This window comes from Leucopleurus acutus (genome assembly GCF_964270905.1).
Source record: "Leucopleurus acutus genome assembly, chromosome: 18".
Taxonomy (NCBI): Eukaryota; Metazoa; Chordata; class Mammalia; order Artiodactyla; family Delphinidae; genus Leucopleurus; species Leucopleurus acutus.
In genome coordinates, this window is record NC_139160.1 from 53681191 (window position 1) to 53753279 (window position 72089).

Genomic DNA, 72089 nt, shown 5'->3' on the forward strand with positions numbered 1-72089 from the left:
ATAATACACTATTAATAGAGTGAAAGATAAGAACCGTATGATTGAATAATTAGAATTTCACAAGCTAAACAATGATTGAAATGTCAATCATTGCAGTAAATGAAAAATCTAACACCCTTTTAATGAAAACAACACTGAACAATCCACAAATATAAGGGAACTTTCACCTTATAATGGGCATTTAAAAAAACCCACAACTTACACTTAATAACAAGAGATTGAAAAATATTTCTGCCAAATTCAGCAACAAGGCAAGAATGCTCGCTCTCTCCACTTCTACTCAACATTGTGCTGGAGGTTCTAGCCAGATCAATTAGGCAAGAAAAAGATATACAAAGTATCCACATTGTACAAGAGAAAAGTAAAACTTTATTTATAGATGACATAATCTGGTATATAGAGAAACCCTTAGGAATTCACACACACACACACACACACACACACACACACACAAACTGATCAGGTCAAATAAACAAATTTGGCAAGGTTTCAGGATATAAAATCAACATATAAAAATCAATAGTATTTATACATTCCAGAAATGAGCAATCTGAAAATGAAATAAAGAAAACAATCCCATTTCCAGGAGCATCAAAAGAATAAGATATGTAGGTATAAATTTAACAAAAGGAGTGAAAAACTTGTGCATTGTAAATTTCAAAATATTGTTGAAGGAAATTAAGGAATACCTGAAGAAATATAAAGTGATACGATGTTTAGGGGTTGGGAGAGTGAACACTGTTGCAAATTGATCCACAGATTCCACACAATCCCAAATTCTCAGTTTTAAATTTCAAAATTTTACAAGTTAATCCTAAATTTCACATGAGACTGGAAGGGAGCCAGAATACCCAAAACCATCTTCAAAATTAGAACAAAGTTGGAAGACTCATTTTTCCCAATTTCAAAACTTATTACAGAACTGCAGTGATCAAGATAGTATGGTACTGGTGTAGGATAGACACATAAACTAATAGAATAGAAATGACAGTACACAAGTAAACCTTTACTTTATGGTCAATTTATTTTTGACAAAGGTACCAAGACAATTCAAGGGGGGAAAGAACAGTCTTTTCCATAATGTGACTGAGTCAACTGGATATCCACAGACAAAAGAAGAAAGTTGGACCACTACCTCTTACCCTAGACAAAAACTTACTCAAAATGGATCACGGACCTAAATGTGAGAAATAAAACTGTAAAACATTTTGAAAAAAACAGAAGTAAATCTCTGTGCCCTTAGGTTAGACAATTATTTCGTATATATGACATTAAAAGTACAAGCAACAACAAAAAATCTGATAAATTGGCTTCATTACAATTGAGAATGTTTGCTTTTTAATGACACCATAAAGAAAGTGAATAGACGACCCACATATTAGCCAACAAGTTAAAATAACTCAAAAATCCATCAACTGATGAGAGGATAAACATGTAGAATATTCTTATATACTAGAGTATACTATGAATGTTATTTGGCTGTTAAAAGGAATAAAGTACTGATATATAATGCAACATGGATGCCCCTTGAAAACATTATGCTAAGTGAGAGAAGCAAGTCACGAAAGACCAACCACATATTATATGAATTCATTTGTATGAAATTTCAGAATAGGCACAACTCTATGAATATACTAAAAACAGCTGAAATGTATACTTTAAAATGGTGTAGAAAAATTACACACACACACAACCTACTAAAGACAATTTTTCTATCTTTCTGTGCTTGACACTAGCGCTACCTAGATGTTTCAATTTGTTATAATAAGATTACATTTTGCATAAGCCAGTTTAGATAAGGATTTCTACCACTTGAAAATAAAAGGATCCCACTTTTTATGTACTTATTGTCTAGGTTAGAGAAAGGTAATGCCCAAAGGAAATGAAATAACAGATGACAACAAAAAATGAAGTTAACCCATGCTATTTTTTAACATCTTTATTGGAGTATAATTGCTTTACAGTGTTGTGTCAGTTTCTGCTGTATAACAAAGTGAATCAGCTATATGTATACATATATCCCTATATGCCCTCCCTCTTGCATCTCCCTCCCACCCTGCTATCCCACCCTTCCAGGTGGTCAGAAAGCACCAAGCTGATCTCCCTGTGCTATGCAGCTGCTTCCCACTAGCTGACTATTTTACATTTGGTAGTGTATATATGTTAGTGCTACCCTTTCACTTCATCCCAGCTTACCCTTCCCCCTCCCCATGTCCTCAAGTCTATTCTCTATATCTGAGTCTTTATTCCTGTCCTGCCCCTAGGTTCATTAGAACCTTTTTTTTTCTTTTTTTAGATTCCATATATATGTGTTAGCATACAGTATTTGTTTTTCTCTTTCTGACTTACTTCACTCTGTACGACAGACTCGAGGTCCAACCACCTCACTATAAATAGTTCAATTTCATTTCTTTTCATGGCCAAGTAATATTCCATTGTACATATGTGCCACATCTTTATCCAATCATCTGTCAATGGACACTTAGGTTGCTTCCATGTCCTGGCTATTGTAAATAGTGCTGCAATGAACACTGTGGTACATGTCTCTTTTCGAACTATGGTTTTCTCTGGGTATATGCCCAGTAGTGGGATTGCTGGGTCATATGGTAGTTCTATTTTTAGTTTTTTAAGGAACCTCCATACCGTTCTCCATAGTGGCTGTATCAATTTACATTCCCACCAACACTGTAAGAGGGTTCCCTTTTCTCCACACCCTCTCCAGCATTTATTGTTTGTAGATTTTTTGATGATGGCCAATCTGACTGGTGTGAGGTGATACCTCCTTGTAGGTTTGATTTGTATTTCTCTGCCACCAGACATTTCTCTAAAGAAGATATACAGATTGCCAAAAAGCACATGAAAGGATGCTCAACATCACTAATCAGTAGAGAAATGCAAACTGGATTAGTAAACTATCAAAATGAAATCAGAATAAACGTAAACTTCTCTCTTCTCCCTTTGTCTGTAACATAAGGCAAAAGTGGAGTGGTCTACAATGTCTCTGGTAGAACACATTTGAACTTCCAACAAGAAACTGAATTTGTCAAATGAGAGAATATAGGAAAATCATTAGATACATTTAACGACTTCATGGTTGGAAAGAAGAATTATTTTAGGATTCTGAAAAATACTTTTGTATGTAAATAATATCTTGTCTCCTTCTAGCCTATGGTACGTACTGCTTACAATGTCTGAAAAGAAATATCATGAATAAAAGAGGGAAAAATTGAGTTCTGAGAATATGCCTTCAAAATGACAAACAAAAATATCATATTAAGATAAAAGACTATCAAGTAGGTAATGACCATAAAATTAATTATTAGAGAAACCGAGGTCAGTAAGTTATTCTAAATTTAGAAGAAACTGATGAATTTTCAAGAAGAATAGTGAGAAGAGGAGAAAACTAAAGTATGGAACTAGTGATATGTGCGTATGAGGAAAGCAGGAAAAACAGAAGATAAAAGGGGAACAATAAAAAATGAAATAATAGAAGAATCTTGATTCCAGATATTGAAAGACAGGCATCTTCACATAAATGATTCACTGTATATCAAGAAAAATGACTGGAAAATTATTGGTGTGTGGGTCTGTCTGTGTCTGTGTGTGGGTGTGAGAGAGAGATTTTAAATAATCTGACAGAGAAATTCAAAATACTAATAAATTATCTCTGGAAAACATATAACTCTAATTTATACTTGAAGAGTACTTTTAACAGACCTAAAATATGATACATATTTTAAAATTTATAAATACTTTACTATTAAATTTAAATTATACAAATAAGTTAATATGAAAGTAGATACTAATAGTCTCCTGAATACGTGGTGGGGTTAGAGATGAATAATGTGAAAAATATCAATTGCACACATTTCCTAATAAAAGCAATACTATAATTGTATAATTTGACAGGGCTGATATAATGTCCCTTTAACAAAAATTATTAACGGTCATATCAAAGTGGCTGTGGCCAAATATTCTTTCTCATCAAAAGATGGGCGCTGTCTTGGGAATCATTACTGGTCACAGATCAAAGGCATATTTGATTTCTAAAACTGAATGTTAGCCTTTAATCAGTAGGTAAACCACCAAACACCTGTTGAAGCAATAAAAGGATATCACCTTACTCCATTTTGGAAAATTTTAGTTAAATGTTACTAAGGCCATAGTTCCATCAAGAAAATAACTTAGCTCTGTGAAAAGAATTTAAACTATTGCCACACAGCAGTATTTTAATAATATTAACTCAGATTATTGGGAATTTCCAAAATCCTGATTTTTTCAGAAATCAGTTTATTCAATAAAGGAGTTGCAAAATGAATTTTATCGGTGCTTGTCTAACATCTACAAGATTACGTATTATAATTTTAACCACAAAAAACTGCAATTTCTAAAACTATTAAAAATCAATTTCTTCTTTAATGGTAAACAAGAAAAGATATAAATTATTTTATATTCAAAAACAAAATAATACAAAACTTCATTTTATTCAATGCTTTCTATTTTTGACCTTTGATTAAATACCTTTAAATATCTGCGTGACGGTCTTCCTGGGGTTATTGAAGTTTAAGCCTTTACAATTATATAATCTTACCATAACGCAGAGAATACAGTCAAGCAACTTTTAAAAAACCATGGCTCTGCCTATAAATTTAAGAGTATCTCTGTTGTTATAATTATGTAAAGGTTTACTTAAATATTTTATGGACCAATTATTTCCAAGGATTTTAACATGCAATATTGAAAGATATAAGAGAAAAAGAATAGGAATAACTAATTTTGTGAATAATTTTAAAAGCCATTAAATATATTATTATCTGAAGTGTTGTAATAGAGATACAGTGAGAGTTACGGTTACTTGGATTTAAGAAGAAAAATTCAAACCATGTGCTAGCACTAACCTAGCTAGGAGATCAAGCACAGCAGAAGAAGCATCATGTAAGTAGCTGAGGCGAAGTCCAAGGTTGACTACTTTCTACTATAGCTTTTCTATAAATGTAGAGAATACCTTTGTTCTTCAGAGAAGCAGTGTAGCTACAGTATTTTATAAAACAAATAAAATAGGTCAAATAAAGTAAGTGCAGTTGTCCAAGTCTCCAAGTTAACAAAAGAACCGCAGCATTAGTTTAGCGCACACACACACCATTTGCAAAGCATCTTACACTGTTATTGTTTAATTAAATCTTTTCAATACACGAGGTAAGGAGGAAAGCTATTATAAATATTTCATAATGAATAAACCAGGTGAGTACCTTCTTCTCAATGTTACTGAATACTCTCATTATGACAAAGAATATGCTGTATATGTAAACTGTAACCGTTAGGTATAAAACAATTTTACAAGCAATTGTTATCCTCATTCTGCATATTTGGAACCCAAGAATCTGAAAGTCATTGTGGTGACCCACACCGTAAGCAAGTGGTAGAGCTTGAAATAAAATCTAGATCTGTTGAGTCTGAAACCTCCTGTCTGTCAACATTATGCATCACGTTTTCTTACATGGTGCCACAGATTGATGTATGCTTTCAATAAAGGATGCTTCAAAGTAAAACCAAGAAGAGACTGAATAATAATTCAAAGGAGGAAATGATTTATCACCATTAAGAGGCAAGAGGGAAGAAATTCGTTTGACTCTTAGACTCCTAAATATGTACACAGTACTGGCTCTCTGAAAAAGATGAAAAGTGTGAAGTGTAAGCAGCGGAACTCTGGCACCCTCTCCTGACCCTATGAGTGCTTCTCGTCTTGGTGCCTCTCTCCCTCCCGAGTTTTCTAATTTCTACAAGCAACCACTGATAAATTGGGTAGCCGCTGATAAATAGGGATGCCACCTCTGAGCTTTTGAATATTTCAATTTTTCTCTACTTTGGATGTTTTGAACATTTAAATTAAAAAAAAAATTCCAGTGCCAAAAGAATAGGTCCTTAAATAGTGACATGTCAATTAGTACGATGTGTCTGGGAGGTATTTAGATGTCAAAGGGTATACTGACCTCCAAACCACACCTATCAATCTTGCCTTAAAAGATGCATTATAAAAGCATAATAATGACTAACTTAAATCCCAAGAACTTTGAAAGGAAGAGTTATGATGAAAAATGTCTGTGCCAAGTCATTTCAGTCCAGTGGTTTGCCAAAATGCAAGTTGTCATCATTATGAAATAAAAGAATGGACAATTTCTCCTTCTTCTATAGTGAAGTTGCACACATAGAGATCAGTACAATACAAGTGTTATTTCATTAATATCTTGTTACTATAGACAGTACTGAGCATTGTTTTCTTTGAATTCTGTTGAAAAAAGGAAACCAATTAGTGATATATATTTTATTTTTTTAATATGTATCCTTTTTCAATGATAAATGAGTGTGACTTTTTTCTTAAAATGTAAACCAGTAGTTTATAAGCATGAATATCTAAGTATAAAATATGTATAAATAATATTATTTACTATATTTATTATCATTTAATGCATATATCCATGCACGTTTAACCTAAATGCCATATGAAAACTGTTTAAGGTGTAAGAATTTGATTATATTGGTGTGGAAATGCTCTAGTTTCTAAATGGCCCTTACAGAGTATTCAGAGAAATAATATAAGTAATCACACTTTCCAACTTGTTTTATGTGTTAATAAATGTATATTATAGATTCAACGGTAGCCCTATTTAATTATTTATTAGAAGACTAATGAATTTTGAGTATTTTAAATGTTTACTCAAATAATTATGGGACTTGTTTTTAAGAAATGACAAATATCACAGGCAGTTAATTCGATGTCCAGGAAAGCTGTGCATGAGAGACATTTCCTGGCTGCTTCATGACCTCAATTTAAACTGTTCTAGCTTCTCATGTTTAGGTGGAAGGCCAGATGTCTCTGAGCATCTGCAGGAGTAGTGAAAGGAGTTGTTTCATGCATTACCATCTAGGGCACAGGCTCATGCCCCCATTTGTGGAAAGGAAAATCTAGTTCAGTGTTCATAAAGCAATTTTTAAGCAGATGATGATTCATCATTAAAACAGTTTCCTAGGGTTTTTTTTTTCCCGAGAAAAAGAATATAGCTTGATCAGTTCCCAATCTTATCATTAAAGAGAACTGAAATCCTAGTATAACTTGACACAAGAATGTGGAACAAGAGGAACGACCTCTCACTCATTGTTGGTGGGAATGCAAAATGGTACAGCTGCTTTGGAAGATAGTTTGGTGGATTCTTACAAAACTATACTTAGCCTTATGACAAGATCCAGCAATCACTCCTTGATACTCACCCAAATGAGTTCTTATTTACCAAACATGTATGTCCTCACAAAAACCTGCACATGAACATTTATAGCAGATTTATTCTTAACCGCCACAACTTGGAAGCAACCAACATGTCAATATGTGCGTGGATAAATAAACTGTGATAACCCCTACCATGGAGTATTATTCAGTGATAAAAATAAAGAGCTATCAAGTCACAAAAAGACATGAAGGAAACTTACATGAATACTGCTATCTGAATATGAAAGCAGCTCATCTGGAAAGGCTACATAGTAGCCTGATTTCAACCATATTTCATTCTGAAAAAGGTAAAACTATGGAAACAGTAAAAATATCAGTGATTACCAGAGGTTGGTGGGGAGGAAGAGAAGAATGAATAGGTAGGTATGATACTGTGATAGCGCCTACATGTCTTTACATATTGGTCAAAACTCATAGAATGTACAACACAAAGAGTAAACTCCAACATAAACTATGGAATTCAGGTAATAATAATGCATCAATATTTGCTCATAATTTGTAACAAATGCGCTACACTAACGCAAGATGTTAACAAGGTGGAAAACTGCGTGTAGTGGGTATCTGGTGAGAGGGGTAAATGGGAATCATTGTAGTTTCTGCTCATTTTTTCTATAAATATAAAACTGCTCTAAAAATAAAGTCTATTTTTTTAGAAGAATTTTATGTCTAGGAGTAGATCAGTAGATCCTCATATATACAGTGGGGAAAGGTTGATCTCATTAATAAGTAATACTGGATCAATTGGAAGCCTGAATAGTAAATACATTTCTCTTGATCCTAATTGTTAGGATAAACATAATTAATCCAGATAGAGTGTAGAACTAAATGTAGACAGGAGACTAATAAGGTTTTTAAAGTAATGCATATGAGGATATTTTTGTGATCTTATAGAAAGACATGAAACTTTATACAAAACACTGAAAGCATTTAAATTTAAAAAAATGGAGCCTGGTAATTCCACTTCATTACATTTAAGAAATTCTGTATATCCAAAATATGGGAAAATATTCAAAAAAGGTATGCAACAAAATATTATTATCCATAATCTATAAAACTATTATAAAGCACTTTAAAAAAGATCATTAGGGCTTCCCTGGTGGCCCACTGGTTGAGAGTCCGCCTGCCGATGCAGGGGACATGGGTTCGTGCCCCGGTCCGGGAAGATCCCACATGCCACGGAGCGGCTGGGCCTGTGAGCCATGGCGGCTGAGCCTGTACGTACGGAGTCTGTGCTCCACAGCGGGAGAGGCCACAACAGTGAGAGGCCCGCATACCGCAAAAAGAAAAAAAAAAAAAGAGTACACAAAAGTTTTGAACATAAATTTCATGAGACAATATATTATCTACTGTAATGATTATTTTTTTTAAAAAAATTAAAATATCAAATACTGGCCCAAAAAAAAGCAGCAACCAGAACATTCACGTAATTATTGTGGGGAAAAAAACACATTGTTACAACTGCTTTGAAAAAGTCTTTGCCACTATCTGCTAAAGATGAATATATGAATACCCTATGGTCCAGAAATTCTATTCCTAGGTCTATGCCCAGCCCCAAAATGGATATGTGTAAATGTGCTCACTTCACGGCATTTATTTAATTGTTACTAGTAGCTCTGGTCATCATAGCCACAAATTGGAAACTACAGCAGTCATAATAATGGATAAAATTATGTTTAAATTTTAGTATATTTATAGAATTGAATACCATATAACATCCTAATAGGGTAATATCACCCCTAGTGGTTTTGGGGAAGCAAAAAATATTTCAGTCTTTTATCTAGAAAGGATAGATAATGTGTGTATGTATACATCTCTCCCTTTCTACAAGTATATCTGTTGATTATAGCCATTTTGCCATCCATTTTGCAGCAACTGATCTAGGCAATTGAAAATCAATAGGTGATATAATCACAGAAAAAAGTTATACCTCTCCTGATGAAAAAACACATCACTACCTGTAGACTTGCCAAGAAGATTGAGCATGATTCTAATAAAAGCTCTGCGTCTAGGGGAGAGAATTGCAGAAATACGGATGATGGGGAACATACTGAACTGCACATGGGTTTGCAACCAGCAAACTCCAGACCGTGGGAGACTGTAAAGGCCAAATGTCCCAGGTTTTCAAGGAAATGAAAAAAGTAGAAGTTGTAGATTAAGATATATTGAAAATCATATTAAATTAAAACAAAATGGGCAGGGCGGACATATGGGTTGGGGTGCCCAAGAAGATGATAAAACCATAAAGATATGAAAGGAAATGGTTACTCTAAGAGTCAGGATAGTGTCTTGAGGGGAAGGATGGTTTTGAGATTGAATCTGAGCCTATGAGGGTCTTCTAGACTTTCGGGCCTAATTATTTTTCTTGACTTTGTAATATTTACCGTGTTAAACTTATAATAACTCATTGAGCTATACATATGCTTTTTCTATATTTTTTCTGTGTTTCTATTTCACATTTTAAAGGCCTAAAAGAAGAAGATTTAGATCATGTTAAATATATAGGCTTGATAATTCAGAGGGGCACAATGAAATGGTACTGAGATAGCAATACAGATTAAAAGCACATTTTTCTTCACATGGGAAGTATCACAGGACACGAATATACTGCATTTTGCTGATAGTTTCCAAGAGTCATTTATGTAATGACTCAGTAGATCCTATTACTGAATTATCTTGAGCAGTACATATTTTATTTTATTCATGGATGTTATTTTAAATGCTTAGATTTCACCTGAATTGCATTGGGGTGTATTTTACCATAAAAGGAACAAATAGACCACTTCAACAAACTACGTGTTTCCCATTTGCTTTGAGACAAATTGACCTCCACTGGATTAGCTTCTGTTCACAAGGTGACCAATATAACAACGCCAATTTGCATGCAGATCTTTTTAAAAGACAACAAGAGTTCCTATAAGCTACTGAGTGTTTTCTTGTTCTCTGACATAAATTCACTCAATGTAGTGGTAAGTGACTTTTCATGTACCTCCCTTTATCTTCTTGCCTGAAATCCTATACAACTGCTCCACTGGAATGTTCTATGCTGAACAAAGACAAGCAACAGCACTAACAACAAGAGTTAGAGATACAGTAAAATCTATACGTCATTATATAGTCAATATATGCATGATTATATTAAGTAACAGGCATACTGCTAGTCCAGAAAAATGCTTTAAGCATTACACCTTTCAGTATGATTAAATATAAACAGTACTATTCCACTGTATATATGTACCACATCTTTAGCCAAGGACCTACTGTATAGCACAGGGAACTCTGCTCAATATTCTGTAATAACCTAAATGGGAAAACAATTTGAAAAAGAACAGATACATGTACATGTATAATTGAATCACTTCATTGTACACCTGAAACTAACACAACATTGTTAATCAACTATACTCCAATATAAAACAAAAAATTTAAAAACTAAACAGTAGTAGGTTAGAAATGTTTGTCAGGAATCAAGCTTTCCATGAAAGTGATCTGAGAATGCACCCTTTTCTCTTGCTGTGTATGTAAGAAGGTATGTAGAGTGTAGGTTATGTTCTAGCACGTCTATGGCACTGAATATGAAGGTCAGCCACTTGGAAAGAAAAAGACTCAAGAGTTAGACACTGTATTCCAATGCACAGACTTGCAGCCAAGTAATTTTGTGACAGAGAGAGAAATGTAGAGAGAAAGGATGATTTTCAGATACAATTTATTTGAAGATTATTTATTGTCTCGATAACAAAAAAGATCAGTATATAAATATTTTGACAAATACTATATGATCTCATTATATGTGGAATCTAAAATAAAAAAAATCAACCCATAGAAACACAGTTAACTGATGGCTGCTGGCCTGGGTTTGGGGGCAGGAAATGCAATAAGGTGGTCAAAGGATACAAACTTCTGGTTTTAAGATGAGTAAGTTCTGAGAACTAATGTACACCATAGTGACTATAGTTAAAAATACTGTATTATATACTTGAAAGTTGCTAAGAGAGTCGATCTTCAAAGTTCTCACCACTAAAAAAGGTAAGGTGATGGATGTGTTAGTTAATCTTATTGTGGTAATCATTTTGCAATATACACTTAAATATCGTTATATACCTTAAACTTACACAACGTTATAGGTCAATTATATCTCAATAAAGCTGAAAAAATATATAGATATTTTACTTTTTCGCTGCTTGGCATGTGTGCGTTTGTGTGTCCATTTAATTTTGTAAATGTTATATTTTTATCATTATTGCTTCTATTGTCTACATTAACAAGCTTAGTGGGAAATCTCACTGTCTGTGTCACTTTAACACTGTTTATTTACCACAAGTTTACATTCTAAGCATAAAGAATTCTGATCTGACCTCAAAGGCACGGGCAACAAAAGCAAAATTAAACAAATGAGACTATATCAACCTAAAAAGATTCTGCACAGCAAAGAAAACCATCAATAGGATGAAAAGGCAACCTACTGAGTAGAAGATATTTGCAAATCATATGCCTGATGAGAGGTTAATATCCAAAATATATAATAAACTCATACAACTCAATAACAAAAAACAATCTGATTAAAAAATGGGCAGAGGTTATGAATAGACATTTTTCCAAAGAAGACATACAGATGGCCAATAGGTACGTGAGAACATGCTCATCACTAACCATCAGGGAAATGGGAATCAAAACCACAATGAAATATCACCTCACGCCTGTCAGAATGGCTAGTATCAAAGACAACAAATAACAAGTGTTGGTGAGGGTGTGGAGAAAAGGGAACCCTCGTGCACTATTGATGGGAATGTAAATTGGTGCAGCCTCTATGGAAAACAGTATGGAGGTTCCTCGAAAGATTAAGAATAAAATTACCATATGATCTAGCAATTCCACTTCTGGGTATTTATCCAAAGAAAACGAAAACACTAACCCCAAAAGATATATGCAATTCTATGTTCATTGCAGTGTTAGTTACAATAGCCAAGATATGGAAACAACCTGTGTCCATTGATGAATGAATGGATAAGGAAGATGGACAATAGAATACTCAGCCTTAAAAAAATAATGAAATCTTGCCATTCGCAACCACATGGATGGACCTTGAGGATATTATGCAAAGTGACATACGTGAGGCAGAAAAAGGCAAATACCTCATGATTTCACTTATATGTGGAATCTAAAAACAAAACAAAATTCATAGATACAGAGAACAGACTGGTGGTTGCCAGAGTGGAGGGAGGCTGGGGGGGGGGTGGTAAAATGGGTGAAGGGAATCCAAGAGGTACAAATGTCCAGTTATATAATAAATAACTCATGGGATGTAATGTACAGCATAGGACAAGAGTCAATAAACAACAGTCAATAATATTGTGTTGCGAATTTGAAAACTGCTAAGAAAGTAAATCTTAAAACTTCTCATTACAAGAAAAAAATTTTAACTTTGTATGGTGACAGATGGTAAACAGACTCACTGTGGTGATTATTTTGCAATGCATACACATACCAAATCATTATGCTGTACACCTGAAACTAATATCATGTTACATGTTAGAGTATAATAGTATATATAATTGTACTTAATAAAAAAGAATTCTTTCTAGTTTAACTTTTCCCCTAATTAGGTGTCAGACTCTCGGTTTTCCTCTAGATGGCAGAGTGGTATTCTAAATGTTACAGATGCCCTGTGATAAACATTTTAAACATTTGTGCTGTATTTGCCTGCTTGGTTGAAAACAGTTTCCCCCTTTCTGCAGTTAAAACAAAATAGAGTATATTCATGTGGTATATTTTTAAATTGGTGAATACAATACAATAAGGAGCAAGTAGATACAATAGTAAAACATTATTAAACTATTACATACAAGACAGTGCTCATATCGGTCATGTTTACATTAAAGAAAGACCTAGGAACAGTCCAAATGCCTTTAATGTTTTACATCTGACTTCCTAGCGTATATTACCCGGCATTCATTCAGTTTTACAGTCTTTATTACTTGCATCAGAGGCCCAGATGAAAGGACTCTAAGAAACCTACAGTGGTCATGTGGTGCAACTTTCTCCAAGAGAATTTTCCATCAAATGTTCAAGATCAATGATGTCTAAGAGCAGTTCTCAGTGAGTCCAGGACGGGGTTTCTGTGAACACAATAGCTGAGCTCTTCCAAATTTCCAACATTCCCTTTCTCTGCATTTCTCTAGCACTGAAAGGAAGCAGCAGGCTACCTGTATATCTCTCATGCAAACATACAGGGCAAATGTGATCCTGCATTTAGAGACTTAGAAACTGAGGGTGCCTTTCACTGTCTCCCCCTCTCTAGTCTGATATTTTTAGGAATATCTGTATAGCATTTGCAGCTTCTAAACAGCCAAACTTTCCATTTTGCTAACTGTAGTGTATGTGAACTTGATTTATATGTGGAGCATTTATATCTTTTCTGCTTTCTTAAATAGAGCCAAAAATAAAGATGCATAAAATATGGTAGATGACAAAATAATATATTTAGTGACTAAAACAGTAATACAAAACTTATAACAAGAAATTATGGCAGCGCTTCCCTACTGTGATAGATGTCTGAGGTCTATTTAAAAAATGAGGATCGGGCTTCCCTGGTGGCGCAGTGGTTGAGAGTCCGCCTGCCGCTGCAGGGGATGCGGGTTCTATTGTTATAGCTTTCAAATTCTTTAGATGTGATGAACTCAGTAGACCTTCCAAATTAAGCAGCACCAAAGAATGTTATTTTGTTTTTTTCTTAGGACTGCTGCTTCTCTATTCACTTGTCTTAGTACTTGGCCATTGTGAAAAAAAAGAATGTCTTCTATGTCTTTGAGATAGAACCTAAAAGCTCCTTTAGAGATTGTGAACTTCATGTCTCTAGAGAAATGTTAGGAAAATTGAAATCCTCATGGTTCGTGAGTACCTTGACCTTTCCATTAGCTTTTCTCACCAGCTAAATTGTTCCTAATCTGTATTCTAACCCTACTTATGATGACATATGGCTTCCCTCTGAAACCTTCACATGACACTTAAATTTATTAGAAATGCAGGTAAATTCTGGTGCATTATATTAATTTACTTGCTCTACACCATCTTCACATAGACCTTTTAAAAATGAAGGATTCCCCCGGATCTGTAGTTTTTTAAAGTCTACATTACCAACAATTCTTAGTAAGCTTTTAATCACAGGATTGTTCCAAAAGTTATTTTAATTTAAATTCACTTATACAATGGAAGTTTTTACTCTTTTTACAATTGTTTGCTTCATATAAATTGCTATTCAGTTTTTAGACCTCAGTTCCCAAGTTGGTGAACTAAAAGAACTGGATTGTTTGATTTATAAGAATTCTCCCAGTGTTACGATTCTATGCACTTCATGATTATGATTTTTACATACTTCATACTTAACTCAGACATCTCATCATTTCATGGAGGCTGGCAGAAGATGTGAGCCTCCGAGGACAGAGACAAAGCACTTCATTGCCCATGGCAAAGAAAGGAACAGGAATATCAGTATGTACATCAGCTTCCTTGGCCCCAAGTCCCACAAGGGGGACATAACTTGGGCCCAAACAGATGCCTGAACATGCAATGGTTACTGTTGCAGGAGAGGAACACTGAGCTTTAGGAATCTGCCATTTTATAATAATATGTTAGCAGGCTGCTTCTTGTCCTGCAGGTAAGTTGATCAGTGTAAATACAACTCTGAAAGAAGACCCAGAGAATGAATGTTCAGGGCCTTACATTCTCGGCATACCCAACAAGATATGTAGGAGTATAAAAGTTCCATGGAGAACGATGTCTTCCAAAAGTGTTTACTCTATCAGGCCCTGTAACAATGCTATGTATACATCTATATTTTTCTGCCCCATACCACAAAGCAGGTATATTATTCTACCTTACATACACACAAACACAGATGCGCCCCATTTCCATTCCACAACTCTTCTCTTTCCACTACCTTGTTATTTTACTGATTGGGTTGAGAAATGAGACAGCTGTTCAAACTCACACATGTAGAGAGATCATACTCAAATGCAGGCATGTCTGATTTCCAGTCCAAATCATTTCTAGTGTTTGGCTGCTTCCCAATACAACATATTACTTATATTCAATAATGAAAACAAAACCAATGAGCAGTGTCCTTCAGGTTTCAAGTACTGCTAGTCAAAGTTTAGAGAAAAGATAACTCCATTAAAGGGAATAAAAAGACAATGTATGGGGAAAAAGAAAAAACTGAGTGGAATAAAATAGCCACTGATAACTAAATACTTGAAGAAAACGGCCTCATGGAGGATAAAGGCTTAGAATCTATAAGTAAATCTAGGGAAATTTGTGATATGCCATAGAAATGCAGAAAACAGAATTTGGAAAATGCCAAAATGACATATAGAATGGTGAATATTTTAAACACGAAGTCATATTATATACATAAAACATTTTTATTAATTTGAGGTATCTCTTCTTGTACAAGCTATCACTGGGGTTGTCATTACTGAGTCACAAGAGCTAAACCTTCCCAAGAGAAGGGTAGGGAAAGGGGAACCACTGTGACTGCCACTCATCATATCCACCAGCAACCAGACTGGCAGCCAGTTTACCACAACCTGCTGACACAATGTTGGCCAGTTACTATGTTAAAGTGAAATGTCAACAGTGGTTGATATTAAGAGCTGCAGACTCCCTAATACTTTATTATACACTTTCTTCACTTAACATGTTTTCTTTCTCATAACCTTAAATATAGACGTCATCCATATTGGATGAGATTAATATTTAAATCAGTGAATTTTGAAAAAGGCAGATTGAGCTCCATATTGTGGGTGGACCTAGTTCAATCAGTTGAAGTTCTAAATAGAACAAAAAGACCAACTGCCCAGAGCACGAGGGAATTCTGCACCAGAGTATCTCCAGACTTTCTGTGCACTCTCGGCTTTCCTGGGTCTCCAGGCTGCTGGCCCACACTGCAGATTTTGGACTTGCCCGGCACCATGATCATGGGAGCCCTTTTCTTAATCTCTCTCATAGACCTATAGATATATAGATGATATAGATATAGATCTTCTATTGGTTCTGTTTCTCTAGAGACCTCTGATTAACACATCCCCCTTTTTTAAATTTCATCAGCTTCCTTTAATCATTAAAGCTTCCTTTAATCTAACCTCATATGTTTTTGTGAACAATCATACATTTCTTGCATCGTCAGAGTCCTCACTAATGAGGTTAAAGATGAACAAGACTGAATCTGTCCTTTTCCAAAGAATATGACATTTTTACAATTAAAGATTTATTCATAAAACTCTACATTTTTTCAGTGTAGAGATTATAAATTGTAAACTCTTTGATTTGGTTCTGGCTAGGAAAATTGTAGATGTAGCTAGACACATCATTATCTACGTAGCCACTGTTAATGAATCAATATTAGTAAGGTAAGCATTCTGGACAAAGAGGCAGTGGAAAAAGAAATTTGTTTTTGCATCTGTAAAATGGACACAATAATACATAACTCACAGAGCTGTTGAGTGTATTAAATAAGGAACAGAAATGCACATTGAAAACTTTACATGTATATTTCAATGGAAGTTATGATCTTTAATTTTAATTTGTAATATTAAGAACATTGATTTTATATTATCTGTCTTGTTTTATTCTAGGGGCTAAGAATATAGCAGTGAACAAAAAATTCCCATACTTATTTACGTATATTTACACTGATCCTTTTTAAACGTTACAGTTTCCTGTAAATTTCTAACAAATGAATTTACAAACAGTAATTTGTGGGAATTCCCTGGTGGTCCAGTGGTTAGGACTCTGCGCTTTCACTGCTGTGGGCTCAGGTTCAATCCCTGGCTGGGGAACTAAGACCCTGCAAGCTGTGCTGTGCAGCCAAAAAAATAAAAAATTAAATTAAATTAAAATAAAAATAAAAACAGTAACTTGTTAAGAACAATGTAGTTACTCAAATGCTTTAAAGGAACTGTATTAACCATTCCTTAACTTTACCTTATTTCTAAATTTGTAAAAGGTATACTTTTTATAAGGTAACTTTATAAATTATCATTATAAAAGGTAACTTTACCTTATTTTCTTTATGTATCTCATACAGTTATTTTGAGGGTTAAAATAATGGATAAATGTATATTTATATTTATGTAAATTTATATATATAAATTGTTTTGCATATTATCTGGCACAAAGGACCTGCTGAGTAAAAGCTTTATTTGTGTGTATGGAAGAGGCAGAATGTAAAATCAATTACATGTGTGGAAGTCAAATTGACCTTTGTTAATTTCCATAAATAATTAAGTATTTCTGTTTGGTTTAATTACATTCTATACCCAAGTCATAGGAAACTGGTATATAGCCACCATCTTTAAAATATGGATAGAATGAAACAACCACACATCTTTGTCACTAATTTTAACTATTTTCCTTTAAGAGTTAATCTTGGGTAACTGTAGAATTAAATTCAAAATTTTCTATTTATAGGGCTGTTAGTTTTGGTGTACAGTATCACCAATGCTCTGATGGTAAATCGACAACAACAGTTCTCTGAAATTGATTTAAAGCTGTTTGCCAATTTCTGTGGTGTAAATACTCAAACCACGGCCATTTTCAAGCAATAAATGTGACATCTCTGAATGTGGAGTTGGGAAGAGATGCATAAAATTGGCTCGAGAGGCTACATGATGTGGCTCCCGGATACCACTTACCTCTCCTTCTATCTTGAGGACATCACAAATATACACATAGACGGGAGTACACAAATGTATATTAAAGCAAGCTGAAACTGCTCTTTGTGGTACATATCCATAAATCCTTTTAATTGATTAATTAATTCATTCATATAAAATAATTTACTAATTATTTAATAAATTTATAATAAAATTATTTAATGCATTAATTTATTTATTAACTGTTTATCATTATTTTAATAAATTATCAAACCTTCTACATTACACATATAAAATTTACTTTTATCTGCTGCAAACTATAGGCCTGAACTCACATACTAGAATCTAAGTGATATTAGAAAAAAATACAAATGAGTGATAGTGTCAAGGACAAGTATATTTGTCTTTATAGAAGAGATTCTAAAAATTCAGAGTGTGAAACAACATGTGTGAAACAACATGTGTGAAAAATCTGAGCCTGAATATCTTTGGACAAAATGTCTAAAAACCTGTCATTTTTCTTTAATATTTTAATGTAAAACCCTCTTATGTAAAACAAGTGTAAATGCGTATCTCCAAATTAGTAATTTTTCCTGAGAGGTATCATCAATCATATATGCTCTTTTCAAGAAATAATTAGATTATGTCACAAAAAGTGTGTAGGAAAGTTATACTTCTGTTTGCAGTCCGTATTTGCCAATTCCCATGTAGTATACATGACTATATTGAACTCAAGAGATTTTAGGACAATAGAGAATAATTAAGATTTGGAGTTTGGAAGAAGTGAAGCAAAAAATCACTAATTTGCTAGTTTTATTGGAGGTTCACTTTATAATTCCAAGTTTATTTAAATCTGAATATCCTCATGACCTTGAATTGAATTCAGAGGCAAGAAAGCTTGAAATCTACAGAGCAGAATTTCACTGGATACAATCCAGTGAAATATTAGAATACACAGTGTATTCTAATTAGCTCTTTTCTATTGAAATTTCTTTTTCCTGTGTCTCAGATGACAGCTATAAATGAAAGAACAATTACATTTTAAAGGAAAAGTCATGGAGGTTGACATCTGATTTAGAATCACTGAGAATTGATAAAACTCACTTTGTGATAATATGCCCTTTTGCAAACTGGTAAATTGACCACCAGTGGGTCCCCGATGTAATTTGGAGATTCAATTTTATTTACACTCTAGAGGAAGCTTTAATAGGCATTAAAACAGTATAACTGTTAGCTCACATTAGTTTATAACTACATGTTTAATAGAAATAATATAAAGACAGCATAACTTAAAATTTCCTGTGTCCTCTCCATTTCCCTTTTGTTTTTTCAATTTTTGGATTGTCATAGACTGTCTGGGAATTTGATATTTTAAAAGAGCTGAGGTAGAACTAGGCTATCATTAATTTTAGCAGTCAAGTTAAGCCAGATGTTTTGTGGGGACCAAAGCTGTTCCAAGAATGGATAGAAAGAGATTTTGGTGTCTGAAGCCATACATAAGTCAGCCTTGAGACTCAAACTCTGTACATGTGCATAGACAGCCTCTGACCCCTGGACTTCTATCTTTACATTAACAACACTTCTACTTAACTTGATCACTTGCGTTTGGCTCAATAAAACTGTGTTGTGCACAGTTTTGGTGCTGGTATGATCAGTAGACAAACCAATATATTTGAAGGAGAAAAATGCATATACATACAGTAGTAAGTTTTCTTACACTGAATGATAATCTAAAACATGTGCAGAGTAAAGAGATAATACAGAAGGCAGGATGGTTTAGTGTGTGTGTGTGTGTGTGTGTGTGTGTGCGCGCGTAACCATGTGTGTGCATACCCATGTTCAGATTCAATTGAATAATTCCAGACAAGTCTTTGAATGGAGAAATAATTGCACTACACAGGGGAGTGGAGGAGAGGGTATACATCATTCTATAAAATACTTTATAAAGTCTTTTGCCTTCTTTTTGATATATTTTGCCCTTCCTTTTTTCTGCAAGGTTACCTTTGTTGTTATTTTACTTCTGTTAGTTGGGGGTTTGGTGACCAAAACAATTCCATCTGCATATTCTTATAGAAAGCCTTGAGGATCTTAAGCCAAAACACAAAATCAAAGCCATAAATAAAGTCAGGTAACCCTCCCCCCACAAAAACAAAATAAGTAATACTTTTTTAGACCTTGCTATCTGTGCATAATTTTTTCAAGAAAGAATTAGGAATTTAAGAAATCAAGACATATGCTCTATAAGAGCAGTGGCAGAGGTTATAAAGTAGGCATTTGTAGGCAGAGCATTCATATTTTTCTCTATAAATAAAACGTCAAATTATGTGGTGACTTTAGAATGCCTTTATCGAGTGACAAATAATCCTGTAAAGAATAATGATAGCCAACATTTATCAAGAGCTTACCATGTGCCAGGCATTGTTTCAAGTTATTCACCTACATTAACTTGTTAAAGCCTCATGGTAGCCCTTTGGATATGTTTGCAATTATTCTATTTTCCTATTTGTAGAGAAGAAAAGAGAACATAGACAGGTTGATCAGCCCCAGGGTAACAGGTAATACACAGCAGAGTCCAGAACCCAATCTTACAAATTTACCAACGCACTATTACATGTTTCATGATCACCTCCAAACCAACCTTGTCTCTTCTGCTGCAGTTCCAAGAGTGAAAAGTCAACTTTAGGAATTCAGTTAACAGCTCAGTTTTAATTACATTTGCAAAATTAAAATGTTGGTTGGCCTTTAAGTTATAACGCATACAGCATTCTTAGGCAAATAGAAATTAAAGTACAACCAGCACAGATGTGTCTGCTTCCTTAACACTTGTATAATCAACCTTTGCCTGCCATACAGAAAGTGCTCCGTAAGTATCTGCGAATAAACGAATGAGATGGAGGTGTTTTAATCATATCTTGATTCATTCATTTTACTAGTTATTTTTTTCATTTCTTTTTTGAATTAAAGTATAATTGACTTACAATATTATATTTATTTCTGGTTATTTTTGCCAGTGTTTATTGTTCAATGAGTCCCAGTACTATACCATACACCTGAAGATGTACACCTGAAGATGTAAAAAACTAATATATGGACTGAGTCTTGAGGAACTCCAGATTAACTGCAAGCAGAGACAGATGTTATAAAAATGTGATAAATAATACTACAGAATTTGAATATGTCCTTACCAATGATTCTCAGAGAAGTATGAGTTTCCTGTATAAGAATATTTAGGGCTTTGAGCCAACCTTTCAATGTTATGAAGCGTTTTAAATAAGTGAGTTAAAGAGCACTGAAGAAGAGAGAGGTATACTTCCAGCCAATGATAATATTATGTTAAGACCAAGGCTACATGAAAGTAAATGAGCTTCACAGAGAATTACGAACAGTTGAGCCATCAACTGAGTTCCAAACACTATACTAGAAGCCAGGGAAAAGTTAAAGTAATTGACATACATAATAATTAAAATGAAGCATTTGGGGTTGGTACTGATATAATCTGAAAAACTGTGCGGGACTGCATTTCCTATCACTGAACCTTTTGTTTTGAAATTAAAGTATAATTCCCTCAAAAGGTGGATGTTAAATTATGTGAATCATTAGAAGTAAAATTAAGCAACTTGACATTCTCAGAAGAAACCTGAAACAGATAATTCCATGACATTTCAAAACGTGGCATAAAGAAAAAGTAATATATTTGTGTATAAGAATATAGACTAAATATTTAGTGTTGGCTTCTGGCAGGTAAAAAGTAAAACACTAGATAACAAACAGGGTGATTTTTCTTTAAGAAATGTTTTTTTTTTCCTTCAGATTATCTTGTGTAAAACCTCCACCCAATACGTAGTGATGATACCTCCTAAATAAGACATACCAGGAGAGAAATGAAAGCAAAGCTCCTCGCAAAACAAGTTTATCTCATTCTCTCCCCTAGCTAGTTAGCTTTTTTCCTCACCATTCATCTTCTCCTGTGATTCTAAAGAGAATAATAAAATGTTGTTCTCTAATTAGAGAAGGATTTTAAAATTTGTTTTGAAATGTGTGAACTGCTAACATTTTCCTTTTACATTGAAAAGACTACAGTGGCAATTACTAAGGCTTTGAGTAAGCTCATTGGCTAACAAATACACCAGAATAAAGCCAGGTGAGTTTAAAAAGTCAGAGCCCCAGTTTCTTGGTAATAGCTCAATTATATTTTTAATGACAAATATTTTCTGTAAGTCTGTCAACCTAGGTATTGTGTTAGTTTAATTCTGTGACAGCCTGGGGGAACTATAGGATCCTCTGGGCTGTTCCCTAGGAGAGAATGACATAGATGTACTTTTGCAGTGTGAAGGAGAGTATTTGTAGTCAAGAGGAAATTGAGGCTAATTTTCAGTTTTCAGGACACTTGAGATTGGATGCAGATTGGCAGAGAAGGGTATGTTCATCATTTCAACCTAGAATTTACTTTAATTCAAGTGAAAATTAGATATCACGTTTCCCAAATTTAGGTAAAACAAAACAGTGAAAATCAACCTTATAGATATAATCCTGAAAGATGCTGATCTGGTGTTGTACAAGGTATAATCTTCCGTTCCAAGGGGTCTAGAAGCTGTTTGACACAAAAGACAATAGGGATGACGTGAAAGCAGATGTTAGAACACATCTGCCAACCCCAGAAGTAACTGGCATCAGGAAAAGCTCAAAGCTTTTGGAAGCTGTTACCTCCTGGAACAAAAGTAACTGTTTATGGCTAAAAGGTGCTCCAGAAGGTCACAAACAGGAATTTCCCCTGACAGTTGCTGCTCAAATAATACACCATTGAGGGGTGAGGACAGACAGTGTAAGAATCTGGGGCACATATTCTTTGATCTGAGGTTCCTGGGTATCTCACTCACGTGAGGGGGGCAGTGAACTCAGTCTAATTCTTCCGTTTGTTAGGCAGTGAGAAGGTGTACACCAAGATAAAAGTGTAATACATTTAGAACACAGGAGGAGAGGGAAACCTTGGTCCTGAGACATGTTAGCCCTGCTTATGGCCCTTATAAAACTTAACCTTGAAGACTAGAGATTTTTGTCACGCATGCTATTAAAGTCAGATTCTCTGACCCTGGCATCATTCCTGAGAGCAAGAGAAAATTATTTGCCTCTGGGAAAGGTGGTGAGATGGAAGGTTAGCGGAAGCCTTAACTCAGGTGTAGTGACTTTGAACTGTAACCTGATGATCTGAGTGCAGAAGCTGTAGCCTGAAGAACAAAAATGTGGTGATAGTAGGGGGTAATTTTCATTATGAGATTATTGGTGTTGGCTAAAGAGGCATTTCCATTCAGCTTATTTTATCAGAAGTTTGGAGGGGGCGGAGCATTCAGAATCCTGAGATACATCTTACTTTAATAATGCATTTATTCCAATAAACAACATTAGCAATCATTTCAAGTATCCTCAGAATACATTTTTAAAGGAAATTAAACTAGTTCCTAAAAGGTTAAGAGGAAGTTGTTCATGAAATTATGTTACAGACTCTATTTAAACAAATATTGTTTTTATAGTTTTGAGTTGCCGAAAGAAATTAGCTTTTCAGATTCAGTGAACGGTATATTTACTGTTTGTAAAGCCATTTTAAAAATTATGCTTTCTGAAATTTCCTGGAGTTGATCAACACATCCCTACAGATATTCCCCAATCTGAACATATTTTTCCATAAATTCATTCTTTTCTACACGTTCTCTTCATCTACTCTCCAAGTGCCCATGGATGATTTTTTCCATAATCATTGTTGGTTTGCCTTTGTGAAACCATGCTAAAAAGAGGATGAGTAGAGGAATTTTACTATCATATATCTATTTAAGTATAGTTGTAATAATTTTTATATACAAACAGTATTATATAATTTAGACAATACAATTAAATATTATAATATTTAATAGGAGAAAAGAGGACTTATTTTTAGAAACCTCCCCGGGAACTGATGGTGGTATATACCAAAATTAGGAAGAGTTACTGGTACAGGTTCATCATTATATGGTGTTCCCCACTGTCTGAAAATCCTTCTTTTTTTTTTTTTTTCTCGGTACGCGGGCCTCTCACTGTTGTGGCCTCTCCCGTTGCGGAGCACAGGCTCCAGACGCGCAGGCTCAGCGGCCATGGCTCACGGGCCAGCCGCTCCGCGGCATGTGGGATCCTCCCGAACCGGGGCACGAACCCACATCCCCTGCATCATAGGCAGACTCTCAACCACTGCGCCACCAGGGAAGCCCTGAAAATCCTTTTAATATTGTGGTTAGACCATTCTCTGTATGATTTCAACTTTCTTAAAAATTTGTTAAGAATATGGTCTAACTTGGTACATATTTCATGGGTGCCTAAAAAGTATATGTATTTTGTTGTTGCAAGGTGGATTATTCTATAAATGTCAATTAGATACTGTTGGTGAATGGTGTTATTGATTTATTCAATACCCCTTCTGATTTTCATTCATTTGACCTTAAATCCCAGTTATACCACTATCCTGTGATTTGGGGGGAAAAAAACTATTCTTTGGAACTCAGTTTTTCACCTTTAAAACATGTTATAGAATACCTACTTTTCAGGATTCTTAAGAAAAAATAAATATAAAATATTTGGCATATTACAGACACTTTAAATAATTATAGCCTCTACTATTTTTTAATCACTGGGATCTGGTAGATAAGGCAATTGACTCTCCAGTCGATAAATAGAGTCATCTCTGACTTATCCCATCTGATGTTTGAACACATCCAGGTGTTACCTTGTCCATTTCTTCCAGAAGTTATTTCAAATATTACTACTAATAACAAATTACTATTTGGGATAGTCTTAGCTTTGTATTAGATACAGAAAAGATAAAGATATGGCTCTTAATGAAGAAAAACTCATAATCAAATTGGAGCAAACAGTATAGACAGAAAACTATAAGGAAAAGTAATTTTTATGAGAAAAGGATTATTCAAGAAAAATAAGGAGCAATTACTCTTATCCTTGATTCAATTAAAAATGGTGTCATACAGAAGCTATTACTCCACCTTCCTCTTGAACAGTTGGTAAAACTTTGAAAGGCAGATATGCGGCCAGGGATATTGCAAGTGAAGAAAGCATAAAGTGTGTAAAGAACAATTATAATTTATTTTGGCCTCAGTATACCGTAAAATAGAAAGATAACACGAGGTAAGTTTGAAAAAGTAGTATAGCAGGAAAAATTTGTTATTTAATATATCATGCTAAGAAGTTTGGTCCTAATTGTAAAGGAAAAAAAGGCCATAGAAAGCTTAACGGCAGGTGACTCACAGTATTAGGATTGTAGTTTACTTGCTTGAAAAGTGATTTAAAAAAAAAGGAAATTAACACTAAATGTGCATGTTTAAGAGAACCAGTTTCAAAAATAAATAATTTATAGAGACACAATTCTGACCTAATGGTATATAAAATTGATAGCAACTTCTTAAATGTTCTTATTTAGTAACTATGCTTTGAAATCACTAATTGGGTTACCCACTTATACACTAAGGTAATCTAACACCATTTTCTTAATTGCACACTTTGGCAAATTGAAAAGTTAGGAGAGTCACCTGAAAGCATGACTGTTTTGCACATATGGAAATGCAAATCAGAATGGCTATTTTCAATTCTGTGTTGGACTCTCTAAACTCCTCTGCTTAACATAACACGGCATAATATCTTAAAAAACGTTTTACGCTAAAGTAACCTTATTCTAGCTAATATTGGCATGAGTGAGTGTGAGTATGCAGAAAAATCAACTGGTGACAGGCTTTCATGTGCTATACATGTGGAAAATTACTTCTTCTTTTGACAGAGCATAGTCATAGAAAAAAAAAGACAGGATTTAGGAAAAGAAGATACTGGTAGAAGCTTTACACACTGGACGACTCCATACTTACTGTGTCTAGCTTTGGGAAAAGCAAATAAGCTCTTTGACCTCATTTTCCTCACCTTTAAAGTGGGGGAATTTAATACCTGCTCTGAAGATTAAGTGTGAATATCAAGAGAGAATATGTTATAAAATATATAGCAATATGTAATCACATGCTATTTTTATTACCGCTAGTTAATTCTCTAGATTGTTTTTGCAAACATTTTTGCTATAAATTAATTTCTTCTGCACCGTATTCCTAATCCAATCTTTGTTGAGAAAAGGATATTTCTGCCTTGCTTGCTCTTCTGAAGGCTGGTCTAACTGTTGCTTCTGTTACCCTTGAATTTATAATTTTGACGTGTTTCTCATACTTCATTTGGCCATCTTCTAATAAATATAATCCATTTTTAGTTCATTCTTCTATCTATTTTTCAAACTTAAGTAAGGATCTTTTCAAAACTGACCAACTTGATCTGACCAATAACTGATGACCCTCTCCTGCTAGTTAAAATTATTCTTATAGGGAAACACTAAACATATTACAAATGTGAACACCATTTCCAAGTTCAAGCCAGAAATCTGATTCTCTACAGGACATTTAAACATCCAAACTAATAATCTCATTCATATTGGGAACCGTGTAAAAAGAACACTTATGCAAAACCACAGTTCTGAAATTATTTTCCCAATTCACCACTTCCATCTGTTATGATCTATTTTGAAAAAAAAAAACTCTTTGCTTTTGTTGTGGCTATTTCAATTTTCTGTTCTTTCTTTATCCTTCATTCTTGGCTGCATTTTCCCAGCAATGAAACTCACTCAGATGCACAATGATTTAAATTTCCTTTGTTTCTAGTATTTCTTCTCTTCTTGTCTGTAGCAGACAGCTTTGGATCACTGTGGTCCTAGAACACTCCTATCCCAGCAATTCACCTTACACGAAGCACTGCTAATGGGCTTACCTTGGCCACATGAAGAGTGACTACATAAATACAAAACCGTGGTGTCACATACTTTCTCTTTGATCCATGCATCAATGTTATGACGATGCTTTATTGCTTGCCATATTGCCAAGATATAGTTTTTCTTAGTTTATTCTTTATAGTACGTAGCCTACCATAAATTTAGAAATTAAGATTTTTTTTTCTTCAATATACTGGAATATCTCTGACATAAGTGTTTGTGTTTCAAGTAATATAAAATATGTCTGCACCAACGTCCAATTTTATTACGTGCAAGCAGTAAATCTATTTTGCCTTCAAGTTACTGTTTCACCATAACGTGAATGTGATAGTTTATACTCAAGGAATAATGAAACTCTATGCTTTTGCCTAATATAATAATTTTAAATAGGCATTGCAGAAAATCTAAATTATGTAATAAAGTAATGCTCTTTATTTATTCATTTATCATGATTATAATTTATTAGTCTTCCACTGATTGCTGTGCTTTGAAACTAGCTGTAAGATCTTTGAGTGATCTAAAGTTACGGTTTAAAAAATAATTGTGCCTTACATTTATATTGCTTTATGGTCCATCAAACATTTTCAGATATATTATCTCATTTTATTTGATCCTCAGAATAACACTGCCAGAAAAGAAGGCCAATGTATCTATGTTACATAGAAGAAAACAGAAACTCACAGACAATGTTTCACCAAATTCAATCATAGAATAGTATAGTTCATGTAGTATGGGATGGCTAAAGTGAAGCCTCATTTTTATCTCAATGTCCAGTACAAGAGGCATCAGAACATCAGGACTACAATGGGTAAAGGGGATAAACTGTATGGTGATGGATGGAAAATATATTTTTGGTGGTGAGCATGTTGTAGGGTACACAGAAGTATTGACAGAAATAGAATGTAGTACACATGAAACATATAGTGTTATAAATCAATATTAACTCAATTTAAAAAAACTAAAAAATAAAAGTTTTTAAATTAAAAGATAAATTTAAGGGACTTCCTTGTCAGTCCAGTGGTTAAGACTCCGCTCTTCTATTGCAGGGGGCATGGGTTCTATCCCTGGTCAGGGAACTAAGATCCCGAATGCCCCACGGCACGGCCAAATACATAAATAAATTTTAAAAATTTTAAAAAGAAAAAAAAATTGCAACTACCAGCATGCTTTTGTTCCTCATATATTTCAGTATATCTAAAACCTCGTTCTTCAATACCTAGAACAAATTCTTCCTCTCCTATGAAATCTCCCTCATTACTTCAGTTAGAATAAATTCTCTCTCCACTGGCTTATTCCAACCAATGTTCAAAGTTATTACAGCAATTATTTAAACTAACTTTTATTGCTTATTCCCTAACCTGCCTCTTCATTTTTTAATCTCATTCTTGACAATTTTTCTTTATATACACTTCTTCATATACATTTCATATACCTTCTTTCTTTTCCTCAGCCTGTTTGCTCATACTTGTCTCTAATGTTATTGTTCTTTTAAAATAACATCAGTCCATAACCATTTACCTATGGTTTATTCAAAATCTCAGTTAATACACATATCCTGCCTGACCCATAGATATGGAAGCAAGTGCTTCCTCTTTGGGAATGTATATTATCTGTGCATCTATTTAATGTTCACTTTAAGTGCTGTGTTTGTATTGATTTCCCTACAAACTGCATGGTTGGTTGGTTGGTTGGTTGGTTGGTTGGTTGGTTGGTTGGTTGGTTGGTTGGTTGGTTGGTTATTTATTTATTTATTTATTTATTTATTTATTTATTTATTTATTTATTTATTTATTTATTTATGGCTGCATTGGGTCTTCATTGCTGCACACGGGCTTTCTCCAGTTGTAGTGAGTGGGGGCTACTCTTCGTTGTGGTGCGCGGGCTTCTCATTGCAGTGGCTTCTCTTGTTGCGGAGCACCGGCTCTAGGTGCAAGGGCTTCAGTAGTTGCAGCTTGTGAGCTCTAGAGTGCAGGCTCAGTAGTTGTGGCGCATGGGCTTAGTTGCTCCATGGCATATGGGATATTCCCAGACCAGGGATCAAATCTGTGTCCCTTGCATTTTCAGGCGGATTCTTAACCACTGTGCCACCAGGGAAGCCACAAACTGTATGTTTCTTGAGATGACGACTACAGTATATATAAATGTCAAAATAATTAAATGAATGCCTATTATATAGTAACTGGCACATACAAAATGCACAGTGTTGATTAGTATATACATGCTGAAATAAATACTAAATTAACTTTGGCAGTGTAACTAGCTTATTACACAAGCTGGACGATGTACATGTTCACGGAGAAACACACTTTAGACATCCTCACTGCTGACCCTTTAAACCTGCTGTCTTAGCTTATTTCTCCCTGACCAGTGGATAAAACTACGGGCGGGTGTTCGGGTCACTTTCTGTAACACAAGAGTCTCCTTTAGTTTAATATAAAACTTTCAAATCTTAGTGCAGATTAAAATTTCTCCTCTTAATTAATTAATTCAGACCCTCCTCACTCTGTGAATTCTGCAGTATGGAGGGGAAGCATAGTGATGCCATTTCCATCTCTTCGTTCTTTCTGGCTTATTTGCTGAAGTCTTGGGTCCTTGATGAGTAGTAGCGGGGAGAAGGAAGACATGTAATGTGTAGGGCAGACCTACTAAACTGTTATAGCTATACACTGGCCTTTTCTTCTCATGGTGGATTCTAAACCTAAATCTTTTCGTCTTAAGGTACGTTTATGGGTTTCTCAGGTATATTTTCTACAAGTCAGTCTTTCTTCTGAGTCAGTTTTACCCCTACATGCTGCCCTTGTCCATACCTGTCCAAATGGAAACATGTATCTTTGCCCCACTTTTGCTGTAAATATAGTTGCAACTAAAATATTCCTCTTGCTCTATTCAGCCACCTCAGGCAAGTTGAGCTACAGATTCTTTTTTTTTTTAATTGAAGTATAGTTGATTTATTTTTATTGGAATATAGTTGCTTTGCAATATTTTGTTAGTTTATACTGTACAGCAAAGTGAATCAGCTATGCGTATACATATACCCCCTCTTTTTTGGATTTCCTTCTCACTAAGGTCACCCCAGAGCATTGGGTATAGTTGATTTACAATATTGTGTTAGTTTCAGGTGTACAGCAAAGTGATTCAGTTATATATATTTTTTCAGATTATTTTCCATTATGGGTTATTAGGAGATATTGAAGATAGTTCCCTGTGCTATTCAGCAAATCCTTATTCCTTATCTATTTTTATGTACAGTAATTTGTATCTGTTTCTTATTTTCAGATTTCTACCAACAAATATCAGTCACTAGTGTTGTAGTCAAAAGCATAGGTCCACTGAAGACTTATTTGACGTGGCTCTGGTAGGGGTTCAGAGGCATGGAGTTATGCAATGACAATGGTCCCATCAGCAGTGTCTTAAGAACATCCCTCTTGATCATAAAAATACATTTTACTATAAGTTAACAGTTACTGTTTTTTTCTTACCAAGAAATACAATAAAAACTAGTTGTAAAAAATAAAAATTAATGAGTGATACAATAACATTATATGCATTTCCACTTAAATTTTTTTTTTTACTTCTGTTACTGTTGCAAGGTTATTATATGATACATTTGCTAAACTATCACCCTGAACTTATTATTTCTTGCCATGAGGGTGAGAAAAATGTAGTAAACTCATAAGGTATAATTTAGTTACTCCAATTCAGTGCCCATTGTATTTCTTTCAATTACCACTAGTTAGGCAAAGAATATTGGCCTATATCTTAATTCCTAAGCATAGCCGGAAGCTGAAACAAGCAGTGTAATGTTGAAGCTGAAAATTTAAAAATTAAAACCATGTATAAATTAAGACAGATGGTGTTGTTTAATAAATATAGTGCAAAACACACAGAATTTAAGACTTCATATGCTGTAATTATATGCTACATAGAATATGGTCACATGCCATTGTCACAAAACTGAAAAAAACTGCATTGCTAGTGAGACTTGTAAAGAGGAAAATATTCAAAGTTTTACAGCTGACCTTTACGGCAGTGTCACAGCTTAGTAACAAATGAGCTAATTTTATAAAATTTCTGCTCCCATGATAGTCATCCTTGCCTAGACAAGTTTGAAAGTGCTGTGACTTATATAAAGTCAAGCCATTTGTGGTCTAATCTTATCACTTATAAATTAACAGCAAATGCAATAGACCAAATGGTAATCAAAAAGGATTTTAAATCTCTATAGAAGAAATGTCAAAAGTGTTTTTAATACAGAACAAACTTCTAAAATTCTTCCTCCTATTATATATACTACACACATTAGAATGCCCCCTAACTTCTCTTTTCCTCTACAATCTCCATTAAAATTTCCATCTATATCAGCCTGGGCTGGATTTACATTTTTCATTCTATTCACCTAAGACTTCTGCGTCTCGCCATTTGTTTTCTTGCCAGTAAATATGTGCTACTCAAATAAATCTATCCAGTGAGGCTTAGAGACTCCAATTTATCTCCTCAAATATTATCTTGATTTTGTACATTAAAAGCTCACAAACAGAGAAGGCAAAAAATAATTCTCCTTAATTAGTGCAGGAATGGAAAAGGATGTGAAAATAATACAATAATATTTGTCCTGTCATATTAGGGACAGTAAATATTAATATGAGATGATGTTTATTGTTTTGCCATTAATACAGGGTTAAAATAATCTACAGTAATGTGTGTGTGTGTGAGAGACAGAGACAGAGAGAGAGAGAGAGAGAGAGAGAGAGAGGGAAAGAGACAGACAAAAAGAGAGAAAGAGAGAGTGGAGACAGAATTATCTGCATCTATAAACTGACTAAATGACATCACACTGGGGTGTATAATACAGTATTGTTAACTATATATGTATGTTATACAACAGATCTCTAGAACTTGTCCATCTTGCATAACTGAAACTTTTTATCATTGAACAACTCTCAATTTCCTGCTCCTACTAGCCCCTGGTAACTATTACTATACTCTCTGCTTCTGTGAGTTTGACTACATTAAATACCTGATATAAGTGGGATTTACACCTGGCTTATGTCACTTAGCATAATGTCCTTCAAGTTCATCCATGTTGTTGGATATGGCAGGATTTCTTTCTAATTAAGACTTAATACTTAATACAATATTCCATTGTATGTATATATCATATCATCTTTATCCATACCACCATCCAATAAACATTTAGGTTGTATCCCTATCTTGGTTATTGTGGATAATGCTGCAATGAACATGGGAGTGCAGATATATCTTCAAGATTCCGTTTTCAATTCTTTTGGATATATACACAGAAATGGGACTGCTGGATCATATGACTATTTTTAATTTTTTGAGGAACCTCTATATTGTTTTTCATAGCGGTTACTCCATTTTATATTCCCAACAACAGTGTACAGTGTTCCAATTTCCCCACATTGTTGCCAACAGTTGTTATATTTTTTGTTGTTATTGTTGTTTTTGATAATCACCATCCCAATGATCATTTCAATGACATTTATCTCAGAAATAGAAAAAACAATCCCAAATCCATCCGAGATAAAGAAGTAACTCAACACTAGCGCACTAAGTGGGAGCTAACAACTTGGAAGCTAATGAGGACAGTAGAAAGGATATGGGCCTAAGGGCTAGGGTCAGACTTTGATACAAGCAGGACTGCTACTGAGCCTTCTGTATAAAGTTGACGTATCAATGAGATGCCCAGTCACGAAAGGGGGATTAGAAAAACATCCTCTTCTTGGCTGTGATATGGTAAAGAAAAGCCGTGACTGAGAAAAAAAAAATGTTATGTGAAATGTTGTTTATAAGATGAGAAATTTTATAAATGCCCATGTTTAATGGATCTCTAAATTACGAAAATGATGAGAAAGCTGTAATGGATAAAACCCTGCAGCCCTGAAAAAATCAACTCCCCACATTTTTGAATGGTCAATTATACAACAAGCATTGAACTTGTACAGGAAAATCAAACCTTATAGGAGGTAAACTCAGTATCAAAACTTCTAAAACATAAGTTGAAATAAATCACCATGAGGGAAATTTAGCAGTTACAATAAACAGAAGAATTAGCACCTTATGAATTTGAGATAAAAAACAATTTAAGACACATAGTTGAATAAATAAGAAGATAAAAGAAAGAATAGAAGCCATTATTAAATAATAAAAGAGAAACGGAAAAGAACACAAATTTGAATGAAAAATAAAGAAAACTTCTTGATATGAATACATATGGTCACAAAACTTAAATACTCACTGGACAGATTAAATAAAAGTTTGTAAAGAACTGAAAAACTTATCAACTTGAAGAGATTTTTTTCAGAGCTGAAGAAAGGACAGAATGGAAAGAATAACTGAGAGAAAGATACAGAGGTGAAAATAATGAAAAAGGTATATAAACATGGAGAACAGATGTAAAGGGCTTGGGATATATGTCTGACAGGCTACTCTAAAGAGGGTGATAAAACAGGTTATATTTGTGATCATAACGACTGTGAGCTTACAGCAATTAAAAAAAGTCCTGAGTATCCCAGATTTTAAAAACAATCAACCAAGGTCAAAGAACATATAAAGTATACACACTGATCCATCTAGAAGCGGCATACTAAAGGCAGATTGGGTATATTAAGAGTAAAAAGAAAGAAAAGATAAATGTCCATTAGCATAAATGTATAACTACCATGTGTAACCATATATTCTAAAAGAAAATGAAATCAAATCTTTTGATAAAAATAATAACTGAGAATATTAACTTTGGGGGCAGTAATATGACACTAATATTTGAATTATGTTTAAATAGTCTTACCTTCTTATAATCTAAATTGAATGTTTATGGTGAAATGATGTGAATGCTAGCAGTTGCTTTAAAATACTGCAGCAGAAAACACTGTGTGAAGAACACATAAATAAGAATGCTAGAAAGCTAAAGCTTGGTGACAGTTACACAGGGGGCCATTTTATTACCCTTTTGCTTTGTTATGTATCTGAAAATTTCGATAAAGTCTACCAGACTAAAAGTCTGTAAACATTGATTATAAATTCACAACAAAAATGTTTATTTGTGGATCTTTAAGAGTAAGATAGAACTAAACAAGGAGAATACTATGGGGCTGGGGAGAAACAGAAATAATGCTTTTGAGAGATAATATCATTGGACTGTGATAAATCATGCATATCTATTAAAATCTTAAAGGTTTAGTTTAGCTATATAAATAATAGAAGGATAAGGTATAAATTTCACAACAGTAGAATAAATTAAGGTAATGAAGAAAACTTGATAAATTGTATAGGAGAAAGGAGAAGAAGAAGATAAAAGAAAAGCATACTAAGTAGAAAGTACAAAGTAAGATGAAAGAAATGACTTCAATTATACCTGCAACTAAATAAATGGAAATATTAAAAGCACCTCCTCAAAAATGATACTAACAATACATATTTTTTAAATCCTAGTACATAATTTTAAAAAAGATATACGGAGAGTATGAATGTATACAGAAAAATTGAATGTAAGGTATAGAATGCATATCAGAAATACTAACAAAAATCTTGTTGATGCCATATTAATAAAAATAGATTGTAGGAAAAAGGCTAATAAAATGAATTATTTCCTTAATGAGAAAAAGTAACTACTTAGGAAGAAATTATAATCCTGGCTCATAATCTTGTAGCTCAAAAGCAAAACAAGGTAGTTAAGATACAAAGATTTAACACAATCAACACAGTATTTAAAAGACATTCATAAGCCAGGAAAGCTTGAAAGTATGTTGTACCTTCACAGGTCAAGCAGTTCAATAGCAGAGTGGAATGCAAGGTACGTGCTGGTGAGAAGGAAAGGAATTTGTGGCTGCAGATAAAGCTACTTAGGGCCAGACTCTTTATTTTTAATTTCTTTTATTGTGATAAAATATACTTAACATAAAATTTACTATTTTAACCATTAAAAAAATAAGTGACTCATAGAATCCTGCACAAAACAAGTAGTGAACACATTATCTTTATATACATATACATATATATACACAAGTATACACTTATACCACAAAGGGAATATCAATAAACGCAAAATTATCAACAAGAGTCTATGCTCTCTGAACAAAATGCAATAGAATCTGTAAGAACTCTATGTCCAAGGCTCTTCAGGTCACACAGTAAGGAGCAGAGACAAGTAAAAACTCTGAATACCTCTCCACTCTTTGCCACTAAATTACCTGGATGATTTTGGAGACTCATTTAATTTGTCTGTTGTTTATTCTTCTCTGTAAAATCAAACTGCTGCAAAAATAAGTATTCACTTTTTTATGAAGCATTAAGCTACTAAATAATATGTGAGACTTTATGTCTCATTTTTAGAAGGAAGTCCTATCCTAGTGGTAGGCATTTATAAAAGACGATGGCTCAAGAAATAGTGACCAAATAATACAAGCTTTAATGGATCATAGCTTTAGGAGAAAGTCTTACTTTTATTATAGTCAAAGCACAGGGAATACTGCAGCTTGAAAAATCACTGTGTTCTCCATTCTTACAATTGCTTTAATAATTCAGAGAGATAGCATGTAAGGTGACAGGAAATTGATACTCAGACAAATATGTTTCCCCAAACAACTGTCAAATGAGCTGCCCTCTGGGTGTGTCCTGAATGGCATGGCAGTTGAAGCTGTCCCTAAAGAAATCAGTGAGCTTTAGCAACTCGACAAAATGACTGCAGAACATACAACTTTTACAAATCACTCTTTGTTTGAATACTAAAATAAATAATAGAATTTTCAAAAAGCATATGGGGATAATGCTGCATATCTCCTACTCCCTCTGGATCAAAGTGTATCTATCTATTTCATCCATTATTGTGGAGTAAATTCTAATTTACTCAGTTCTTAGAGAAATGCTGCAATAAAAGGAACACTGCTGCTCAGCAACATTTACTTCAAAAACTGTTACTCTTGCTACAACTTAAAAAAAAGAAACAAAAAACAGTTATGATTAAACTCACAAAGAAACTGGTCCAGGAAACAAATACAGGACAATTTCCAACTGGACTTTTAATTATAAACAGCAAACATTTCCAGTCACTATGCAATGCTGAATTACAGAAATATCTAACTCAAAAATTTTTCCTTTTCTTTCTTTCATTTTCAGTGTTGTTATTATTGTTCCACTCCATTCTAATTTTCTTCTGCTCCCTCTTTTTCCCTTTCTGATGACAATATGTAAAAGTTAAACAACAGTACAACACAGATGCACAAACTCAGGCTGCACGTTCTCATGGTAGACCGTGGGAAAAGGGGGTTATACAAAAGAAGATAAATTTGCTTGTAGTACCGTAGTGATGATTTTGGGGGAGAGTTTCTTAATATTTTTGCGTCTTGATTTCTTCATTTACGAAGTCTCTATTTGATATTTACTTTGCTATCTCACAGAATACGTATGACTAACAAGCAAGTTTCTGAATGTGAAAGCATCTAGTAAGCTCCAAAATGCTACTCAAATATAGTGTCAGATATTAATAAAAGAAGTATAGTGTCAAAAGTGTTAGGATGGTAGAAAAAGAAAACACTCTATTTTTACAATCATTTCTGTTCCTAATATGCAACATGAGAACATGTATATTCCATGGATTTGAATTCAAAGACCTAATAAACTTTTTGCTGTCTATCTAGATACAGAGACATTGATAAATAATAATTTGTTAAATAGCTCTTCCTCCATTGAATAATGCCACAGTAATCAGTTCTTGGATCAAGAGGGTCTTTTAAAAGGAGTATTTATTTTAATAATTGCTAATTATAAAGATTCAATATGATTGCATGGAAAAACCATACTTCTGTGTGAACAAGCAAATTATGTTCAACTTCATGATGAAAGAACTTAATAGGCTAAATCTAATTTACTAATCAAATGACTAGAAGTTTCCCAATAATCAGCAGGTGAATTTGAAATCTAAATACATCTAGATGCCAAACAACTCTAATGATTATTTTAAACTTTTAACTTTGTAAACTTTAGCTTGAATAGATTATTCTAAGAATAGTAAATATTTTTTCTATTGTTTTATAAAATTGTGGTGTTTCCTCTTACAAGTAGAGTTAGTCTGAAATTAAAGTGCTAATAAAGACAAGGGATGTGTCTATTCTGAGTTCCTACAACCCAGAGCTCGGCAAGAAAAGGAAAGAAATGTAAAAAACAAATAATAAACAGAAACCTCAATTAAATAGAGCAGAAGACCAGAAAGGGGAGCTCTCAGGCCCTGCACAATAGCCAATCTCAACAGCAAGGAGAAAGACGTCTCTTCTTTCCTGGCAAGGACTCAGTCAGTCAAAAGTCCTGGACTCTGTTTACTATGGCCCTCCCAAAGTCCTTTTCCTCCCTATAAAAGCCTTCTCCTTCTCTTGCCCAGTGGGGTTTTGCACACGGCTCGCCATAGTTTCAGACCCTGAATTGCAATTCTCTGCTGATCCTGAATAAACTCATCTTGGCTGGAGAAATACCTGGCAGCCTACTTGCTGCAGGTAATCAGAAGCAAACATCAGATTTCAAGGCCATGGTAGATTTTCTGTACGGTTCTTTTTTTTTCATTTCCTTGAACTTCGCAGACCAGAGCTTTTCTCCTGGTCAGCAGTGACTTCCCAGAGTGCAACACCTCTATTTTTAGCAGCCTGCTTCAGTTCACCTTTTTTTGTCTCATGTGCACATTTCACCGGGGAGGAAAATTGTCACTGATATTCAGGACATTCCAATAACAGTCACAACCTTACTCTGATAAACTCTGATGCAATGTACTTGCTTTATGTTTTTTTATTACAAAACCAAATTCTTCTGCCTCTAGTCAAGTAACCTGCCTTCCTCTTAACCATTACCTCCCTCGTCCCTCCAACCCCCTCACACAATGTGGGCCTGTCCAGACATCTACCCTCTAAATTGAAGTGTATATGATTCACATAATTCATCTCCCGAGCTCTATTCATCACAGAAAACCAGAAGTGATTTCTCAGTGTTCTGCAGAATATACACATATAGACTGACAGACCCTGTGACCCTACTTTGGTTTGCTTCTCCTCCAATCATAACCAATGAGTCTCAACACATCTATATGCATGCCGGTAAATGTTTAACAACCAGCTCTCCAAACAATGACCCTTGTTTGAAACGCTGGTAGGTTTCTGTGGTTTAAATATCTCCACCACAGGTGATTTCAAGTTACCAAGATGATTTAGAAAATTCCTGAAAATTTAATATTGCACTCTCAAGAACCATTATAAGCTGGCTTTCTAGTTTTACTACAAAGTAGTATATTTAGAAAATAAAAATACTGATTTTAGGTTACTTCAATTCCTGCTCAGAATCCTGCCTCCAGCATTGTGGGAATTGGGAAAATTTTTAAACTGTTTTATACCTTAGAACCTTCATTCATAAAATGTGGATAGGAAAAAAATTAATTAGATTTGAAGAAAAATTAGATAATCCAGGCAAAATCTTTTCAACAGTGCTTGGCACATCAAAAAAAAATCTGTATTAGAATTAGTAACATAGGTAATATACTTAGAAACATGCCTTTGTTACTCTAGTTACTATAATCATTATGCCATTCTTCTATAATTCAAGTTCCATATCTAGGATACATCAGAAGCTGCATTACTCTTTTCTTGTTCTGCCCATATGTAGGACACATTATTATTACTAAGAGTACAGATTATTAAAATTTTTATTATATTTTGATCAGAGATGATGAAATTATGATTGAATTTAAATCTTATCTCTTTACATTTCTTTACCCTTCTTGAATATTAACCTGATGCATAAACAAGATGGTCCTACTAAAACTTCTCAGGTATGAAAGACAATACGATCCACATTAATTTTAACTTATGTTGAAGACCCTCCAATTCTTCAGTGTGACATTCGTGGATTTTCACAACTTGACCACAGATGACATTTATGTCACTTTGGGGGGGGCATTTTTATGCTCTTTATATTCAGTTCCTTTTTACTCTTCTCTTGAACAGGACCTTTGCTTTCCTATTTTGGTAGCAGGACTCAAATGGGGCATCTGACTTGAATGCTTCAACGACTTCTCTGAAAATAAAATATTTACTCATACTTATGTTTGTTATTTACCAACTTAAATATTCAATGGATTTATAACTGTTTATTCCTTTGTCTTTATGCCAAATGGCATTTTTGTGTAAAATATTCCCTACCTAGGACACTGTTATATTTATTAATGTATTTATATCCTTAGTAGGTGCAAACATGGGCCTGGGTAGAAGTAGGAAGAAAACTGTGGCCATATTTTCCAAGTGTGAAATTTATAAATACACACAGTCTTTACTTACAACCAATATCAAATTCTGCATTTTGCTGGTCATTCTATAAGTGAAATCTAATATACTTTCTATGATTATGGAAAGCATATCAATAAGATGGACAATAATTTTAAGTAATATTTGTCACCTCTCTTTAAAAATCAATTCCTTTCATTTTCCTTAAAACAAAGCCTATATTTTTTAAGGCATTTATTTATTTATTTACACTAATCTGGATCCCCTGTGGCTCTTAATCTCTAGGAAATATATTTTAGTTCTTATAAAGTATTGTGCTTCCTCTAAGCATGAACATCACATACTGTTTCTTTCACCAGGATAATCCTCTCCTTCTCCATATGCCCCCCGCCCGCCCCCACACAACACATCTCTAAGGCATGTAGCAACATATTCACAATCTCTACTTGCTAAACTCCTACTCATTCCTCAAGTGTCAGCTCACAATCAGTTAAACTTTCCTTGATGCCTTCTCACTGGGGGTCATCTTGTCATACTCTTCACTCTCCTAGTCAATACATCCCTCTCACATTACAGTATCCTCTTATTAAATTTTTTGCTTTCCCCACCAGCCTATGAGGCCTGTTACGACAGAAAACATGTTTGTATTATTCTCTTTTGCACTTTCATCAGATAGCTTGCCTACAACACAGGTTGCAAATATATACTTATTGAAAATTTAAGTGACTGAATATCTTACATGTGCTATTAGTTTCAGTTAGGTCACTTACTTTTCAAGTTTAATGCAAACTATATATAAATATATATATATATATATATATAATATATATTAAAATATTGAAAGGAGAAAGAAATTCACCACATTGTCATATCATCCAAGAGAGACTACTGCAAATTAGGACTATAGTGCTTGCTGCACATAACTCATTAATTTGGAATAGTATGTCACTTCTTTCATTATGAGATTTTCAAGTTGCAAGATATGTGGGATGAAATGTCAGCAAACAAAAGTCCTTCATTGGGGGGTTATAACATTGGGGAGAAGACAGTCACAGAGTCAGCAAGAGTTTTATGAGTCTGTCAGTTGACTGATTGGCAGGTTTCTGTAAAATGAACCTTGAGGGATTTGATACTTGAATTTTAATTAAACCAAAATTATTCATTGTTCAGTTCTAAATCCCTAAAGAGAAACTGAAAATCTTGCAGAGGGACTCCCAACAGTAATTACATGTTCTGCTGAAATTTAACTAACTTGCATTACCCAGATAGACCTGACAAATGGAGAGCTATGTCATGAAACAGATTTTTAGAGGAATAAGATGAAAGGCAAAAGTCTAGTACAAAATAAAACAATGGTCAAGTTTCTGCACTGGATGCTTGAATACAAAAGAAGAAGAATAAGAAGTCTATTTTTTAATGTGGGCCACCTAAATATGTTTAAGTAATTTGAATATCTTGTTTGGCATTCCTCTTTTACTTCTACTAAGCAATGCAATTTTTAATCCAAAAACGTCTTTGAAAAACATGTTATTCTGGACCGACATCTCATGTAGAGTACTATATTAATCTTCAAAATAATATCTAAAATATCTCTTCTTTTCTTATTGAGTAACAGTGACTTTTGGTTGATTTTCTTTAGCAATTTTCCTTGTATTTATGAATTTATTAATCCTAATATTATTCTCTAGGTAGAAAGATGACAGTGTTGATTAATGATCTGTTGAAGTGTTGCTTTGTGTTTGTTTTTTTTTTTCCTCATGGTGGTAATTAACTGAATGTGTTAACTCCTTCTCTTGCTTAAGCTTTGCCTGGACCTCTTACTATTCAGGCCCATGCACAAAGCAAAGCTTATTAGTCCCACAGGCATAGAATCTACCCTTGTTGGGTAGAATGTAAGATCATGGAATTTGGGGCAATCTTGTTTTATTAACTCCACTGTCCAGTTCTCCAATAAAGCATCACACCTTCTTTTCACAATTCTTGTCACTTTGTTTTGATCCTCTTTTGCACACCTCACAATATCTGTTGTAAATTTTCATACTCTCATGTCTTTATTCCTATCTACGTCCTAGGAGAGGCCCTCATGTGAGATACAAAAGGTGGAAAAACAGGCAACGTCGTATTCCCTGCAGGCAGTTTGCAGGCAGACATGTTCAAGGACAGCAGGCAGGAGGGTCTCAACCACTTCTAGGTGAACTTTCTGGAATCCTCTGTGTTGCTGGTGCAGGAAGCTGAGATGGTCAGTGCCGGCCCCCATGTCCTTCTAAAGAATGCATGCACGTCTAATTCCCTATATTAAAATACTTGATATTTGAGGTGAATAAAGTGCTCCTTTTTCCCTTATTAAACCCTAATAAAATATAAAATTCTAAAATTTATTTAAGAAGGTGAAGAAAACCTGAATAGATTAGAGTCATATGTTAAGTTGAAAAAGTTATCTAAGAATGATCCTAAAGAGATGTTACATGTCCTGATTTCAGTTTTCTCAATGAGTTCCTCCAAAAGTACAGGTAATTCTCATACATATGTTTAGAATCAGGTCTACAAAATAATGGGAAGCTATTCATTACCTTATAAATATCACAAAATCTCATAAAAATGAAATAAATAAAAATAATACAAAATTTTTATGAAGCATGTGGAGTCTGGCTCCTGGCTAAAAACCTGTGTGATTTTTCAGGCCTGACCATAGGCAATTATGATGCCTTTAACTGGCAGCTTCCTCAAGGAAAGCTGCCCTCGCTGTACTAGGCTTGGTGCACAGCCAATGCGCTCCAGTCTCTGAAGGGAGTTACAGTGAAGGACTCAGGCTAGGACTTCAACTGAGTTTGCAATGAAACTATAAATGAATTTGGAGAAAACTGATATCTTAACAATGTTATATCTTTCAATCCTTGAAAACAGTATATCACTCAATCTATTTTTCTTTGATTTCTCTCATCAATGATTTGTAATTTTAGCCTGATTTTTTTCTCACGTTAGCTTTACCCCTAAATATTTTACTATTGATACTATTATAAGTAGTATTTTAATTTTACTTTCCAATTCTTTGTTGTTATAATATAGGAATATATATATATATATATATATATATATATATATATACACACACACACTAAACTCAACAGCTAGATCCGGTTCATTTTTTTTCATAATTTTTATTTTTTTTTTAAACGTAGACAACAATGTTATACGCAAATGGAGAATGCTTCCTTTTACCTTTCCAATCAAACAGAAAAAAAGGGAATAGGGAAGAAATCAAGAAAACTGAAAACATAAAGACAACAGAAAAAAAGGTAAAAAGAGGTAGTTTTTTGAAATGGTAAATAATATTGAGAAATTTGTCATTGGAGTGATTTTAAAAGAAATAAATAAAAGATACTTTACTAATATGAGAAATAAAATTAGTATATTTCCATGTATCTATGATGCATAAAAGTATACTAAGAGAATAGTATAAAAAACTTTATGCCAAAAATCAAAGAAAAATAGACTGAGGATTGAAAGATAGAAATATGGAAAACAGTATGGAAAACAGTACTGAGGTTCCCAAAAAAACTAAAAACAGAACTACCATATGATCAAGCAATTCCACTCCTCGGTATATATCTGGAAAATTTGAAAAGATATGTGCAACCCAATGTTCACAGCAGCACTATTTACAATAGCCAACAAGTTTACAAAGCAACTCAAGTGTCCCTCAACAGCCAAACAGATAAAGAATATGTGATGTGTGTGTGTATATATATATACACACACATATACATATATATATATATACACACATACACACACATATGTATATGTATACATATATACATATATATAATGGAATATTACCCATCCACTACTTTCTACTATTTATTGAATTATATGATCAAAATGGTAGGCAGTTTCTTACCTGAATATTTTATCAGACCACTTTTGTTTTTCACTCTTAAGATACTAAAGTATATATAAAAAAAATAATAAATTATATAATTTTTTAAAACTCACACCATGAACACCCAGACCTTGGTCAATTTATTCCATCTGTGCCTTAGTTTCCTCAATTGTGAAACAGGGATATTAATAATACCTATATTACTGCACCACCAGGGAAGTCCTGCATTATTATTTTTAAAAAGAATGTTCCATTTGTCCATAATAGACAATATAAAGTAACACTAACCCCATTTCTCCTGTTATCTGAAAGATTAAGATTGCACATAATTCTTAAATTTATTTTATCTGAGTATAAATTATAATAGTGCCCAATATATATCATTAGCACTAATAATAATATATGTCATGTAAGTCTTACTCATGGAGAACATACCTACGTTACTCTAAAGCAGAACTAAAATTCTCATGAGTTTTCAGATGAAGAGTGATTGAGAACTGGCAAATTTGTATTAGCCTTTCAAGTTCACACTACTGTAAAGAATATAAAGAATATAAAGCACAGCCCATCACTAATGGCTTGCTCCTTCTATAACACCAAACAAGATAGATCAGGTCTCTTTGCTGCCATCTGCTATACCTACTAGGGACTTGTTTCAGACATTCCAAAATTACTAACATTGATGAACAGTCTGAAGAAGACAGATTCCTTTTGTTTTTGTTTAATTAAGCTTACAGGTATCCTAAACACACCTCACGATTTAAACATCTGTGAAATTGAGATGTATGTAACAATCAGTATGTGTAACAATTACACTCTTTCCTTGTGCTACATAAAATATTGGTGTGCCTTAAAACTGATGACGTTTATATTACATTAAATATCAAATACTGCAACATGTTTTATACTTAAGGAACATTACTTTAAAATTTTCTTTATAAAAATCATTGTGAATTAATTTTATATATTAAATATTTTAAAATATTTAAGTGAAAACAACCAGTCTTATAGTAGATTAAAGAGTAATTTAATTCTCAGAGGGGTCCCTGCATAGCGATTAAAAGGCAACAACAAACAAAGGTCACAGACCTAGAGATAATCAGAGTTTCATATTAACTAATTAAGAAAGTCCAATCATTATTCCAACTTCTCTAACATCATTTATGTAGCTGCATTTTCCCCCAAAAGCTCCGATGTGTTTCTGTGGGCTATTTTCCTATTTGATTCAGTCACAGGTAAACCACCTAGATTACTCTGTATTTTGTGTATCTGTGCATCTATGAATTTAATACCTCTTTGCCAGTGTAATTTTATATAGTAGATAACCACATGCCTATTAGACTTTCCATTTCAAACATTAAATTAGCAAAATCATTGCTACCAAAATGAAATATAGCAAAGAGTGAGCACCATTATGTAAAAATGAAATAAAATAAATAGGCATTGGAAACAAATCACATCAAAGTTTAAAAAAAGAAAAGCATCTTTCTGCTCTCACACCAAAGCTGAACACAGCAAAGTAAACTAATGGTTTTTGATATCAGTTCATTAGATGCAAGATTCTGAACTAATCTGCTCTGCTTTTACAGTGTGGGAAATTTTAGATGGCAAGTATGTTTACTGAAAATAAATGCACTGATCTTATGTCTACATTAAATCATTCTGTTGTAGAACTATTTCTGATGTAGGCTTTTCATACAACTCTTTGAATTTCACAAATGTATGCCAACCAAATCGATAGCTTCTTATATATTTTTTTCTTTTTTTTTGCGGTACGCGGGCCTCTCACTGCTGTGGCCTCTCCCGTTGCGGAGCATAGGCTCCGGACACGCAGGCTCAGCGGCCATAGCTCACGGGCCCAGCCACTCCGCGGCATGTGGGATCTTCCCGGACCGGGGCACGAACCCGTGTCCCCTGCATCGGCAGGCGGACTCTCAACCACTGCACCACCAGGGAAGTCCTTTTTTATATTTTTTAAAGACAATTGCTTATACCTCAGGATAGAGTCAATCAATGTAGTATTTGAATCCTTACTTGCTATCATCACAAACTAAAATAACAGTTACAGTAAAATTTATAAAAGTTACTTCAATTTCCCCATCCATTTTCTTCTTGTTACAGAAAGAAAAATAAACTTGGGAGCTATTATCCTATCTCTCATACATTAGCCAGTTACTGAGAAAGGTATTATGATGTAATAGAAGAAACACTGTACTGAAATTCAGGAGATCTGATTTCTGATGCTGGCTCTATCCCTGTAACTAGGAGCAGATGTTGATCAAAAAGCATATTTATTTTACAAATGAGAAGATTGTTTCAGAAGCTTCAAGCACTTACAAGCTATACAAATCTTTAATCGTAAGATGGATTATGCCTTGATGCTATTCAAATGTTAATAAATGTCCGTGCTAAGAACTCTATATGAGATGGTATGGAATCGAATGAGTTAGGTTTGGGAAAAATCTCAGCTAGTAAGTGAAACTGCTCTTTAGTACAGAAACTGCTCTGAAGTACTGAAATAACCTTTATTCATCATATACAGATGGTTACAGAAAATTCAGAAAGCTTGTGTTGCCTAACACTGAAGAAATGCACCAAAAATCCACCTTGTCCTTCACATACATCAAGACCCAGTATCCAGTGACACTCTTAGCTTTTATTTGTAAAGCAAGTGTGATGTATACATATGAGAAATAGAATGAAAAGTCTAGCTCTCTCTTCCCTGATGTGGTCCTTATATTGAATGATTTACTCTAAAAGATAAGTCACCATTTTCTAATATTCCCATACAATTTTGGTAGATGACAATAAAACACACCCTAACTTCACGTGATTTACGGGACTTGTCACGGTAGGACACTGGTTTACCTCTCCAGCTCATCTTTTGCCATTCAGCCCTGTACACTATAATCTAGTTGTACTCAACTGTGTAAGTTTCCTAAACATGCCCTAATGTCAATTTTATGTAAATGTACTTCCCTTTATCTGGAAAGATCTTCCTCTTGCTTATTACCTAGATAAATCCTGCCCCATTTCTGGATTTGGCTTGCAAGTCTTTTCCTTGAAGTTTTTTCTGACCCTCCCCGTATGCTCCCACAGCACTTATCACATTCTAGAGAAACTGCCTGCTAGCATCTCATTGTTTCCCTTCAAAAACCATGTGTCTTCTTATCTAAATTGCATACCTTGACCACAGTACAGTGAAGCCAGTTCTTTGCATAAAGTAACACTTGGATAAATATTATCATTAAATAAATGTGTAAATGAATAGTATTCATGTGCTGGAAGGTATCATTAATCTCTCTCAATAGATTTTGACACATCATTTTGAGAGGATGGATCTAGCTATACGAGGCCAGATGTTTTCCCACCGATTTCCACATTCAAACAGGTAAAGCAGATTTATAAAAGTACAGGTAAACTGTAATAACAAGAAGTGAAATTAAGAATGTGCTGATAGATAATAATTACGGAGAGAAGGCAACCAGAGAAGGGATTTCTGGGATGGTGGCATTTAATCTAAGAAGCAAAGAATGAAAAGTGAGTATCATGAGAAGAGTCAATGGAAGGGAATGGGACAAATATAAAGGCTGTAAGTGACAAAGCGAATCAAACACCATACTCCACAGACTCAACTATTGCAGAATGCTTTAAGCTGCTCTTTCAAAAAATAGAAATACATAAAACAAAAAGCAAAAGCAAAAAACTTAACAGACACACCAATCCTACATATACAGATTTTCTTAGATAAGAAAAAATATATATGCTTCTATTAAGCAAAACACAGCTTTCTGAATTAAAGAATTTTGGAAGAGTCTTGGTTTTGTTGCTGTGAAAATGCAATTTGTAGATTTAACTGTTAGGTGATACACGTAATTATATTAAAAGCATGGAGAATGATGAGAATGAAAAACTTAAAAATTGGTATTCTATGTTTTCCTTTATGGTAATTATTACACACTAAGAGAGATAAGAAAGAGCTTGAGAAGGAAAATACAAGGCAGTTTTCAAATAAATCATGACATTGAAAAGTGACAATGAACGAGGTTTTTCACAATAAGAGGCAGATAGGTATTGTTTGATGGCATGGACTGTGCTGAAAATTAGTGACAGTCAATGGTTTTGATGTGGGCCAAGGAAACAGTAAAATGAGTAGGAAAAAAATGGTTTTCATAGCTGATTTCCGCAGAATTTCTGATCAGCAAGATGGTACAGGGAACTTCAGTAGAAAGACTGAAGAACTTTTTACATAGGCAGTTACAATGAATTTGCTGGGCATATTTTCATATGGAAAGCAAATATGTTAGAAGGGTAATGTATTTTATTAAATTTCTTTTCAATATGTGTCTTTAAAAAGGTTCACATAATCTGCAAAAAAGGGGACATGCATACAATTTGTTTCAAAATTTGGCATCTATACGTAGTATAAAATGAAGAATAAATGCTAAGTTCCTAACATCCTCTTGTCACTTGTTCTTTGTACATCTCAGTGATAGATTTGTTTTTATTTTCTTGACGTTTTATATTCTTAGTCAGCACTGAGACCCAGATCATTGTAAACTTTGCTGAAACTGGCTGCTAAGGCCCAAGTCATTAACATTACAGAGACTGACAGTCTGACTGACAGCCTAATAATAATAGTTGTTATTTAACTTTCATTTGCTATCTAGAGTGTGAGAGCACTTGGTAGTTTTATTATTCTTGTTTCCATGGGAAACCAGGCTAAGTGCAAGAGTAAGACTGTTATTTCTGTGTAGTCCATTACATTACAGTCCTTTCATTTCATATTTTTACACGATTGGTGTCCTCATTGACGTGTAATGCTATGCTTCATTATCTGCATTAAATTTTCATAAATATCCATTTTGGTTACAAAATAAGATAATGCAAGTGGTTTTTAGAGTGCAAGTGGTTGTCAGGATTATGTTCAGGGTCTTTTTTTTATCCTTTTTCAGAGGAAATAATATTGAAATGCTGCTGTATAAAAAACTGCCCTTATCTTTAGAAGTAAATATATCTCTATAAAGAAAATTTTCATATAAACTATGATGTATTTTATTATTTGTAATTTCAAATATATTTTTCTCCCAAATGTATGTATGTATGTAATGTGTATACACACATATACCTACATTTGGAAGAAATAGACTTATGTAAATTGGAGGCGGAGAGAAAGAGAATTCTCAGTTTATGACGTCTGAGCAGGATTGGATCATATATGAAAAATAATGTGATTAAAAAGAGAGCTAAAAACTCAAAAGGCAAAAATCCATAATATCCTAAGGAAAAAGAAACTTCACACATCAAAACTATAGACATATATACACATACATATTTAATTTAATTTTTCATACTACACTGTCCCAGACTCCAAGAACATCTTTTTTAGAAGGGTCAAAATTAATGATGTGATAAAGTTATATACTACACACGTAAAACGGATGGGGTCAATAAATGGTTGAATTTCACTGAATTGACTACATGCAACAACATGGATGTCCTTCTTAGAGCAGATTAAAATATTAGAACAAACAATAATCAGTAAGTATTAATAAATCACTACATTTAAATATAAATCATGCAATAAACTGTGATATCTCCTGAGACAAACAGATATATTTAAACTTCTAGAGAAGCAGCACAGACTGATTTTGGAAGGATTAAATCTATTAAAATGAGTATTTAAATATTTTTTTAAATGTTAGTAAGTTAATATGTCATGTTAACTTATTAGTTAACATGTCATGTTAACTATTTTTAAAATGACTTTTTTTTTAATGGAATGAAATTACTCTGAATTTTCTGTATTCTTACAGGTAGAGTAATTCATTTTGGCTGCCTGTCAGTTTGGAAGCCAAGAAGACCAGGTTTGCACCTCCCCTTCTCACTTGTATAACCGGATTTCAGGTAATGGAATTGAGTCTCCCCAAGCTAGCAATCTCTCAAAGAACTCTGAATCTCTAGCCAACAATGCCAGGACTAGGCTGGAAATTAACAATTGCAGCTTTGTGGCAACAGGAGTAATGGCTACCGTCACGCAGACCGTCTTCACTCTGAGACAGATGCTGCATTTTCTGCACCCCTCCTCATGCCCTCAGACGCTTCTTTACTTCCTGTCTTTTCTTAGACTTGGTTACCTGGCATCCCATCTATGCAAGTATCTCAACAGATTTACAGTTCTTGCTTAATTAACTGAAAGGTGTTTACTATTTTTTGAAATGATCCATTTGGTTATTCCACAAACATTTACTGAACGGCTACTATGTATCAAGCACTGTTTCAGGTAGTCAAGAAATCAATGAAAAAATCCAATCTTGTCTCCCTTGCAAAGTTTACAGTCTGAGAGAGATAAACTGTAAACAACAATCATAGTAAATAAATTAAATCAGAAGTTGATTAAAGGCTAGGAAAAGTTAAACATGGTAAAGGATATCTGGAGGACTGGACAGACAGGAGCAAGGAGAAGTACGAGGTCCTTTATTTCTTTATTGGTTCATCCATAAAACCCACTGTGGTCTCAATATTGTGAGAAATCAAGGCATAGAATATTTACCAGAAACCTAAACTCTTTATGATGATAAAAAGAGACATTCAGTATAAAGCTGAGTGGGGGAAAAAAACAATATGTTGAAAATTAATAGTTATACAATTCACTGTATAAATTATATCTGTAAGAGGATATTGAAAAAGGTGACTTTGAAAGTTTCTTAGGGTTACTTTCCAGTGATAAAGATGTGAGCTATTTATTTTTGTTTTCGCTTCTTTGGATTTCTCAGCTTTTCTGCATTTACATATATGACTTTGGAGAATTAATAAAATTCAACTCTCAAGTATAATGACAGCAGGCTAACAACTATGATACACTCTTTTTTTTTTTTTTTTTTTTTTGCGGTACGCGGGCCTCTCACTGCTGTGGCCTCTCCCGCTGCGGAGTGCAGGCTCAGCGGCCATGGCTCACAGGCCCAGCCGCTCTGCAGCATGTGGGATCTTCCCGGACCGGGGCACGAACCCGTGTCCCCTGCATTGGCAGGCTATGATACACTCTTAACAAATTTCCAAATAAAGTAACAAGAAGTCATCAAAAATATTAAAATTTTCATCAACAATATATATCCATAATGGCAAATTGTTTATCAGAGTCTGAGAAATTTCAACTAACTGAAACGCTTAAGGGAATTCAATGTGCAAATATCAAGGTCTATATGAGCACCAATTTTGAAATAGAATAATGATAAAAACAAGAATGGTAAGTACTATTCTGAGCAGTTATATATGTTAACCCATTTAGTTTTTATTGAAAGGGTTAGCCCCATATTATTGCTGAATAAACTGGTGGGCCTGTGGTATGAAGGAAAGGCCTGAGTTACCAAAACCTCATGCCAATTGTCTATTCATAGTCCATAGTCATGCGAGTTGTATACAAAAGTAAACAAATGAGAAACTAACAAACTCAATTCAGTACTTTTTCCATTACTTGGAAAAGTTATTCTTCCCCCATTTCAACCTCACTGCAATTCAAATAAGGGTGTGTGTGTGTGTGTGTACGCCCACGTGTATGACTTCCATTCTGAATATGTAACAAAATTTGTTTGGGGCTTAAAATCTGAAATGCTGGGCCCTTTTAAAATATGGGTGTGTAATATCTTTATCTCCTGCCTAAAAGAAGTAGACTTAAATCACAGAAGAATGCTAATATGTTCATCTACTGATAGAATGCAACACATATACACACACACACAATTTTTTTACATTAATAAAAACAACAGAAGATGAAGTCTTTCAATCCAGTTTAAGCAACAGTAGATTTAATTAATGAATTAATTAGTATATAGCTATTTCGAGTTAACATCAAAACACTACGTCTCCAAAATATTATATAACGTCTTCACTTACGTTAGCACTGCCTTGGGAGATTCCAAACTGGATGTTGTATTTTAGCAAAGCTAGTTCTAACCTGCCATAACATAAAGTACATGGAAGACCATGTACTTTGTGTGACCTCTGTGCTACACGCTTTCTGGACCTAACTGTAGACACACCCTGACCAAAAGGCAATGGAATTTATTTTAGCCAATTGTGTACAGATCTATGGACTCATTCTGACATATTTAGATATTTTCTTTTATCCTTAATGAGTCATTCCCCCTTCTTTTTAGTATCTACCATCCCCTTAATTTTTCCCCTGGCAAACTACACAATGAATTTTTCTTCACTAGTATGTGTTCCCTTTCCTGACAATAAAAAATTCTGAGGTTACTTTTTTCCCTGATAGTCTTTGTTTTACAATGTAACTGAGTAAATATAAGAATAAATATTAAAAATAAATAAATGCCAATGACTGACACAAATATAAGAAAAGATACCTATTAACAATGAAAATGGAATTTTTTCATTAATTCACATATTTAATTAGCTCTTATTACTTGCCAGCTTTAGGGTAAACATAAGTGAACACAAAAGACGACTGTCTTTAACTCTTCTGTTATCATTTTTAAATATGACAAAATCAATGAAAGTCTAGAGTATGGAAAAATAGGTACTATCATACAGAACTTTGGATATAAATTGGTACAACAGTTTTAAAAAGCAGTTTGGTGATACGCAACAATAGCTTTAACGTGTGTACATTTAACAATTTCACTTCCTGAGATTCTACCTTGAGAAAATTTGTATAAAAAGTTATGTGCAAAATTTTTCAAATGTTTAAATATAATGACAAATTAGAAGCAATCAAAAGACTACAGTGGAGGAACTGTACAGTAGATTATGATGAATCCATGTAAAATATAGTCTGAAACACTAAATATGATGCTTGTAAAACACAGCTACCAAAATATTGAGAGTCAATAAATGACATTACACGTGAAAACAAAAATTCCAAACTGTATTAAGAACTGACTGTATAAAATATGCTGAGGAAAAATAAACCTTAATAACAATATATAAGTAATAATTAAAAATAATTTCCATTTAGTTGGTTCCTTTTTTAAACATTTTTCTCTACTTTGTTCATTTTACACAAGAGAAAATTTTCCATTTTTTCTATATATATTTTTTGGGGTTACTTTGATTGTTGTTTTTGTCTCTTTTTGTTTGGATACTCAACTGTCAGCGTATCAGGAATTAAGAGGACTTAGAAAGGAATTTGTTTTATTTATTTTGTTAATAAATTCTGTGGAGTAATGGGTTGCTCTGTCTTTGGATTTAATATATGTATATATATATTAATATACACACACATACACATACTTAGGCTAAGCTAAGCTACTATTACTAATATTGGGTTGGCCAAAAAGTTCATTCAGGTTTTCTGTACGATATTATGGAAAAACCCGAACGAACATTTTGGCCAACCCAATAGAAACTATAACCTAGCGGCTTAAAAGTAGAAGGGAAGAAGTCTATTTCTCTCATGGTACAGGGTGAATGAGTGCAGTATTTGAAAACATGAAGTCAACTCCAGCAGTTAAGTTCTTGATGACTGAATGGCCTACTGAAGTTCACAAATCAGATCACCAAAAGCAGACCTACAGTTCATCTGAGTTAGGTTTATTAGCTTGCTGCGGGCTAAGGCACAAGCCCCCCATGGGAACCATGTAACCTCTTGGAGGCAGTTCAAACAAGTGAATATCTCAGGCAGCTTTGTTCAGGAGTCAGAAGGAATGAAGCTGGTCTGCGAATGTCTTTGCTTAGAACGGTTAGTTGTTTTGCATTTAGTCTGTGGTCTTTTAATATAATGATTATATCACCACAACAAATAAGCAAAAGTAAAAATAACCAAAGCATTGCTGACTTGGGCTGTACATAAATTATACATTTTATTATATGTAATAAATAAATCAGCCTCTTCCCAGTGTTTAAATTTCAAGTAAGAAGATTGTAAATTGTAGTCCATAAAATGTATAAGTTTTATAAGAATCATTAATTTAAAAGTAATACAAATTTTATTTTAAATATAAATGATAATTATTTTTCTAGATTTCATCAATGAATTTTATAATATTAAACATTGATTACATTTACATTGCTAGGCAGTCAGCTATTTCTTCTCTAAATCTGAATTTCAAACACTTTTCATGTTCATGTATCATATACTTTCCATATTACTACGAAGGGTAGCAGAATATGCCACCCCAAAATACGCCTGTAGGAGTTCAAGACATGCCATCACAAAATATGCCACTTTCATATACTGATGATTTTGAGCTGTAGACACTTGAAATACAGCAAATGCAGGGGAAGGATTTCTCTGAACACCCTTTATCTGCCTAAAGACAGATCTTCCAAAAGGAACTTAACTGTCATAAACCCCTCCCCAGGAGTTTCAACATCCAGAGAAGACTGACTCATTACAGGAGAGGAGACCAGAAATGGATATCACACCCAAAGAGACTTTTTAATAAATTATAGTAACTTCCATCTATTCTTCTGAGTCCACTCAACTTTCCTAAAAATCATTTACTTTCCTCTAAGAGACCTACATCCCTCTCCCCTTACCCTATTAAGATGGTATTTAAGTCTGAATTCTAAGCCACCTCTGGAAGTTACTTATTTTTTCCTGGGTATTTCCCATGTTCACATGAAGTATATATGATAATAAATTTTTGTTTGTTTTTTTTTTGTTAGTCTGTCTTTTATCACAGGAGTCTCAGCTGAGAACATGAAACAGTTGAGGGGGAAATTATCTTTCCTCCCCTAAAACAATTATAAGGCAAGAACAATATCAGATAAGGAAAATCTTGACAGCCATGTAACTCTAAGCTTTTGAACTGGAACCAAATAGATACTAGATGATTCTTCTCCCTTGACACAGCAAAACTACTGAAGATCTAGTCATTTTGGATTCCTTTATTCCATATTTTGAGGGAACTTTATTTTTTGGAAAGTAAATATCTTAAATATTATTAAAATATTGAAACTAAGGTGATACTTCATGTATGTTCCTAATACATCCTACGTTCATAAATATATTTTATATAAAACTAAATAGTATAATAGATATGTACTGATGCATTTATATAATGTGATTATTTTCTAAGGACAATAAAACAATAAAATGTCCATAATGTATCTCTGTATATTAGTTTTGGGCTTTGTAAACATTTTCTTGTAACTGTTGAACTTTTTAAAGTAGTTTGAGAGTACAGACTGAAATTTATGGCCATAACTTTGAAAAAGAAAGAATGATACAGGAAATGATATTAATACCACATTATTTCAAAAAGTGGATTTTTTTTTTCGATTGTTGTTTTTATGATACCAGACCAATGAGCTCCTGGATGAGAACAGAGTGCTTTTTATGAACACCTTAAGTTATCGATCGGCAAGATAAACTCTATTGCTCAAAAAGGCCTTAAGGTGAAATCTGAGGAGAAAGCAAAAAACTGCTGAGATGAAACAGTTTTATAAAATACAATGGAACATAAAATGTAGTATTAATGTAGAAGAAAGAAAAACAACGGAGATACAGGATAGTTCTCAAAAGGAAGTAGAGGAATTAGATAAGATACTATTAGCATATACAAAAATAAATCTAAAATAAAACAGGGAGTGTTTGCAATATTCCAGTGAATTTACATAGTTCATACAATATACATACAAATATAAAATTATTTCCAAAAATGCACAGAAACGGTCTAATGGATATAATACGGCATCAGATAAATGCTTATTTAAAATTTTATCATCTTTAAAATCAGCTAGGAGAGGACCTACAAGTAAGACGTGGAGATCACCTTCCTCCCCACAAATACATCAAAAATACATGTGGAACAACCCCTACAGAACACCTACTGAATGCTGGCAGAAGACCTCAGACCTCCCAAAAGGCAAGAAACTCCCACGAACCTGGGTAGGGCAAAAGGAAAAAGAAAAAAAAGAGACAAAATAATAGGGACGGCACCTGCACTTAGGGGAGGGAGCTGTGAAGGAGGAAAAGTTTCCGCACATTAAGAAGCCCCTTCAATGGCGGAGATGGGGGGTTGGGGGGAAGCTTCAGAGCCACGGAGGAGAGCGCAGCAACAGGGGTGCAGAGGGCAAAGCGGAGAGATTCTGACACAGACGATCGGTGCCAACTAGCACTCACCAGCCCGAGAGGCTTGTCTGCTCACCCACTGGGGCGGGTGGGGGCCGGGAGCTGAGGCTCCAGCTTCGGAAGTCGGATCCCAGGGAGAAGACTGGGGTTGGCTGCGTGAACACAGCCTGAAGGGGGCTAGTGCGCCACAGCTAGCCGGGAGGGAGTCCGGGAAAAAGTCTGGAGCTGCCTAAGAGGCAAGAGACCATTGTTTCTGGGTGTGCGAGGAGAGGGGATTCAGACCACCGCCTAAAAGAGCTCCAGAACTTCCCCTCCCAGGAGCCTGTGCAGCCCGCCACTGCCAGGGTCCCATGATCCAGGGACAATTTCCCCGGGAGAACACCTCAGGCTGCTGCAACGTCATGCCAGGCTCGGCCGCCGCAGGCTCACCCCGCATTTTGTAGCCCTCTCTCCATAGTGAGCCAAAGCTCCCTAAATCAGCTGCTCCTTTAACCCCCTCCTGTCCGTGGGAAGAAGAGATGCCACAGGACGACCTACATGCAGAGGTGGGTCCAAATCCAAAGCTGAACCCCAGGAGCTGTGCGAACAAAGAAGAGAAATGGAAATTTCTCCGTACAGCCGCAGGAGCAGCAGATTAAATCTCCACACTCAACTTGATATACCCTGCATTTGTGGAGGACCTGAATGGACAATAAATCATCCCAAAATTGAGGCGGTGGACTTTGGGAGCAACAGTAGAATTGTGGATTTCTGTATGCGACTGACCAGTTTTTGATTTTTATGTTTATCTTAGTTTAGTTTTTAGCACTGGTTATCATTGGTGGATTTGTTTATTGGTTTGGTTGCTCTCTTTTTTTTTATTACTTTTAAAATTTATTTTAATAACTTTATTTATCTTACTATTTTTTTCTTTCTTTCTTTTTCTCCCTTTTCTTCTGAGCTGTGTGGCTGACAGGGTCTTGGTGCTCTGGCCGGGTGTCAGGCCTGTGCCTCTGAGGTGGGAGAGCCGATATCAGGACACTGAACCACCAGAGACCTCCCGGCCCCACATAATATCAATTGGCAAGAGCTCTCCCAGAGATCTCCATCTCAATGCTAAGACCCAGCTCCACTCAATGGCCAGCAAGCTCCAGTGCTAGACACCCTATGCCAGTCAACTAGCAAGACAGGAACACAACCCCACCCGTTAGCAGAGAGGCTGCCTAAAATCATAATAAGGTCACAGACACCCCAAAACACACCACTGGACGTGATGCTGCACACCAGAAAGACAAGATCCAGCCTCATCCACCAGAACACAGGCACCAGTCCCCTCCACCAGGAAGCCTACACAACCCACTGAACCAACCTCACCCACTGGGGGCAGACACAAACAACAATGGGAACTACAAACCTGCAGCCTGCAAAAAGGAGACACCAAACACAGTAAGTTAAACAAAATGAGATGACAGAGAAATATGCAGCAGATGAAGGAGCAAGGTGAAAACCCACGAGACCAAACAAATGAAGAGGAAATAGGCAGTCTACCTGAAAAAGAATTCAGAATAATGATAGTAAAGTTGATTCAAAATCTTGGAAGTAGAATGGGGAAAATACAAGAAACATTTAACAAGGACCTAGAAGAACTAAAGGGCAAACAGACAATGATGAACAACACAATAAATGAAATTAAAAATTCTCTAGAAGGAATCAATAGCAGAATAACTGAGGCAGAAGAACGGATAAGTGACCTGAAAGATAAAATAGTGGAAATAACCACCGCAGAACAGAATAAATAAAAAAGAATGAAAAGAACTGGGGACAGTCTCAGAGACCATTGGAACAAGGTTATGTGCACCAACATTCGAATTATAGGGGTCCCAGAAGAAGAAGAGAAAAAGAAAGGAACTGAGAAAATATCTGAAGAGATTATAGTTGAAAACTTCCCTAATATGGGAAAGGAAATAGTCAAGTCCAGGAAGCGCAGAGTCCCATACAGGATAAATCCAAGGAGAAACAGGTCAAGACACATTATTAATCAAACTGTCAAAAATTAAATACAAAGAAAAAAAAATTGAAAGCAGCAAGTGAAGAGTAACAAATAACATACAAGGGAATCCCCATAAGCATAACAGCTGATCTTTCAGCAGAAACTGCAAGCCAGAAGGGAGTGGCAGGACATATTGAAAGGGATGAAAGGAAAAAACCTGCAACCAAGATTACTCTACCCAGCAAGGATCCCTTTCAGATTCAACGGAGAAATTAAAACCTTTACAAACAAGCAAAAGCTAAGAGAATTCAGCACCACCAAATGAGCTTTACAAAAAATGCTAAAGGAACTTCTCTGACAGGAAACACAAGAGAAGGAAAAGACCTACAATACCAAACCCAAAACAATTAAGAAAATGGGAATAGGAACATACATATTGATAATTACCTTAAATGTAAATGGATTAAATGCTCCCGACATAGACTGGCTGAATGGATACAAAAACAAGACCCATATATATGCTGTCTACAAGAGACCCACTTCAGACCTAGGGACACATATAGACTAAAAGTAAGAGGATGGAAAAAGATATTCCAAGCAAATAGAGATCAAAAGAAAGCTGGAGTAACAATCTTCATATCAGACAAAACAGACTTTAAAAGAAAGACTACTACCAGAGAGAAAGAAGGACACTATATAATGATCAAGGGACCAATCCAAGAAGAATACATAACAATTAAAAATATTTATGCACCCAACATAGAAGCATCTCAATACATAAGGCAAATGCTAAAGGCCATAAAGGGGAAATCAAGAGTAGGGGATTTTAACACCCCACTTTCACCAATGGACACATCAGCCAAAATGAAAATAAATAATGAAACATAAGCTTTAAATGACACATTAAACAAGATGGACTTAATTGATATTTATAGGACATTCCATCCAAAAACAACAGAATACACTTTCGCCTCAACTGCTCATGGAACATTCTCCAGAATAGATCATATCTTGGGTCACAAATGAAGCTTTGGTAAATTTAAGAAAATTGAAATTGTATCAAGTCTCTTTTCTGATCACAATGCCGGGAAGCAGCCACGTAGCACAGGGAGATCAGCTCGGTGCTTTGTGAACACCTAGAGGGGTGGGATAGGGAGGGTGGGAGGGAGATGCAAGAGGGAGGGGATATGGGGATATATGTATACATGTAGCTGATTCACTTTGTTATACAGCAGAAACAAACACAACAATATAAAGCAGTTATACTCCAATAAAGATGTTAAAAAAGAATAATAAATAAATAAAATCAGCTAGATGAGCACTAAAATTTATTCTCATTGAAAAAGGCTATGATTGATTAATTTTCTCTTAGCTTTAAATTATTTTGTAAATAAACATAGAGTAATGCTGTCTGTAAATGAGGCCCACACTTCTCTGGAAAAATATATATGCTAACAATACAAGTGTTCTTAGTAAGTTGACTGGTCAGATAGATATTGCTATTATTTTCCTAACACTATTTAAAAAAATGTATGTCAAGAAAACATATAGCTATACAGTAGGCCCATCTTATCCACAGGTTCTGCATCCCTGATAGAGGAAAGGGGGTGTGGGGTGTGGGAGAGTAGGCAGAGGGGTGTAAGTCTTCTATGCTATTTCGTATAAGAGACTTGAGCATTTGCAAATTTTGGTATCCACAGGGGTCCCCCTGTAGATAAAAATGCTCAGCTAAATAGATTTATTACTATAAAATTGTATCAAAACATTTAATTGAATTTACTTCCCTACTTACTTTAAAAGTTAAATGGTACCCAAGTGGGAGAAGGCAACACTTCACATTCTTCTGGGGGTCTGGGTGACTGGGATTGTTTGCAAATATATGAATTTGGAGGTTATCAGGACTGCAAAGTGAAAGGCAAGCAGTGCCCAGAGGTCAAGAATGCAAATTGTCTTCTAGGTCCTAGGAAAGTTCCTCACAGCAAAGATGAATCACCTAACCAAGTGCCAGTAATGACCTTGTTTATAACAAGTAACAGCAGTAAGCAGAACGGCTAACTCTGTACCCAAATGAAAATGTCGATTAAATAAATGGGATGTCGATTAAATAAATGGTATCATATATTTTTTTATCAAGAACAGCCATAGAATAAAATATAATACCCTAGATTTCAGAAAAACATTTCAAAGAAAAAAAATCAGAGAAATACAAGGTATGGGACTATCTAGAAAATCTATAAAGCAGAAGATCACAGTGGATGGAAGTTTAAATATACTCATTCATGTAAACACTAATAATGCATCAGCCTTCAAAAGGAAAACTGTACTTTTATTCTCTCTTCACTGTCTTCCCTCTCCATATGGCACCTGTTTCAGGGAAAAGGCCAACTCTTCTGGCATTCTTTTCCTTACCTCTCTTGTTTCAACATATACGCCACCTTTCCAATAAAACCACCTTTCTCCTTTGAAGCAAATTTAGCTCCTCTGTTCTAAATTACTAATAATTTTCATCTCCTATTATCCAAAACTATGCCCACATCCATTCTACTAAATAAATATTCATTTATTCAACACATATGTTTTTGGTCTAAAATGATCCCGGCTCTTTGAGAGGCGCTCAACATACATGGCAATCACAGTTCATGTTTTTGTCAGATAAAACAAGTACCATTTTGTCATAGAGCTTACCCTTTGCTTGGGAAAACAGACACTAAACTTATAACTAAAATCATCATTAGTGAAGTTATATCCTTGAGAGCCTAACATGATTTCAATTAATCTACTCAAGGAAGCAAAGAGAATCTACGTCATAATGGATATCGAGCTAAGAACTGATGGGTGACGTGGTGCCAACCAAGCAAAGGATAGGGGTGAGTCAGCCAGACGAGGCCCAGAGAGGAGAGGTGCCTATGCACCGTAAGAACTGGTAGAAGTTCCAGGCTGGAGCACAAGGCACAAGACAAAGACTGGAAAGTGGCAGGACTGTAGCAGAGCCACGACTGGGACATGAGGGCCCTCGTAGCCACCTGAGGAAATTGTTTTATTTTTTTTCCCCCGAGGCCAATGGGAAGACACTGAAAGATTTTATGAAGAAAAGTATCATATTCATATCTGTAATTTATTAAGATTATTATTTTCTTCTTATTACTAACTGATTGTTTTTGAAGTTTACTCATGAGATTTTGTAGAGTTTACATCTTCAACTGCACTGAAAAATCGTCCAGGGGAAGGAGAACATCCTGCCTATCTTTCTATCCCCACCTCTGACGCCTGGCACCTCAGCTTTCTCCAGCTCAGCTGAGCTCCCAACAGTCATTAGTACATTCACAGTATGGTTCAAGACATCACACTACCTAGTTCCAAAACATTTGGGTCACCCAAAAAGAAGATAATTGAATAAATATTCCTCAAGAGGTAGACAAGTTGCAGGAGTTGTGGTCAGAAATTTCTAGCACTATAGAATAGAAATTTATTTTCAGTTAAGTGGATCAGATTTTTTTTTAGATCGATAAGCTGAAATGTTTCCATTGAAGCAATCTAAAACATTGAGAGCTATGAGAGGAAGAATAAGGCTTTAGACAATAGCTGTGCTCAAATATTCAAAGAGATGCCTGTGATTTGTGTATGCTTCATCTATTGAAATCCAAAGGGCAGAAAAGAAGTAATGATTAGAAATTTCAAAGGAATATAAATAAGCAGAATATTAGAATTTTAAAACGTTTAATATGTGATTTTTTTAATAATGGGAAATAAACCTTTTCAATCAGAAAACGTTTATTTATTGTGATGGTAAACTGAACTGGCTGAAACCAATTTTCATTTTCACTGTTAAGCTATTGTTATTGAATTAATTTGCCTATCAAAATAGAAAATTCTAGATATAAATGTTAAAAACAATATCACTAAGACCAAGACTATTTTAGCATATTCCAAATTATTTTTATTTCAATTTGTTCAATCTGGACATGTTCATCTGTAACTCAATTAGTCTGTGTCCTGACAGGAAATGTAAAGAACAGGTATGTCAAATAGAGGGAATTTCATATAGTAAGTTGGTGAAATAGATGATGTTGGAAAGCAAAAGGGGAATGATGAAATAACCCAAAGATTAATAACTGCTGGAAGCAGTTACCATTACAACTACTAAGGAAATAATAAAGGGAGAAAAGGTATTACTAGAACAAAAGGGCTTAGATTTTGTTCATGTATATTATGGCAGCCTGCAGAACATGAGTGGGAATAAACTCTAAGGATGTATTTTGAAAGAGTACAAAATGTATACTTGGATGGGGCCAAATTTGTTGATTTGGCATACTTGTCAGAGATTCTGAGTTTAATATGTTAAATCTGCTCTAATGATTTGTTTGCTTTGTTGACTGAAATCTGGGCTTAACTGTTGCCAACATTCAGTGAGGCTGAAGTATCAGAAATTCTCTAACATAATACAGAGGGAAAAAAATCCAAAAGCTTAGGAAAACAGAAATGTAGGGATGGATGTATCATGTGCCATCTGCTCCCTAATTAGAGAGCAAAAGAGGATCAAAAGGACACCTTCCCTAAGGCACTGATAACACAGGATTGAATGGGAAGGGCTGCATAGGTGAAACGCATGATGGCAGCAGTCCTGTGCAGGCTGGGGAAGATGGTAGAAATGACACCACTGAGATGGGCTTTCTTTTTACGGTGAGGAGGAAGGATGGAACACGTTCCAGGATGGAACATGCTTGAGGAAACATTTACATGCTAAAGAAGAAGGGGTGCACACAATCTACAATGGGCATTAGAAACAAGAATATAATTAAGAATGTTTTGAATCTCATGGATCTTCAGCAGGTGCTAATTAATCTCAGGATTCCAAGATTGAAGTAGATTGGCAGCCTATTAAAGCATTACTTGATCTGTGTAACACAAACCAACCCTGGATTTGGTGGACAGTAACTTTATTTGAATCATCACAGTGGGCAGATATAGCCTCTTACCCAGTTTTCAGTTTATTTGAAGGGGATGTCAGTCTCTTCAAAAATATAAATTATATGGCGTGATATATTTAAAGTGATGAAAGGAGAAAACAACAAAGAATACTCAGCAAAGTTGTCATTCAGATATGAAAGAGAGATAAAGAGTTTTACATACAAGCAAAAGCTAGAAGAGTTCAGCACCACTAAACCAGCTTTATAGGAAATGTTAAAAGGTCTTCTCTAAATGTTAAAAGGTCTTCTCTAAATGGAAAAGAAAAGATCATGACTAGAAATATACAATTATGAAAGGAAAAATCTCATTGGTAAAAGTAAATGTATGGTAAAGGTGGTAAATGAACTACTAATAAATCTAGTAGGAAGGTTAAAAGACAAAAGTAAAATAATCTATAGCTATAATAAGTAGTTAAGGGATATAGGAAACAAAAAGATGTAAAATATGATGTCAAAAAAATTAAACATGGGATGGGGGAGTAAAAATTCAGGGTTATTAGGATGCATTTGAATTTAAGAGATTATTAATTTAAAATAATCCCATATATACATAGGTTACTATATATAAACCTCATGTAACCACAAACACAAAATCTGTAATAGATGAACAAAAAAGGGAAAGGAATCCAAATATAACGCTAAAGATAGTCATCAAATCACAAGGGAGGAGAACAAAAGAAGAAGAACAAAAAAGAATTACAAGAACAATCTGAAAAAAAATTAACAAAATGGCAATAAGTACACACTTATCAATAATTACTTTAAATGTTAATGTGCTAAATGCTCTAATCAAAAGACATAGAGTGGCTGAGGGATTAAAAGAAAACAAGACCCATATATATGCTGTTTATGAGAGACTCACTTCAGATCTGAAGACACACACCAACTGAGAATGAGGAGATGGAAAATACCTACATTTGGTTCTCTTACCTGTGTAGTAACTTTTGGTAGAAAATAGTTCACGGAAGCCTCAGGAAATGTTTCTCCTTACTAGTATAGCAAAGAAAAAGCAATGCCACATCTCAGTGGGAATTGCAGGGCTTAGTGCTGCCATCAAAGAAGAAGCAGGAACAGGGGTTCATATTACAGCTTTATTTAAATTGCTCCTTTGACTTTGCTGTAGGTGAATGGATCTTGAGGAATGATTGTGGATTAGTGTAAACTTAAACAGGGAGTGACATAAATTGCAGCTGCTTTTCCAATTGTGGTAAATTTTAGAAACAATTCAATATGGCTTCTGGAACGCAGCATGCCTTTATCGATTTAGTACATGATTTTTCTGGACCAGGTGTGTCATGGGATGAACTGTCCCCCCCCGCCCAAACTCATATGAAGTCCTACCCCTGAGCACCTCAGAATGTGACTTTATTTGGAAATAGGGTTGTAGCAGATACAATTCATTAAGATGAGGTCATACTGGAGTAGAGTGGAGTGGACTCCTATTCCAGTATGTTTGGGATTCCTGTAAAAATGAGAAATTCGCACAAAGGCATGCACATGGGAAAAACAACATATGAAATTGGACTTATGCTACCACAAATCAAAGAACTACCAGAAACTAGGTGAGAGGGCGGGAACAGATCTTTTCCTGGTGCCTTCGGGGAGGCGTAGCACTGCCAACAACTTGACCTTAGACTTCTAACCTCCAGACCTATGAGATGATAAATTTCTGTTGTTTAAGCCACCAAATTTGTGTTATTTTGCTATGGAAGCCCTAGGAAACTAACAAAAGGGGGTCAGCAATTTTTTGTGTGAAGGGACATAGAGTAAATATCTAGGACTTACAGGCCTTTTGGTCTCCAACACAATCACTCAGCTCTCTTACTGCAGCACAAAATAAGCCATAGACAATTCATAAATGAGTAAGTATGGCAGTATTCCAATAAAATGTAAAAAAAAGCAGTGGTCTGGGTTTGGTAGGTGGATCTGCTTTGCAGATTCCCATTGTAGATCAGTTTGCAAGCGCTAGCAAAACATTTGTTTCACCTTGCAGCAGCCAACTTATGTATTTTCAGTCTTGCCTGAGGGCTATGTCAGCCCTTCTACTCTCTACCATACTGTAGTGTGCCTAGATCCTAGTCACCTTGATATCCCATAGATCATGCTGGTCTACTACACTGCTGACATCAGGATGGTTGAATCTAATGAGCAGAAGTAGCAGCTATCTTAGATCCCTTAGTATGCTAAAGGGTGAAGAATAAAGCCTACTCCCTCCACCACATACTTTAGAATTCAAGGTTCAGTCAAGAATATCTAAACCACACTATGTCAATAAACTTGAGGGGGGGGTGTTTTTTCACAATGTATATGTATATCAAATCATCACATTACACTTGAAATATCTTACAGTTTTGTCATTTATATTTTAAAGCTGAGAAAAAAACATGCTATATAAACGGAAAGGATTTGAAAAAGGGAATTAGTTATACATTTAGCACAGTTAGAAGATGAAAAAGGCAATCTTGATATAACCTCGATATTATTAACTGCAGGAAGCTGTTACCACTTCTAGGCTGAGAAAACAGAACAGAAAGGGTAGGGCCACAGACTGCAGAAATGGACCACAGGAACTGATCATCATGCCATGTGATGTCCCAGGAACATATCACATAGCTAGTGCTCAGATTTCTGAAAAGACCACAGCACTGTTGGTGCTTAGACCTAACATCTGATACTAAGAACAACCAAGAAATGTGACTGAGTGATGTAAGCACTTCTGAGAGCCACACCATAGTGGCTGCTAGCAGTGACAAAAGAAGCTGGAAGCTGTGCTCTCACAGCTGGTGTGATACTGACTGAGACTGGAGACAGGATTTCTTCTCTTCCCATAAATTCTAATCACCCACAAGTGTGTCCAACTGTCAGAATCATAGAAGAAGGCATCGGGCAATGTAGTGCAAACTCAACCTGACGATCACAGAGCAGACTTCGGAAGAGAGGCCTTGGGACTGAGAGAAAATAGATACCAGACAAGCACACTAAATACAATGAATTGTTCTTTCAAATATTTTCATTTAATTCTGGATTTATGTAATGGGAGTTTATGTAGAACTACAGAAAACATACCTCTAGATTATTTTCTGAGTATGCATAAGTTACACGAGAGACAGCAAAAACTGTGAAGGACAAATACTAGATTTGTTTATCTTTGTAGCTGGATAAGCATAAGAAAACAGATAACGTGCATTCTGGCTTTTAGCTGTAATGCTGCTTTGTGGACAAGCAGGGAAACATATTGACAATTGCAAAACCATGGGAACAGTTTCTGCATTTATCAACTTAGAACAAGCATAGGAAAGAGATTTTTTTCCATTAAATATGTCATTATTCTCGTGAAAATACAAAAATAAGTTCTGCAGAGTAACACTTAACTCATTATGTTATCTGACATCAAAGTGTAACTGAAACAACTCAACTGATATTCAGTAAGGAAATAAGAATTTATCTATGTTGAGGAAACTATCCACAAATTTACAGGTTCTACAAAATTACATACTGTGAGATGTTGCTCAGGAAAATTACAAAATAAAACCCAAGAATTTTATTGTAAATTAAATGTAACAACAACAAAAAATCAGAATAGGTAACATGCAATTTAAGAGACCATTTTAGAATGGTGTATAGAAATAAAGAAAAAAAGGTCTATTTATTACCAATGGAAGTTACATGTATATATACATGTATATTTATATATCATATATCATCAAATTATATATAAATATACATACGTATCATCATAATTAATGTAATCAATTACTCTATTAGTAGAACACTCAAAAGAAATAAGTTGTGTGACGGCAGTATTTTGTCAAGAATGCTATCTGCCTATATCTTTCTACTTTAGGTTCCAGAATCTTGGTTATAAACATAAGGTAAGTTTTGTCAACTCATGAATCTATATTTGAGATTTGGGGCATGGGTTCTTCAACACAGGGTACATAATAATATTATACTGATAAGTACTTAATTTCTAGTAGAGGATGAGATTGTGTATATTTTATTATATACCTAACCAAATGATAAGTATATACATTATAACATACTCATAGTTAGAGGTACAATTTTTAATTTCTTGTTGCTTTCCTAGGCCAGTGGAATTACAGATCAGTTTTACATCTATTCCAGACTACATCTCTTTTTGTGTATCATGCAAGGTCTTCAAATTCTTCCCAATGTGCCCAAAGTTCTTATCTCATCATATCCTTCTTTATTGTGATGGTACTTTGTATTTTTTATGACCTTATTGCTATTCTAAAAAAAGTGTTTGATGCTTTTTTTGGCACTTACTCATGGCCATTTCCTGAAAGGCCTTGGTTTCCTATAGGGTAGTCTGCAAGATGCTGGGTGCTGGTTTTATTAATGATGACTACACCTTGCCTCTTCCCCATATAACCCTGCTGTCTTCCTGGTTCTGTGCGCTCTACTGTCTCTGGACTTGGGGAACATCTGGGAATCCTTCTTTAGGGAACTCACATTCTGATTAAAATAAGAACTGAATCCCAATTTCACAGAGGACACAGAGCAGGTAAACTAACAGAAAACAGAGCAAAAGAGAGTATGGACAACATGTGAAGCCAAGGGTAAACTTGAAAAATATATTTATACAGATGTGAAAAATCTTAGTTATACAAGGAAATCTATATTCAATAAGGACAAAAATATCCAAACAGCATTCTTTAGAATAAATTTAGTTCTCTGAAAGTAAAACATTCATTTAAAACGGGAAATTTTGGTTCATTCATCGAAATTAATAAATATGTCACAGTCTTGTTGTCTATGGTCAGGATCTATCTTGCAGACATATTTAGTTTGTCAAAAATAGTACTAAACTGTGAGCAACACTTAATAGTCTGTACATGACACTGTAGATTTCTACTACATTATTTAGAGTATGTTTGGCTTCAATTGATGGAGTAATTGACTAGTAGTAGCTTATCCAAAAAAAGAGTTCATTTTCCTCACAAAAAGGTCCAGAATTAAGAGATTGTTGATGTTGAATGAGCCAGTCAACAATATCAATTCTAATGGACCCAAGATGGCTACACTGCAGCTCCAAATAGCACATCCTAATTAAGTAAGGAAGAGAAATACAGAGAAGATGTACACAGCCACATTGACCATCCTTTATGAGGCCAGCAAAAGCTTTGTCACAATCCCAGAACACACTACAGCTGATTTCCTCTCATTGTTCACAATTGATTCACATAGCTATCCTAACCGAGAAGAAAGCTGAGAAATACTTACTAATGTTGCTTACTTACTGTCCCCTCAAAATCATTTTTTTTATTTATGAGGAAAAAGAGAAGTATAGATTTGGAATAGATTTGACATTTTTTTGGCATAAAATGTCAAACACACCCATTTACTATTGAAAGCAGGAAACACTGGGCTCCATTCCTACAATGGCATCAAGTGACTATAGCTGGAAGCATATCCTCTCTACTAGATGTCTCATTAATTGTACTGCTTGTGAGGCTCCTCTAGGAATTTGTGATTATGGCTCCAGTACTGCAGTGGTAATCAGGGACTTGACTATTTATCCTACAGCATATAAAGTAGAATGGTCCTATTGAATGAATATATGTAATTGTTCTTTGGGTAAATAGTTTCTTCATTTTTTCCAGCTTCCCTTTACATTTAGTTCCCCTGTAGGTTTCCTGGTTTCCTGTAGGTTTTTTTTTTTCTTTGTATTACTTTCTCTCTTACACTTTTACCTTTTTTCTCTACTTCTTCTCTTCACCAGTTTTTACTTCTTGTTTCTGATCAGATCTATTTTTGCCACATTTCCTTTCTTCCTTATCCTCTCCATTAAGTTTCCATCTACCTAATTCTTATCTTTTTTTCTTTCTTCCCTTATCTCACACATTCTGGGCTACCAACATGTTTGTTTTTCACTATTAACTCCCGGAGTTCTCTCTTTCTGTTCATGTGATACATTTCATTGTTTTCCTCATTGTTTTATAGCTTGTTTTTTTGTTTCCTTGTTTTTATAGCTGCTTTTTTTCCTCCACCATTTCAAGGTCAGAGGCTTCATTTACATTTCTCATAATTTTCTTTATTCAATTCCGTTTTTTATCTCCAGTAGAAATTAAAATGAATTTTGTGTGTGATATATTTTCAAATATTTAAATGCCTTCTTTTACTTATAGAAGAATAACCAAATGACCTATAATTGTGTAAGTATCCAATATAAGTAAACTGAATTTGAACATATCCTTAATGAAAAAAATGTGGTCTCATTAGTGTGTTTCAGTGTGTGTGTGTGTGTGTGTGTATATATATAGTTTGCATCAATTACAAACTTTCTTATAAACCACAGAAAAAGTCTTGAGAAGTTTAGCTGAGAATGATAAAGGCAAGATAAACAAAGACACTGAGAGAAGACGTAGATGGATGGTAGAATGATTAATGCTGTATCTACACAGTACAGGTGTTTGGTCCTTGAGTAAGTGGTCAGCAAACAAATTGAACATTTATTCTTCCTGACAGAGGGATTAAGAAATGCGGTTGATTATACCTTTATAAATGAAGCTTTAAGTAAACTGCTGTCTTGATTGATTTCTTTGGTATTTGCTAACACTGCAACTGAACATTCTGCTGGGAATTCTTTTATTTGTGTTTGTTTCCTGAAGATGTGAATTAACTCATAATTAATGAGATTAATAAAGACATTGTGAAACAGCTGTGATAGTTTTATTAAAAACTACATTGGAGTCTAATCAAATACAAAATATTTTAGACACAACGATGGTGTCTGCATAAAACTTTCTCAACATTAAAATGCCAGAGCTTACAACAGCATTTCACTAGAACTTGATAGAAAAAAGAATCTTAGAGTGGAATCTAATCCTGTCTACCACAGTCCAATTCTATTGTTTATTTGAAAACAAAGATCTAGATTTAATCACACATCCGGCACTTTTTGAACACCCTTCACATGCTAGGCGCTTTAGGGATGCAACGTTGAATAAAATAGAGAAGCCTAATGCTATGAAAGATCTGGCAATGTAGTATTAAAAGCAATGATAAGGATTATGAAGGGAGAAAACAGAATACTCTGAGAGAGAATCATGTGACTGGTGGGAGGTTTTTTTGGACACCTTAATCTTGGAAAGCCACTTTGAAGAGGTACTTTATAAGGTGAGATCTGAAAGGTGACTAAGGGCCAGCCAAGTAAGCATTGCAGGTCACAGTTTTATACGCAAAGAATTCCAAGTAGGGCAAATTATCTCAGGAAGAAAGAACCTGGCTCTTTCACTAACCTGAAAGAATCACTAGTATAGTTGACGCGCTATATGATAGAGAGACGGTGGCAAGTTAGGCAGGGGATAGATCAGTTAAGGAGTTTTAATTCTGCTCTAATTGCAGTAAGAAGAGGACCACTAATGTGGCTTTAAGTTCCACAATTTGGGAGAAAACATACATTTAAAAAAATATAACACTTATGAAACAATTCAGTTACACATTTCATATATATCTTAAAGAAAAGCATAGCCTCCCATACACCTGCAACTCATATTGATCCGACGACGTTGCTATAAAAGTTTGTTCTTAGCCATCTGATTGATTAATCACCACACGCAACAGGCTATCATGTATTATGTTTACATACCTCATTGTTGGAAAGAAGTTTATGTGTCTTTTGTCTAATAAATACTTCTTGAGAGGCTGTTTTTTGTAGATATAACGATTTGATAAGGGGGACCTTTTCTACCGCATCAAAAGTAGAAAGTAAGATCTATGTGAAAACAAAATGACTTCAAACATCCCCCAACCCCTACCCCCAACAACAAAAGAATGAAATTATCCTGAAAATTATCTGGGAAGAACATCCTTTTCGATATTTATTAAAGTCATCCTAACTAATGAGTTTACCTGCTTTTCCAGGCTTCATATACAAAAGCCTAAGGCAAGAGAAGGAATCATTGCTCATAAACCATCGAAACAGGATTTGAGCATTTCTCCCCACATATCTAGCAAGGGTGGGCATAGGGAGAGCGTCAACTAAAGAAACCTGCTGGGCAGGAAGGTCCCAGCAGCGAGGTCTGCTGGACCAGTTTGTTGAGTTGATATGGACTGTGAGAGGTGCATCCAGGTTAGATTGCTTTAACACCTTTGCACCATCAGAGGGCCAGTATGTAGCTGGTATCTGTAGCAGCCAGTTGGTATTAAACCGGGAGACAAAGTCAACCAAGAATAAACTGTGGCACCACTGGAGAAGCGTATCTGTCCTTTTCCTTTTCTCTCTTCCCCACCTAAAATGTCTAAGAATAAAAGTTTTAGAGTTCAAAGGAGCCACAGAGACGACTTATAACATATGAAACTAGTCAGAAAGTTGTGAGATTTTCTGCCATGTCATTTTTATCAGTCATGTCCCTAAGAGAAAAATGATGACACACTCAATTTAGCATAATTTCTGGAGAATTTAATAAACTGACAATTAACAAGAGTGTGCACAGGTTGTAAAAAATGACACAGGGATATTACAGTAATCTGGTTAATGAGAGCAAAACTGTTACTACCTCAAACCTGAAGGCTAGAGGGAGGGAGTGGTTACTCACAGGAGAATCCTGTGGAGAGGCCACTTTAAGAGCAGCTGCACCCTTCAGTCAAGGGTGAGCTGGAGAACAAATGCATTGAGCTTATTCTCTTCCTTCTACATCTGAACTCCCACTCAGCTTCCCAATAGCCAGACAGACTGGAAGCCAGAGGTTAAGAGACACCACTTACTACTAGTCTTTGCGGGTCAACTCCTTTGAGAAGATTATCAGTGTGGGTTCAAAGGTGGAGAGGCAGGGAGGACGTTATCTGGTATACTTATTAACTAAAGAGACTCAAATGTTCCGCAGAGCACAGCTGAAGTGATTGCAGAAAGAAAAAAAAAAGCCTTTTGTTTTTAACTCATCAAGTTTGCCAGAATTGTGGCTCCTAAAACTTTTCTGCCAGGAGTTTAAAATAATTAGTTGCCAGAATGTTTTTCTCATTTTTTAGATCAAATTTAGAAGACGAATGAGTAGATACTGTTAGGGTAAGAATGAATAAATTATTTATTCAAATAAAGAAGGAATCATAATTCCTATTTGCAAGATAAGTTTTGCAGTAGAGTTTTTGGAAAAGGAGTAAAGACATGTAATAGTAGAAAGAAATTGCTTTTGTTGTGAGAGAGAACTGGGTTTCATTTTTGCCTCTGTAATTTAATAGCTGGGCATCATTAAAGTCACTTGTCCTTTTGGGGCCTCAGTTTCTTTATTCATTAAATATTATTATCCATACACTAGTTTTCTGTGCAAATTAAATGAGACATAATAATGATAAGCATATTATCATTTTGACTAGCCTGTGATTCACCTCTAATATTCACTTAAAGGAGTTAAATAATTTTAAAAAGAGGGAGAAAAAGAGAGTTGATATATGGAGGTAACATTGAAAACACCATAATTGAGTACTTTGATTTGCCTTGTACTTTAAAAAAAAAGTTGACCTTTTTCGTTTTGGCCGAAAAGTAAGTGTATCATTATCTTCAGAGGGGCATAGACATTTCAAGAGGGGATTTATTGTTCTAGCATTATAATTTAACAAAACTACTGTGACCAATTAAGGTCACCATTTTCTAAGATCTCTGCACATTTTGTCATTGAGAAGGAACAAACTGATAACCTAAATAGGCATCTTGAGCGACAAAGTCAGGGAAACTTTGGGACATTGGCACGGGGTGGCTCCAATAGGAACTAGTTGTAGGGGATGGCAATGAGTCTTCTGAGGTAAAATTAAGCTGGGTAAGGTGGAGTAGAAAGCTCTGGTGGCTGGTCTTAAAGTAAGCAAAGTAAAGCATCTCTGAAGGAGGCATTATGGTCTGCTCAATTTATGTTCCCTACTCTTAACTCATGCCAAAATAATTTTAGTTTCCTGAGTTGGCCATGTTTCTTTGCACTTCTATCTTCTGAGTTTCTTCCCTCCCGTGGGAATGTCATACCTTTTCTTGCCACCTCTCCATCTGCTTGGATTAGTTCCTATTTTCCTGTCCTGATTTAGCCCAAGACTTGCCTTAGCTAAGCCTCGATCAGATATGTGTTAGTCCTTGTCAGCAACTGTCCTGTGCATTTATCTCTCATAACTTTCACCACACTGTTATGTTATTATGAGATTAGATTGCCAACGAGAGACAGAGAGACAGAGATATGCCTTTTCATTGCCTGCCAC